Genomic DNA, 52,496 nt, shown 5'->3' on the forward strand with positions numbered 1-52,496 from the left:
ACCTGACTCTGACGTGTCAGCAGAAAAAGCACAGGTGTATCTAATGACGTGAACGATGCCGTTTCACTGAGCTGGCCTGCAGAACACTCACCTGATAAACAGCAGCGGAAGAAGCACTCAGATCCCACAGGTGAAAGTAGCAGCGCAACAACTCAAAAGTACAAACTGTACTTAAAGTGGCTGTGCAGTAGGACGCCAGGATACCTGCGACTGATATATTTTTATACATGAGAAGATGATGATGGTAAACCTGCAGCTGGCCCACTCTCAGTGTCAGTGAACACAATGCTGCCTCAGCAAGTTTTTGATCGTAGCCAACCATGCTACATACCAACATTAAACCTGGTAGTGAGTTGCATTTATTCTATTGGGTTTCATTCTCCCCCCGTCTTTCTTTTCTCTTTTGAAAGGCTTGATTTAATTTAAAGTTTTTTAGATGACATGATGCTTCAAACTGAAGTCCTCGCCATCAGTGTAATTACATGTGCACCTTTTGAGCTGCTGTTGTTGTAGATTAAGAGGCTTTTGAGGGCCCTCCCCTTGTTGGGGCCCTGGTAGCTTAGTTCCACTGTAATACACCAGGCTCAGGTTTGTTGAGCCCGTTTTGCATCACTTTGTGATCATTTCGTCTATTTTTTTGGTCCTTGTGTCTGACTCATTGGGCTCCTAGCTGAACTTGTGTCTGGCAGCCTGTTTGGTACCCATTTATGGCACCATTAAGTCTGCTTAGACTTAGACTCACAATGGATAGAAAAAAAGGATCAAAACTGATGCAGCAGAACCAGAATTATAATCTTTTTTATTCCACACATCTTTCTTCCTTGATGAAGCACACACATGAGATTGTTTGAGATTGTCTGAGTGCTTGTTATGCGAGAAGTAGCTGACGTGGCCTCAGACTGCTGAGATGAGGAAGCAGGCTGCTAAGGTCTGGTAAGCTCACGTCTTTGTCTCCTCGTCTTCGCTCACACCCAGACTTTATACAACTGTTTTCACACATGCAGTTGTACTCCAGACTATTAAACCGGTGCAGCTGCCGTTTAATTTAGTCACTTTTCCAAAACCAGGTTTGAACTGGCATTTATGGAAATGTGACACAGTTTTCCATTTGATGGAGGAGGTGGAGGCACACACAACACAGTGTCTGACTTCACCACCAGGTGGGGGTATTAGCTTAGAGTTAGAGACACTTTTTTTTCTTTACACACACACACACACACACACACACACACACACACACACACACACACACACACACACACACACACACACACACACACACCTTTGGTCATACTCTTATAACACTTTCCCTCCCACCCTCGAGTAAGTATGTGAAGGCAGCTGAATTTTAGTCTATCAGGATCTTCTCTGGTCTCTGTGCTGGTCCTGATCATGGGTTTTTCTCTCTACCTCTTGATTGTGTTTTCTCTCCTCTCTCAGTCCACAGGTAGGACACACACACACACACACACACACACACACACACACACTTACAGTACTCAGACAATTAAAACTGCTTACAAAAGCTATGCTTGTGTTCAGTTTTCTAGGCTTATTTCTACACACTGAGCGTTTTAACTTGAAAAATTATTATTATTTCAGCTTATCGAGTATTGTATTGGAGAGGTGCTGGCAATATAGTGATGAGGTTGTTGCAGAGGCTATTCAGGGTTTTCAGATCAGGTCACAGTTGTCAGGCTTTGTGAAGATGAGTTCTAACGCTTAAAAAAAAACCTTTGCAGCAAGAGAATATGATTAAAGACCATGAATCTCAACCTGAGGGAGGAGAGGGGTAACAGGGTAATAAAAAGGGGAGAAAAACAGAAAAAATATATTTCTACAACACAAAGATATACAATTTTTTTTCTTTTTTCATGTAATTTACTGGCTAATTTATATTTACATTTACTTTTTGCATTGACATTTACTCATTTGGCAGATGCTTTTACCCAAAGCAACTCACAAGTGAATTTTACTGGTTTAGGATTATTAAAATAAAATGAGAAAAATATATGCAACAAGTGATGGAGAGCATCACATAGGGCTGCGCTTTCATTATCATTTAATCTGCTGATTAATTTTCTGTCAAGTGATCAGTTGTTTGGTTTATAAAACATCACAAAATAGTGAAAGATGTCTGCAAATGGCAGTGAAAAACATTTGTGCTCAAAATGACGTCATTAATTGACTTGTTTTGTCCGAGCAAAAGTCCAAAACACAAAAACATTTAGGTTATTATAATGTAAGAGAAGAATAAGCAGCAAATTCTCCCATCTGAGAGGCGGAAACTGTTACTTGAAAAATTACCGAAATGATTAATCGATCAAAATAGTTGCCAATTAGTTTTCTGTTGATCTGCAAATTTACTGATCATTGCAGCTCTTATTTCAAGTGGATATTGCTTTGGTTTAAAGTAATACTATGTAATTTTGGCCACAATTCATAATAACAGTATAAGTGGAAGCCTCACAGCAGCACAAGCAGCAAGGAGTCAAGACGTCAGCAGCTTGACTCACTTATGACATTTACACGGTGACATTAATACGTTTGCTAACATTAGTTAATATAAGTCATCACGAGTTACTGGTCACATCACAACATCATCAGTGCGGCTATAGCAGCAAAACTCCACAGTGCTTTTACTGCTTCTTGAAAGAATGTGATGTTTCTTCTTTCAAAATGCACAGTGTTGCTTTAAAAGCTAAAAAACGTTGGGAGCCACTGATTTTAGGGCTGAATTTCTTTAAGATTCTGGCTCATTAGAAAATAACATGTAAGTCTAAGGAAAGGAAAAGAAAAGAGGGGAAAGGAATTGAAAGAAAACAGAGTAAATCTGGTGGATTTACAGTGGCATGTCTTAGGTTTGCCTTTTCTGTACTGCTCGGTTTGGCACAGGTGTATGAGCCAGGTGGAGTAAAGCCAACCTCCACCTGTGCATTGTTCTCAGTTGGTGAGAACTGTTGTCCCCTTTCAAAGAATGGCATTGTGGGAGGCAGCGGGGTTAATCTGTGCTCCTATATTAGCTAAATGGTTCTCTATAGTGCCTTTCATTCCCACCGCGGAGTCAGACACTGGAGTTTCATTCACATCAGCAACACAATACACAACCACAGCACAAGACTAAATGACTTCATCAGCACCTGATGGACACGTTTAGTGCAGTAGCATAGAGGCAGTTAAGGAGCTGAATAAAGGTTTCCTGAGCCAGACATCCACTTTACACTGAATGCAATCAGTGTAATCACAACCGCTGCTGCACAACTGACTCATCTGAAAGATTAAAAATCAGTCTGTAGATCTTTATCTACGACTTATTGTGAGGAAAAGAATAAATAAAAGATCATGGCTTTTACTTTACCGTCTTGAAGTACACTGTTTATTAGGCAAAACATTTCAGTGTAAATCAACATGGGGTTTTTCTATTTAACTGCTATTGGCTTATTGTACTCATTTTTTTCAATCTAGCTATGAGAAGCAATGACAGATCTACCGGTAAGCCGTTCGCGTTGTATGCTTCGTGTTCTGACACACTTCAGCCAACTTCAGCGATTAAAAACCTCAAATGCATTAAACTTCTGCTCACAGTATTCTCAATATTATTCCCAATAAATTAGACTATCATTAGTATGAAACTGGTTACCTGGTGTTTGCCCATGCAAGCAGAAAATGCAGCTGTGATGTGGAGACTGTGTAACCAAAAACATTTAAGAATATTATTATTGGTCTCCTCCGCTTAATGTGAGCGAGATTTTTTTATCGGTTGAAAAATCTGCAAACACTAATCTCAAGATCAGGTCAAACTTAGAGGTCAGGGCCTGTGATGACGTCACTCCAGTCATGCCAAGGCTCAATTTTTCATAGTGTTTGTATCTAAGGTGTCTGACCAGGGAGAGTGTGACAGAAGGTGTGATGTGGCCAGATGTAAAGGACAGGATAGAAATCTGTAAACGGTCTTAAAATATTTACTCTTCACTCCTTAGTTTCAGTCTTTCTCCACTGCACTGAACTTACTGTATGATTTAGTGCTAGTGTTCAAAAACAAGGTTTTTTTTTTCATTTTGCTGGTATGTAATTTTATTGAGTGTATGCAAATATTTAATAACACAATTTCAAGCATGCGTTTAATGTTCTTGCAAACCAAAACACAGTTTTGTCGCTTGTGTCACCTCCTCTAAACACTGGGTCTTTTTTTCTAACAATGCCTCAAAACTGTGGAGGGAAAACTACAAATTTGAACATTTATATCATGAACAAATTGTTGAAAAAATGTCAGATAATAAAGCATAGTTTTTTTTCTAGATGTAGCCTATTGTTGCTGCAGCTGCCAGAGTCTATAGGCAGCAGCTTTGCGGTTCACTGAATATGTAAATATTCTGCTAAATTAAAGCACTCACTCTGGTTTCTTTTTAACCCTATAAATTCAAAGTGGTCCTGTGTGGAAAATGCTTTGTCCCATTATTATCTTCAGTGTTTGTGTAACCTCCAGTTAAGGTACATTAAGCTCAGCACTCTCATTGTGTTTAACAGCAGGTCACAAGGTCACTGAGTGTGTCCCGTGATCATTAATTTGTCATGGGTGATGATTTTGCCGTGATTTGTTTATTTAACTTCCATGAGATTATTTATATTTAGCTGAGTGCAGAGAGACAACCGAAGGACAGGATTAGTAATGTGAGAATTAATAATTATCTTGGATTATGTGTGTGTGAGAAAGAAAAAGTGTTTTGCCCGCTCTGACTTCTCAAAGTTCAGCTGCAGAGCACAGACAGATTAGAAGATCAGCTAGTAAACCTGCTGACTGAGAAAAAAAACCCCACTGTGGCTAATAGAGCGTGACTGTGAGGGCAATTAATACTCTTTTATTAACTGCAGAAAGCCAGCTTGTTTGACACAAGGGAGAATTGTCCTGAAGAATAATGCACTGTATGTCTGTGTCTGAACTCAGTATTGTACTTTCTCTCCAGCTCAGTGGTGTTACCAGAGCCAGTACTCCTGTGATGACACATGCAGAGGTAAGGCCTTCAAAAGAGGCTGTCCTGTGAAAACAACCTCATAGGTCGTCTGTGCAAACAGCATATTACGACCCATGGTGCCATTTTATGATCATGTGACCTCTAGTGGCCGTAGTTATTATGACGGGAACAAAGGATGAAGTCCGCTGATGTCATATGAAGAGCGACAAAGTCTGGGTGAGGAGTTGGTCGTGGATGGGTCGACAAAACACATCATTTCCTGTTTGAAAGCAACAGTCATTGTTTCTTTTATCCATGACCACTCCACAACCTTAACATTCAAACGTCCTCTAAACACAACAAAGAACTTATTTTAAGTCAAACTACCATCTGTTCCTAAACCTAAGCGAGTAGTTTTGTGTTCCACAAAATTAACAAAATTGTTTATTGACAAAGGGCCGGTACACCTGCCGCAGGTACACTCCTATGCACCATATTCAAGGGTGGGAACAAGTGAGCTATATGGTCATTTACATTGTAAGACTTGTTGACCCCAAAATTGAAACTGTCACACCAAAGATTGGGGTTCACGTCTAGAGTTCAGTGTGCAATTAGGTATAGGCAACAAAAGCACTTTGGTTAAGCTTATGGAAAGATTGTGGTTTTGGTTAAATAGCACATTAATTTGTAGTAGTGTCATTCCCACGGTGCCAACTCCTACTCTCACTGCTCAGATTGATGCTCATTGAGCAGAGAGAACATCCCTGCATCCCCTTTAGCAGCTTCTAAAGAAATGGATCACATGGTTTATTTTTAATTAATTTAATTTTGGTCGTTGTTCATGCTTAACGCCCCAGAAATTTTCTTTACAGTTGTATGGACAGCTACACCTAACTGAAACTAATGTAGTTTAATAAAACTGCCCGACAATGAATCTTACATCATACAAGCCTATAACGTTCAGTTTTACTTTTAGTTTTATTGTTTTAGGACAGAACAAAAACATACATACATAAGTACAACACAGTACAGCTCCACAAACTGTCTCCAAAATGACCATAATGTTGAATCAAAACCTCTATAAAAGTGTTTCAACAAACACTGTGTACCTAATGAGCGTCTCACTGAGTGTGTGTGTCAGCGAGAAGCAAAGTGTCTCAAACTCAACAATCAGCTGAGCAACTGAAAGCAGAAGACTGCGGTGTTCATTTTCAGTGGGATCAGCAGTACTAACAATCTTTTTCACATTGGTGGGGGCTAATTGATTGAATGCTACTTAAAAAAACATAGTTATATGAAGCTTTAAAGCTACTATGTATAAGAAGGACTTCAACCACCCCTGTTGTAAATTACGTTTACATAAAATTAAATTGATGCAGCAAAAATGCTTTGCAGTAAATGTAATTGTGACCAGATTATGTTTTCTATTAATGTAATGAGGTAATGCTGTTAATTTACATATCCAACATGTCACACTTATGTTGACACTGAATTTAACAGTAAAATGTTCAGAGAAAACATAGAGGCCACACTGCTGCTCACACACAAGGAGACTAGAGCTGTTTTAACCACTGACTGACGTGTTCTCTCTCGCATTCAGATGAAGCCTGAAATCTGATGGTGTTGTTGATGCTGCTGTTTGCATTGTTTAGATCCCAGCCACTGGGCGGCTCAGTTTCCCAGCTGTGGAGGATTACGCCAGTCACCAATTAACATTGTCACCAGTAAAGTGCACGTCAACAGCGCCCTGCCACCCTTCAACTTCATCGGTCACACCGACATAATCAACATAACAGTGGAAAACAAAGGACACTCTGGTAATATAGAGCCTGCTTTATCCAGCCCAACACACAGACTTCCAGAATATTTTTGTTAAACTCCTCTGGTTTGTTAAAATTCAAAAATCAAAAGATCAAAAATGAAAAGGCTTCAGGTGGCATTTAATGGTGCATTCAGAATCATTCCAAGATGGACAAGTGCTAGTCATATGTTTGTGACAAATAATGTCCCCATTTTTTATGCTTTCCTAGAAATTTTGTGTTAAATTTATGGTTTGATTAACTGATTCAAGGAATGAAATCATAATTTCCTTAAGTCAGCCTACAAAAAGTGACGCAAGGTACTCCTCTTGTTTGTGGAAACGCTGGAACAGATGTTTGTATGTATTATGATCATTTCTGTTGTCTATCTTATTATCTGCTTTTTATTTTTATTTTGTAACTGATACGGACCTATGTGTCTGGAATAAAGTAAAAAGAAATAAATATTCTCTAAAGGTGCTTTTCCACAACTAATGTCCAGGAACTTTCAGGGGTAAAAGCACATTGTGATTTGTATTTCCACAGTAGGGCCAAAGCCATGGGAAGATTAAGCAAATTAGTCTGCTGACATATCAACAACAAATCCTGGACTTCGTCAGTGGGCCACTGGTCATAAAATCTCGTGGCGACTCGATCCAGATAATTGTTGGGCACAAACCACAAACAAAACAATGTATTTGCAGCTGCTGGTTTTAAAAAAAATGTTGGGTGCATAGTAATGCTGCAGAAAATATGTGCTGCAAGCTCCAAAAGTTCCTGAAGCCTCAGGAAGCACTACCTCTCCAAGCAGGGGGCTTTTCTTTAGTGGTAAAATTGTTTTACAGGACCCTGGTTTCTCTAAAGGTTCCTGTTCACCAGGGAAGGTTCCTGAGGTGGAAGCACAACTTAACTTTGACATTCGTGTTAAGAGACAGTCTCTCTTCCCCGCAGCTCACTTTATTCTGCCACAGTCGGTCCGACTCACTGGTGGAGCTCTGCCCGGTCAGTACAGAGCCGCCCAGTTTCACTTCCACTGGGGAGGGAACGGGAGACCAGGATCAGAGCACACCATCGATGGAGAGAGATTCCCCATGGAGGTACATCACTCAGGAGACAGCGTATAATTTGTTGCTTTGGGAATAAGAAAGTTGTAACAGATATCATCTTTTAGCCTGTGAATATTCTCATTTGTCCAGGTCATAGTATCTCAAAGGACTTTTAAATCGAAAGCAACTGGACTTGATCATTTGTCTAGGAAGACATTTCACCTCTCATCCAAGAGGCCTCTATTTATGTAGAGCTAACAGAGTTAAAAGAGCTTCAATTAAAACTCACTTGCAAACAAATTATTCATATCCACAAATGTGTGTTCTGTGTGGCACTACAGGAGAAGAGATGTAATTAATAAGTTATGCAAACACAATTAACAATGGTTTGCTTCATTTATGGTTGAATGAAAGTACAACTGTTGTCACTGTGCCATTTCTCAGACTGAGGGTAAAGCTGTGGAATTAATACAGTTTCAAGGGGCACATGTTTTATTGAAATGAAATGGATTATATTTTTATTTGTTATTTATCTGATGAGTTTATTTGACTCTATTTCAGCACCTTGTGCTGTTAACATAACCTGGTGCAGCACAGTAGCTGCGGTTTGCACGCCTGTCTTCACAAGGCAGCAGTAAAACGTGGTGCAAGTTCAAAAAGCTATGACAAGTTTTGATCTAAACTATGAAAGTAAAAACTTTCATGAGCCCAAATATTCATACTGTAGGGCGTATGTGCCACTGTTTGATGCTGCTGTAGCAAAGAGGATCATTGATCAAAAAGAATAAAGTGTTAATGCAAGTGTCAAAAGTGTTAAAACTTAAATTGAGTCATAATTGTGACACTACTCATTATTAATTCATTTAACACTACACTATCCTCAGATGGAAGATAACGTTTTTAACTACAATGTCCTATCATATAGACTGTACTGCAGTAAAGTGTAACCCTCCTCCTCCTCCTCTCTCTGTACAGCTGCACATAGTCCACATTAAGGAGCCGTACGGCTCTCTGGCAGAGGCAGAGCATGATATGGCAGGTATAGCTCTGCTCGCCTTCCTGTTTGAGGTAATACATTAAAGTGTATAATCACCTCCATAACTCTGCATTCTTAATAACATTTTTAAAAATGACAGTTTATTCTTGTGTCATAATGTTAATGGTGTCCTCACAGGAAACAACAAATGATGATCCTTATCTGGACACAGTGATAGCTGCTCTGGGACGAGTACAAAACAATGGTATGAGCTTGGTGACTTCAATATGTGAAACATAAAAATACGACATTAAGAGCTTTGTATAGTATCAGGGACCTAAGCCTGAGACTTTGAATGAGATCCTTTTACCAAATACTAACTTTACTTCCTCACACTTCTCCTCCCTTCTCTCTGTGTTAAGGCAGCAGCACAGTGATCCAAAACTTTCGACTCAGTGACATTATCCCATCTGCGAAGGACCTCCACAGTTACTACCGCTATGTGGGCTCCATGACAACCCCAGGATGTGAACAGGCAGTCGCCTGGACGGTGTTTCACAGGACCCTGGCCATCAGCAGCCGACAGGTGAGCAAGTATCACAAACTATACTGCATGTCTCATCTCTATTTACTAATTCTATGCAGGTTTTGAGTATGTAGTGTTTTCACACTGGAAAAGTGACGACATACTCAAACCAGACACAATGTATACTAAATGAGCCCGAAAAAATAATAATCTGTGGATGGAGATCAAACAGCTCCAAAAAATCTTGGAAAACAAAAATAAGTAATCATCTAATTCAAAACACTTTGCTTGGTATTTGCTGTGATGTTTCAAAGCCGAGGTTTGATGAATGTTGCATGTACTGTGTCACTTTCTGAAGTGTGTTGATTTGTTTGCATGTACCTGCTTAAACAGTACACTATTACAAACACTATGTAGTACATACTGTACAGAACTAGTATCTAGAATTGGGACCCAGCTATAGATTAAAGGCTCTGGGTCAGCACACTGATTTCCTCAACGAATCTGTGAACCTTAAAGTTGACTTTGGACATAAATGGTTGATATAATCAAGCCTTTTAAAGACCTTTAGATTATGTATTCAGTTACGTAACTTGGGCACAAGAAGAATGTGTGGTAAAGCGATGTTATATCTCTGTTCACAATAAAATCTTTATGATAAGATTGAAGAGCGTAACTTGTATTGAATTCCAATTTTTAAGAGTTAGAAGTTCAACAGTGGAAAAATGTGAAAAACTGAGTTTTTTTTTTGCATTTGAACAGTGTGTTACATGTTACATTTCTGTCCTTTTCTTGACTTTTTGTCTTGATCTTCCTTTGTATAAATGTCCTCTCTAAGCATTAAATGTATTTTCATTCCTCTCCTCCCCAGCTGGATGCAATAGTTACACAGTGTCAGTTCTGGACCGGACAGCCCATGACTGACATCTTCAGACCCACGCAGCCTCTGGATGGCAGAGTTGTGTACCGCTCCAAGGCCAGTGCAGCTCAGACGAGCTCGATCCACTTGTGGCTTGGTGTTTTCTCAGCTGTGCTCGGTACTACGGGTCTGCTGCACTGACTCAGCACATGAAAACAACTGATTTAAGCTCTCATATGTATAAAGGCAACTTTTTACCTGTGTGCTTTTGAAACAACCAACTGTTAATTATGTTTATGGTTATTCATTAAACAAAATGACCAGTGCGTTTGCGCATAAACTATGACCTGCTAAATTCATCATGACTGCTGTGACAGTGAGAGAAGTTATTGTGCGAAGTGACTGTTGCTTTTAATGCTGTTATTTTCCACAACCATGAAGCGACTCTGTATGAGAGCTGGTAGGAAACTGTCACTTTCCAGTAACTCATTGACAAACCATGAGTGGTTTTAAGTGAAATAGCTCGATAACTATCTGATAACATCAGCCACACAGCTGCTAGCATGGCCGTAGCCACTCAGTCTTGTTACTACATGATGCGTGGACCGCCTCTTCAATAATCAGAGATACTGACTCTCTAAATCATTATCAATCGACTGTCTGCTGAGCTCACCTGTGGGTAGCACATTAACATCCTGCAGCATGTAAAGGTGGGAAGCTTTACCTCCCACCTTATTTTTGGCATCTTTTGGAGTCAACATTTTATATTCCTTACATTAACTTTAATTTCCTTTTCAATAAAACAAGTGTGATGAATAAAAATATAGAATTAGGAGTTTACAATAGGATTTTCTTTCTTATGGCTATATATAAGCTAAGGGACTTTCCTTACACATTGACTGCTATTCTGCTATTTCCTTTTTACTCGTCCTGTATAATGTTCCCTGTAATGTTGTTCAGATGATTTAACATAGAAGACATCTCCTAAATGGACTGTACACCTGTTTGTACAGTACATTGTATGATTTATGTTCTAAATGTACATAAATACCTGTGATGCTCTGCCAGAGAAACAACCTCTTCTCTATTCCTGCTTATGATATAACGCTCTTTAAGTGCTGAATTCTTTGCTTTGTATATAATCAACATTTATGAAATTAAAACTGGGAGAGATGCGCCGCTAGATTTACTATAAAAACCAATAAATGGACAGTACAACCCAGTGAATTTACTTGAGCCGTTGTAGGATTACAAATGAGCTTGAAATAATTTCACATTAGGAATGCACTGACTGATCTTATCAGGGATAACACCGATCATTGATTTCATGTCAGCAAATCAGAAACCGATCACCGATTGTTTCTGTTTCTTGAGCATTCTTACAGAAAGTTTCTGTATAAATGTCCTAACAAAGGTTGCACTTTCGCCTCAAACCTTTCTATCAAATTGTCTATAGAAATAAATTTGCCTTGTCTTGCCTTTTTGTGTTGGTACATTATGTGGAGCTCATCAACAGGTAAGTTTATCTAATTAACTAACTGTAAATTTACAATGATACCATCATTAAATGAATTGCACGACTAGATCACTTCACATTTTTACTGTTATAGTTGTAACTTTGGGCAGACACAAAAATGCTTTGATAAATATCTTTGTCTCTGCTGTAAAAAAAAATGTGCCATAGACAAGAAAATACCTGAAGCCATGATGGATCAGGCTGTAAAGTACTGTTTGAGCACTATTTATTTATTTTTGTCAACTATTTCACACTGGTCAGGTCTTTTGTAACAGATCACATCATCCATCTAACATGTTGTATATGTAAGTACAAAGAAGAGAGGAGAATGTTTGAAAGGCAACATGGTTTCCAAGTCATGAATACGTCATTTTGACCTCTGTCTGACATTTCATACTCATCTGAATTGTGGCAGTAAATCTGATTCAAATTTTTTAAGGTGAAATTGGGTCGAGGTCACTGTGCATGTTTCTTAAGCCAGGCCCTCAGGTGCTCCACCTGTGCAGTGACACTACTCTTGGCTGTGCCTCCAGGGGCGCTGTACTGCTCCACACTGCTCCTGTAGTCCCACACTGAGGACACGTCACTTCCAAACAGAGGGCTGACGGACACAACAGGTACAGAGGAGAACAGATGCAGAGAGGAGGAAGAAGAGGAGGAAGAAAATGTATGAGACTAAATGCCTGGAGGGGGAAATACTGTCTGTGTGGCACAAATGAGAGAAAGACACTAAAACTAATCCTGCTCAAAGAAACAACACATAGTTTGCAGGATTTTAGGCTGTTAGGTCGCAGGTGTGTGTGTGTGAGTAAAACAAAGAGAGACAATCACCTTACAGCACTCAGGTCTTCCACAGTAAGTTGATTCAGGGCGATATTTTTGGATTCAGCTGTAAACACAGCTTTACCAGAGACACCATGGGCCTCTCTGAACGGCATCTGTAACACAGAGCAACACAGGCTCACACTGTTACACACAAATACATGACAAACACTCTTGGTCACTGTTGGTGTGTGGGGAGTGGAGACATAGGACATCAGAAACAATAAGTCAAAATAATGTATTTAGTGTTTAAGGGTTTGAACCCCGTGCACAGTGGCCACAGCAGAGACAACCAGTGGGTTGATTTGGCAAACAGGAAGCAGTGTTAGGTGGCTGTGTTGTTTGTTTAACAGTGACTGTGGAAGCTACAGAGCTGATATCATTCAGAGATGGGTCAGTTTGAGGGTATCCCAGTGTCTGACAACAAACTGCTTCACTTTACCTGTCAATCAAGAATATTCAGTGGAAAAGGGAATCAAATCGGTTTTCTCCAGTCTTGCACCAACTATAATTCAACATTTGATGAGGAGTTACAAATGAGCTATAAACATATCTTACAGCTTCTTAACAACATTCAAATCTGCTGATTATATTTCTGAAGTGATTTTCTTTGTGATTATTTCTAGAAAAAAAAAAATACTATTTGCACAACATTTCGATGGTAATATATCTACAGTATAAACTACTCACCCCCTTTCTCACAAGGTAGTAGGCCAGATCGGTCGCCAACATGTCAGGACTGAGGGCTGCTTCCATCACACTCTGGTTGATCTGAAATAAAAGTCATTGTCCATTTGTCATTTCAAAGGCTGGGGAGTCTAGAGCAGTGGAGTTTGATGCTGTAATTGAATCAAAATCAGTTTAACCTGCTTTGCACAGGAGGAGCAAATATAAAATATTTCTAATATCCAGAAAATATAGTGTGATGTGCTGTGAAACTGTTATTTTAGAAGATAATGCAGATGAATATAGTTCACTTTAGGTGTGTGTGTACAGGTGTAGAGAATATATTGCCTTCCTTTCTTGTAACAAATGTGAAAGGTTTCTATATTGTATTCTCTCTGAAACGTACAAGAGACAGTAACTTTTTTTTTTCTGCTGTAGAAAAAAAAAGTTATCATACAAAGTAACAACAGGCAGACACAACTTTTCATAGTTTAAAAATTTGATGAGCAACCACACTGCATCCATGAGACCAGTCAGTGTGATGTTTGTTTTTTCAGAATAATTAACAGTGACATAAATCTGACCTGGAGCGTTGACATGACTCCAGTTGTCACCTGCAGCACAGCATGAACAGTATCATAGCAGTCAAACATGGCCTCTTTATCCTCCTGAAGAAAGAAAGCAAACACAAAGACGGCATGACAAAAAAAAAATTTTAAGAGAAAATTCCCCCCAAAAAAAGTTCTTCCCATGAAGGGAGAGCACACACAGACACACTTTCATACCTGCAGGTCTTTGTTGTAGGTGCTGGGCAGGCCCTTCAGTGTCATCATGAACCCTGCACACTGAAATACACGACAAAGTCAAAACTTGGGTTTGGATTAAAAAAACTGCAAACTGTCATAAGTGTGTCAAAGTTTAGGAAGTCTGGGTGTGAAATGTGAAAAGATTCATCCATAAAGCTCTGGCTGGTAAAACCTAACAACAGAGGGTAGATACTTCATTACTGCAGCACCACTCAGCTACGAGTGGCCCTCCCTCCAGAGGGAAGCTTCTAGCAAATGGTGAGTGTGACTGAAGCTTTTAGTACAATCGCTTCCAAACACATCAAAATCCTTCTTCTAATAAGTAAATGAGAAAACATTCGAGCAAAGAAGTTTGTACTTTCCACATTATTTTTTTTTACATCATCTAAGCTGTAGCAAACATGTAACATTAACATTCATTCTTCTCTTCAATGAACAGAGAAGTGGATAATTTGACAGAAGTCTATCTTTAGTCTTACTCTGCCAAAGACACGACCTGCTTTGCTCCTGATCAGCTCCAGGCTGTCAGCGTTCTTCTTCTGGGGCATCAGACTGCTGCCTGTGCTACACCCACACATGTGTAGGTGAGAGGACACATAGGAAATACAGACAAGTGGAGGTAAACACATGTTGTAGCTGCACAGTAAATGCACTGGCTTAGTGAGTCCTACAGCAGTTCATAGCATTAACCCCAGCTATGAACTGATTTAACTGATTCAGACCAGTTTGACAAACATCATTAACCAGACATTTTTACATATTATTCACTATATATTAATGAATTGCTCGAATGCACACATGGATCATTGTGCAATAATGATTTGAGTGTAATTCAGAGTAACATAATAAAACACAAACGGACCTGTAGGCATCGGACAGAGTGATGAAGGAGAACTCTTTTGTGCTGTACAGCATCAGGTCCTCAGCCATCTTGCTGAGGTGGGTCAGACACAGCGAAGCCCAGAACAAGAACTCCACTAAAGAAACACACACACACGCAAACACAGGGGTACACAGACAGAGGCAATTTAGTTTTAATGCATTTTCATATCCATTTATGTATGACAGCTTGCTGTCATGTGGCTTACGTACCAACAAAGTCTCTTTGGCCCGTGGCGTCCATACTGTTCAGACTGATGCCGTCAAACGCCAACTCTGCAGATCCAGAGGAGAAACGATGTAGTTTCGCTTTTTAAACCTGCAACTATTGATTTTTTGGCCACTTGGGGGCAGCAGAAACAAGTTGAGAACACTGACATATCATCGCTGTTTAGGTTGATATGGTTAACTTGTTACCAAGAGTTACTTATTTACACATCCAGCAGTTACAGAGCATTATTGGCTTTCACTTGGAGCAGGTAGTGTGCAGTGGCTTTTTAGAGATTTTTTGCTTATAAGTTCACTCTCACTGCTCGCAAAGGGCCAAAAACATCCCTATGAGAGCAGTGAGAGTGAACCAAACAGTACATTTACTGACCAGTCAGCTAAACAATGATCTGAAACTCACTAAAGCTCCTTAAAGTCAAGAGGAGCAGGAAATGCAGGTTGTAATAATGCACAACTCTGCACATTGTCACATAGTTTTCATATTGGAATTTGATATATTGTTATTGTAAAATACTGGTTATAGCCTCTTTAAAAATACATATTTGACAAATACTCAAGAAAGGTGAAAGATAACTGTAACACAAGATCCTGGAAATACAGAAACAAGGTAATAGTCTGGTTATTTTTTAGCAAAGTGGCCTAACCTTTCTGCAGGAGCTCCCTGTCGATGTCGAGTGGTGTTCCAGCAATGGCACCACTGAAAACAACATGAGCCGTTCTTATTAATCGGTCCTGTTTGTGTATGAAAATCAGTGTCAGACAGTAAGTGTGTACACATCCTACCTGCCCAGAGGTAAAACATTAACTCTTTTCTTGATCTCCTGAAGCCGGTCCACATCTCTGCTCAGAGCAACAGCATGACTGAAAGAGAAACACAAGACCGATGTGAACCTCACATCCTTTCAATATGAAAGGCGGGAGACATGCATTGTACAGTATGTTTAGCTTTACCTTAGAATCCAGTGGCTCCATCTTATTGGCTGAGCTCTTTGCATGTGGGTGTAACCAGGAAATAGGACATCAATTTCTCTGAGTTTCAGAAAGAAGTGACAGAAGACACAACGGGGAAACTTAATGAAAGAACAGTTACAAGGAGGAATGTGTGGTTGTGTGTGCCTGTGTGTATTTAGCTTACGCTGCTGCCCGCTCCACCATGGTAGACATCAGCTGCAGGGCGTTTTCTGTGAGGGTTGAGATGGCATCTCGCAGCCACAGCCTCATGTCGGTCACCACCTGATCAACCAAAACGCACACAGCAAGGTCTCACAATACTCGATCAGCTAGTCACTGCAAGGCCAAATAATAATTCAGTCATTAAGGTTTTGACTTTAATAAGACAAACCTGGTCATTTCTGCTCCTACCAGTGTGCAGCTTCCCTGCAGGTGCACCAATCAGCTCCTGAGAAAAGAGGAAGTCAAACAGCTGTAACGTCTCTCATCGGAGCCATCACCAAGCCTTCAAGTCTGAGCCCATAACTGAAAGAATAAAAACTCTAACATTATCAATGAGTTTCTGGTAGATGTTATAGAGATGATAGAATGTTATTTTATTTTATTTTTTTATTGTAATCCAATGAATAGACCAAAAGCAATAATGTGTTAGTCAGTCTCTCAATACTTTCCAACTTCTCTGCCTTGTCTGTGGTATTCAGAAATGTCAAAACGTAGCATTTGTTGGGGACTATTTTCAGCAGTGGAATAATACACATCAGATCGTATTTATGCCAGCAGCGCGGTGTATATGGCATTGGCTCAAAATAAATCACAGTATTCATGTTATGAAAGAACATGTGAACCCGTACAGCTGTGCAATGCAGCAGTGTGGCTCATTGATGTGTTTTCAATAGCCCAACAATGGAGACATATCAGGCTTTGGCTACACAGACAATACATGTTAGTAGATGTCAGCTTAGTCTGGAAGGTTTGTATAGTCAGGTAATGATATTTCATTTTTAGACATAATTCCACACTGGGTCTTCCTTATATTCATGGTTTTTGGCGATCACTCTCACTGGTGATTATAATACTGTATTCACAAAGCTTATTGCTGACATCAGCAACATCACTAAAAAACTTCAAACAGACAGTATCTGACTTAGTACAGTGTAATTGAAGTAAAAGTTACCAATACCAATACAAATAATGTCCGAAACTATGATACCAGACCTAATTTGTAATTAACTCTAACAATTCTTTAATGTAGTGTATGTATTTATCTCTGCCTCCTTATTTAGCAGGAGGCCTCGTACAAAGCAATGCCCCTTGTCACACAATACTACATGTGTAACAACCCACAAACTACCATATTATTATTATTATTATTATGTCAAATACAATTTCACTGACTTGTGCAGAGTTATGAGGAACAAACAAGCTGGACCCCACCTTTAGCCTGCGCTCATTGGCAGTATGAATGTCCTCATCTCCAGGTTTGATAACAAACGCACCTTTAGACCACTCCTCAGAAATCTGAAAAGTAGAAAAGCACATTATCACTTAATTCTGGCCTGATAACTAAAAAGAACCGTCCTGTTGTTTCACTATTGGGACCACTGAAAAATACTGAGATGTAGGTTGTGATTCAGAAGTCTAGAAGTGATAAAGCTTTTTATATACAGTAAATAAAAATGTTTGTAGGAACCTGTTTATCTGAGATATGTAAATAAACAGCTGCTCCAAATTATGGTCAATATGCATCCCCCTGGCATGTGTCTTGATCTTTACATCACATTATCTACACAGTCAGTGTTGAAGTTGTATTGTTGGCACAAAGCAAAACATCAGGTTAGAGAGGGCACCCACAAAACTGACCTGACTATGTGGGTGACAGAATTACTGAAGCTGTTTTGCAGCTGACGGCTGACACCTGTCACATGATGATACTATTGTTCAGCACACACTCAGCAGAGCGCAGAGGAATCCTGCGCAATGGCACATTTTCAGCTGTCATCTATTAACCTGAATCTACACCGAAGGGCAGACAGTGACAGTGTGTGTTTACTTTCCCTGAAGCTGAGTGCAGTGGGTGGATGTTTGGGTGTGTGTGTGTGTGTGTGTGTGTGTGTGTGTTGGGGGGGTTAACCTGGTCCATCCCATGTAAAATCTGGTTCATCTCATCCGTGGTGACCAGCTTTGCCTTCTCCAGAGCTTTCACATAAGCCTTGCTCCCTCGGATGTCAGCATCCCACATCCTCTGGTCATAAGCGATGGATGCATTGAACTTCTCCATGATGGGATCAGTGTCTCCCACGAAACGCCCTCCCCAAAGTTTACTTCCCTGATGAGACAGAGGTGCAAAAAAATAATAAATAAAAAATTTAAAATGTGCACACCGCTACATTCCGGTCAGCTAAAACACATTTAGCAGCAGTAACACAGTGGAGGAGTTCACAGTTTGACAGGTTGCTTTGTTAGCGTCCAGCTGATCGCTAAAACAACAACAACAACAACAACAAGGCATGAATGGCGGTGTTTGGGTTCCTGAAGCTAAACAGCTAACCTTACCTCCGCACCGGCCATATTTCTCCACGGTGTATGTCTGCAGCAGCTTGGTCTGGAGAAAGGTTTTGGCTGAGGTGCAGTGAAACGCCAGCGGACCGGCCATGCAGCCAGAGAGGAAGGAGGCGGGCTCTGCTGGAGCCGCTGTCCCTTTAAAACACGTCACCGAAGACGTCACGTCTACAGTGGCGTATCCGGAACATTTTGACCGGGGTGGCCAAGAGCTAGTGTGGGGTGGCCATGTCATAGTGATCAAAAGATGTGTAAGTACAGGTGAGGAAAATATCTGTTGTTATTTATCTTTGATACAATTGTTGGAAATTATTCTGGAATTAGATTTTTCTTTTGTTTACACAACTGTTTAGTTTTTTTTTATGGTCTATAAATAAAACTCTTAGCATAAACTATATAATTTACATTATATCACTCCAACAATCTCAACCATCAACTTTACAAGCAAAAGAAACAGAATGCATTATATTTGTACTGTCTCTGCACTGTAGTTACAGTTACAATTATTTCAATTCTCTCAATAAACCTGAGGACAAATAAGGTGATGTACAACATAAATCTCATTTTACATTACCCTGACCTTGACCTTGACAACATTTCATAATATGCAGGTAACAATAGCAAAAAGGAGGTTAACTGCTGGTTGGTTTGCAGTCAGACTAGCATGCTGGTACTTTGTAGTTTTTTTTCTACATTTAGCTGCAGCTATTGATAAAGTTTTCACACATTCAGAGGGAAAGTTGACATATAGATAAACATTAAATGACCATACCTAGCCTTTTTCCCATTTTTAGTCACTGTGACTGGAGTCCTGAATGATCTGTTTACCTTTAAAAAATTGTTTGCATGTACAAATTATGATAATTGGCCCCTGGGCACAGACATATGGCCCCCTGCCTCTCTTTCATAGGAGCAAACCATCACTCTGAAAGAGATGTGCATCTCTCCAGTTGTTTTGCTTGCTTTATGTAGTTGTTTTTTGGTCACTTTGTGGTTAATTTACACCTCTCTGTAGTTGTTTTATTGTCTCTTTGAAGTTGTCTCTAACACAACCTAACCTCTGGAGTCAGCTGTAGACCACCAGCTCCTGACTATACATGACACTTAATCAAATTTTTATTCCTGCCGTATACCAGACACATAAAGTTAAATTCACAATTTCCATTTTATTGTATTAAAATATGAATTCTGCTATACATACAACAGATTTATGAGGACCTTTCACAATTTGAAAGCAGCTAAAACTGCATTAATTTTCCTCAGAGATTATTCCTTAACTTTTTTCTTTTCTATTTATCACATGACACAAATGTTTCTCATGTGTCTTCTGTTTACCTCTGGATCTGAATGTTGTCTGTATGTTGACTTTGCCATGAAAAAGTTGCTTAAAAAACTATGGTTGGAGAGCATGTATGTATTATATGAGGTGTTAAACTCTCTTTATACATCCTGCACGCAGAATACCTCTTCATGGAGTCACGACACTCCAGCAGAGGAGGTGGCGGTAATACATCTTAACGCTGGTTGTCACCCACAATAAAAACGGAAGGAAGAAGAGGAGGAAGCGGAATTAAAATAAAAATTTAAAAAAGAAAAAACAGGCGCGCATTCTGTGAGAGGACGGTCCGCTGCAGGTTGCAGGTGTTGTGTTTCCGCGTTGGTAAGTTTTTAAATCTAAAAAAAGTAATTATACAGTAAGTGCATTATTTAGTATATGAGAATATCTATACAAGAAATGATAGCAATGAATAAAGACAAGGTTTTAACTGAGTTGTGCACAAGTCAGCGTTTCCCCGCCCCGGTTTCAGCTCGGCAGTACAGGCAGCCATTAGGAAAAAAGAGGTTTAGTTTGGTCCCAGCTGAACATTATCAACAGCAAGATAACACAGCTGAGGGTAAAACAGATGTCAGATTTATTTATGTGAACTGAACCATGTTTTTTTTAAGCCTAGATAATAGTTAGGCTAAAATTATGACAAATAGCTAGGAAGTTTTGATGCCAATTTTTGATTGTATAAAATCACTCTTTCTATTCTCTTACAATCTAATAGCTTTACTTGTATGCATATATATTATGCTCGTTTTGATTTGATTAAATGTGTTCTGGTATTATTGTTTTGCTTACATTTGATTACCTGTTGTTCTGAGGCATTAGAGTGAAAGGAATATTTATGTTCCAGCAAAAAAAAAAAAAAAAAAAAAAAACATGGTTTGCATTAAATGACCATCTTACATTTGTTGTTTTTATTTTGTCTTTTTAGTGAAGTGAATCACAATAAATGTCGTACTATTGTGAATACAATAAAGTGTGATTTCTTGTGTACTGTAAGTCATTAGAAATTAATCATATTCTTCTCCTCTTCCTACAGGTGAGATTCGTAATCGCCTCCTGTCAGCACTGTTAAGATTCAGCTCGAAACCTCACATTAAAAATGGAACCTATGGTCAAGACTGAAAATTATGGATCAATGGACAAAACTGTTGAGGTAAAAGAGTCATAAAGTCATAAGCATGCATTTCATAATAAATTGCTATTTATAACATTATTGTCTCTTATCTCAAGAATAAAATAGACAAGACTATTTACAACTTGTTCCAACCTGTGTTGTCAAATAAAATATATTTTAGCATTTGTATCACAATGGATAGTTTCTTTAATGAAGAACATGATAAAAATTGATTTAGTATGTGTCAGCCATGTTTTTGACATGACATGAAAAGTCTGGTGTTGGTTTAATGGAATAAAAGTTTTGAAGTTTTGAATTCAATTAGACTTAATGTTTTTATTCTCAGGAAAAGAAGCAACATGCAACCCATTCTTTTGAGTGGCGGCCAAACAGCAAGAGACTCACATCTGTCACCTCTGTTACCTGCAACAAAGCAGGAACTGTTGAGGACTCGTTGAAAATAAGTCCACAGTTTAGAGAATTTGCAAAAAACAACAATGACAAAGAGCTTGTCGTTGTTAAAGATGGGAAAGCTATCAGTTCACACTGTCCATGCAGCTTAATTAAAAATGATCGTTTAACGGTCAACTATGTTAAAAGCGTGAAAAAGCCAAAGCAGCTTGGTAGTGGCTCCGTTCATCCCCGCAGAAAGGTGTCATCTGATGAGCTTGTGATGTTTCATGTATTGACAAAAGGAGGTAAAGGTGTAGTAAAAATCTTGTCTAACCCAGCACTAAAAACAGTCGTTCAGGAAATTACTGTTTATGCGTACAAAGGTGAAAAGGTGAAGCAAGCTCTCAGAAGAGATGGTCGAATTCTGAGTCCTGTGTTCAAAAAGAACTGTGCGCTCTCTCACATAAGCACTGAAGTAAACACAGAAATGTCCAATCTCGTTGATGAGCTTAATGGTGAAACTTACAGGATCATACTGCTCGATAAGTCTGATCCACCAGACAGTCAGCCAGGCAGTCTTGATGATGCTTACGTGATGCCAAATGAGTCTCAGAGATCTGACTCTGATGAAAACCAAGATCCTCAACAGCAGTCTACCGCAAGCCAGTCAGTGGACAACAACGTCCTGACACAGACACCAAACCTAAATGGTAATACGGCACCAGAAAAAATCCTGCGTGAAATACTCAACTCGGCAAAGATGAAGAAAGACTTGTCTTCACAGTTTAACCTTGTGGTGAAAGGAAAGAAAACAGTTTCCAGGCTTTCTCGTATCCAGAATCTCTTGCGGGTGGAGTTCGGGCAGAATGCTCAGAGCTGCACAGAAGTTAAAACCATGAAGAAACTGATGGATCTTAGTAATTCTGTTTGCCATGTGAGAATAAACGGGAGCCCAGGTGGAAGTGGCTTTCTCCTGTTTGACAAGTTTGTCCTCACCAATGGCCATGTACTCAAAGATATTTACAACAAGAATAGGAGGCAGCTTGATGGGAAGGTCACCGTACATTTCTCTTATGAAAGTCTAGACCTGGAGAGAGGACAAGAATCAAAAGATGTGGAAGTGGAAGAGGTCGCTGGCTTTGAATATTGTCCTGATGCATCAGGGCACATGTATGACTGGGCTCTGTTAAAGCTGAGTGCTGGTCAGAAATTGCCTGATGGTCTGTTAACACACTTCGGATTCCTTCCCCAAAGTGGTGGAATTTGCATTATTGGGCATCCTGATGGTGGTGTGAAAAAAATAGATGCATGTTTGATTATTCCACCTGATAACCGTAACCAGGTTGTGGAGAAGCATTGCCATGAAAATATAAACCACATTCAGCTCATCACTCGTCGTTTCTTTGAGGATGTGACGGAATCTGTTCAACGTAACAAACAGGTTCTAACTTACGAGTCCTGTTTTTATTTTGGCTCGTCTGGCTCTCCTGTCTTTGATAAGTACTGCAAAGTTGTTGCAATGCATTCAGGAGGATATGAATACACTGATGTAAGGGGCGAAAGACAGAGTGTCATTGAGTTTGGCTATCCTTTGTCTGACATTATTGAACACATCATTGTCCAGCTGGTGGAAACAAGAAGACTTGATGTGTTGCAGGCGTACCTCGCTTGCAGTTATCCACACCACCAAGACATGATGAACAATGTGAAGAAACTAGTTGAGAGCAGAAACCTCACAGCGTTTAAAAATACACTCAACAGCTCAGTGACCACAAATGATGAGAGTTTGAAGATGTTCTTTGATTTCTTCTCTCTGAAAGAGGAACCTGTCCAAATGGACATTAACTAGTTGCACACAGACCGTTACAGTGCTAACCACTGACAGAAGATACAGTCGGAGAAATTGGGAGAAAAAGCAGTGAGCAACAATGGCTGTCATCTCTGTTTTCATATGTCTGAATACTTTTGTTTTTAAACACATAAGGAATGCAGGGATTGGTGGAGAGAGGTGATTCTAAACTTGGTGTATACATTTGTTTTAAGTAACCATAAACACGTTTTGGAAAAAGGGAGCTATGTTTTCTCATACACATTTTTAGCCAGATGTTTGTAACTCAATGGTTGTTTTTGTTAATGTTGTACTTTGTCTATTTTCACATAAGAAGTGATTACTGTATCTTATTTTTAAAAAACTCTTAGTTATCAATATGAACCATGAAGATCCATCTACAGTGTGTTATGTTAATGAATTCCAAAGGATATTATCTGATTAAGAAATCACTAATGATGATTGTCTGATGTTTAATATAATATTTGAAATATTTTCTTTTTCATGTTTGGATCTTGGTAGTTTGGTTGTTTTTATTAATCCTTTTCTTTTATACATAAAAATGATAAATGTATGAATGAGAGGTCAAAGATCACATTTGGAGTTTAACAGAATCTGTCACTTTGAATGTCTGACATCGATTGTCTGCACCTTCTTTAACAGTTGGTTTTTGATAGTCAATCTAAATAGTCAGAACAGATCTACATGTTAAAATACCAAATCTGTGATGCAGATTTGTTATGCATGTATATAATAGGACTACATAATAATAATGAACTGGTTTTTACAGAAAAATGCATTTTCATTTAAATTTTTGGTCACTGATTTTAGTTCTTTAATCAAGCAGAGTTTGATAGTAGGGTGTAGAAAATGGAAAGGGTGACGCTATAATGTCCTTATTCTAATTAAAGTATCATTAAGTGTATTGTCATGTGGAAATGTTCTTGTAACTGTGAATAAATGTCACAGCCTGAAATACAGGGTTTTATCTCTTCCTGGTTTCTTTTTGCGCTTTCCTGCAGTGACACGTTTTGAACTTCAGAAGAAGACACACACGCCTGCTCTGTCTGCTCTTTACAGTACTCACCTGTTACCTACCACAGCCCCCCCCTCTCTCAGGTGTAATCCTTCAACCTGACGTCTGCCCCAGCACACAGCGTCACTCAGGTGCTTTTAGTCAACAATATCATGCTATTGTCAAGGGCTTTGATGCATGATCGGAAAGACTAATTATTCTGGGGGGGGGTTCGAATAAATTTCTTAATAAATACATAGATAAATCTTGGATATCCGGGGGTTACACGATGTCTGTCACATTTATAAACTTCATTGAGAGCAGATATTTCAGACGGGAGAGGTCTTCCTCTTTTCTGCAGGATCCGTTTCTCCTCCTCTAACTTCTCCCAATCCAACTCTAATCCTTCACCCTCCTCCTCCTCCTATTACTATTACATAATGAATACTCCATAAACGAAACTCACCGTTCACAAGGTAAAGGGCGTGGAGGCGTAGGAGTAAGAGAGGGAGGGACATAGAGAGATTTCCATTTTCATTATATCAGTCCAATATCCATGTCTCAATCCCGGAAAAGCCCACACTTCGAGGCATCTTCATCGAGCTTTACACAACCAGGCTGCTTGGTGAGTTGTTCAAACTAAAAAAATATGTATACTTTAAACCGCTTTGAACCAGCTAAAGAAGTCACAGGATGTGTGACTGAGTCTTTAAACAGAATATTCTGTTCATTATCAGCAGCAATACGACATTCTGTCCAAATCTATTTAGATAGGCCTTTCTGATGGTAACATAGATTCCAGGTATATTCATGTGAATTGAATCGTTTTTTGAACTGACACACGAAGCCTAGATAATAGTCTATATGACAAATAGCTTACAGCTGTAAGTGTGATATTGATTGCTTGGATATGAGTTTTGATAATTTTACATTTAATAGGGCATCATGCCAATTTTAAATTGAATAAAATGACCCTTTTCTATCACATTACAAGAATGTTTGTGTTCCAGCAGTAAAAGCTGTGGACAAACATGGTAACCTACCCAAGAAAAGAGTGATGGCCTCCATAGATTTGTTGTTTGTATTTTTGTGTTTTTAGTGAAGTGAATCACAATAAATTTCACACTGATATGAAGATAATAAATGGATATTTCTTGTGTCATATTGCTTTTCCGTCAGAAGATACATAATCACCTCCTGTCAGCACTGTTAGAATTCAGCTGGAAACCTCACAAAGAAAATGGAACCTAAGGTGAAGACTGAAAATGATGGACCAGTGGACAAAACTGTTGAGGTACTGATTTTCTCATGTGGGATGACATGTGTTGTCAGTTTGATTCGAACTTGTATAACCTTTACCACAACAGGTTTGTTACTGATTTACATGGGTTTGGTAATTGCATCAAGCTCTGTATCCTTTATCAAGAATTTTTAAATGATGATTTTAAAAAAATCATAAGCGAGCATTTCATTACACATTACTATTAATAACATTTCTGTCTCTTATCTCAAGAATAAAATGGACCAGAATGGGGAGAGTGGCCAACCTCGTAATTTGCAACTTGTTGCAAAGGTTTGTCACCTTTTATTTCATATCTGTGTTGGCAAATCAAAACTATAGATAACATAGACTTGTTTTTTCTTTTGGATGTTTTACCATTTGGTTCACAATTTCTTGGTTTTTGTTAGATGGTTTCTTTAATTTTAGAAATGATCCAAATTTATTTTGTGTGTTTGTCAATATTTTCATTTAACTTCAGCCACATTTTAAAATGACAAGACAAGTTTGGTTTTGCTTTGATAGAGTAAAAAAATGTTTTAATGTAAGTGAATTAAATGAGACTTCATTGTTTTTCATTCATAGGAAGAGGAGCAACATGCAACCCATACTTTTGAGTGGCAGTCAAATGGCAAGAAACCCACCTCTGTTACTTGCAACAAAGCAGGAACTGTTGAGGACTCGCTGAAAATAAGTTCAGAGTTTAGAAAATTTGCAAAAAAGAACAATGACAAAGAGCTTGTCATTGTTAAAGATGGGAAAGCTATCAGTTCACACTGTCCCTGCAGCTTAATTAAAAATGATCGTTTAATGGTCAACTATGTTAAAAGCGTGAAAAAGCCAAAGCAGCTTGGTAGTGGCTCCGTTCATCCCCGCAGAAAGGTGTCATCTGATGAGCTTGTGATGTTTCATGTATTGACAAAAGGAGGTAAAGGTGTAGTAAAAATCTTGTCTAACCCAGCACTAAAAACAGTCGTTCAGGAAATTACTGTTTATGCGTACAAAGGTGAAAAGGTGAAGCAAGCTCTCAGAAGAGATGGTCGAATTCTGAATATTGTGTTCAAAAAGAACTGTGCGCTCTCTCACATAAGCACTGAAGTAAACACAGAAATGTCCAATCTCGTTGATGAGCTTAATGGTGAAACTTACAGGATCATACTGCTCGATAAGTCTGATCCACCAGACAGTCAGCCAGGCAGTCTTGATGATGCTTACGTGATGCCAAATGAGTCTCAGAGATCTGACTCTGATGAAAACCAAGATCCTCAACAGCAGTCTACCGCAAGCCAGTCAGTGGACAACAACGTCCTGACACAGACACCAAACCTAAATGGTAATACGGCACCAGAAAAAATCTTGCATGAAATACCCAACTCGGCAAAGATGAAGAAAGACTTGTCTTCACAGTTTAACCTTGTGGTGAAAGGAAAGAAAACAGTTTCCAGGCTTTCTCGTATCCAGAATCTCTTGCGGGTGGAGTTCGGGCAGAATGCTCAGAGCTGCACAGAAGTTAAAACCATGAAGAAACTGATGGATCTTAGTAATTCTGTTTGCCATGTGAGAATAAACGGGAGCCCAGGTGGAAGTGGCTTTCTCCTGTTTGACAAGTTTGTCCTCACCAATGGCCATGTACTCAAAGATATTTACAACAAGAATAGGAGGCAGCTTGATGGGAAGGTCACCGTACATTTCTCTTATGAAAGTCTAGACCTGGAGAGAGGACAAGAATCAAAAGATGTGGAAGTGGAAGAGGTCGCTGGCTTTGAATATTGTCCTGATGCATCAGGGCACATGTATGACTGGGCTCTGTTAAAGCTGAGTGCTGGTCAGAAATTGCCTGATGGTCTGTTAACACACTTCGGATTCCTTCCCCAAAGTGGTGGAATTTGCATTATTGGGCATCCTGATGGTGGTGTGAAAAAAATAGATGCATGTTTGATTATTCCACCTGATAACCGTAACCAGGTTGTGGAGAAGCATTGCCATGAAAATATAAACTACATTCAGCTCATCACTCGTCGTTTCTTTGAGGATGTGACGGAATCTGTTCAACGTAACAAACAGGTTCTAACTTACGAGTCCTGTTTTTATTTTGGCTCGTCTGGCTCTCCTGTCTTTGATAAGTACTGCAAAGTTGTTGCAATGCATTCAGGAGGATATGTCCACCCTGATGTAAGGGGCGAAAGACAGAGTGTCATTGAGTTTGGCTATCCTTTGTCTGACATTATTGAACACATCATTGTCCAGCTGGTGGAAACAAGAAGACTTGATGTGTTGCAGGCGTACCTCGCTTGCAGTTATCCACACCACCAAGACATGATGAACAATGTGAAGAAACTAGTTGAGAGCAGAAACCTCACAGCGTTTAAAAATACACTCAACAGCTCAGTGACCACAAATGATGAGAGTTTGAAGATGTTCTTTGATTTCTTCTCTCTGAAAGAGGAACCTGTCCAAATGGACATTAACTAGTTGCACACAGACTGTTACAGTGCTAACCACTGACAGAAGATACAGTCGGAGAAATTGAGAGAAAAAGCAGTGAGCAACAATGGCTGTCATCTCTGTTTTCATATGTCTGAATACTTTTGTTTTTAAACACATAAGGAATGCAGGGATTGGTGGAGAGAGGTGATTCTAAACTTGGTGTATACATTTGTTTTAAGTAACCATAAACACGTTTTGGAAAAAGGGAGCTATGTTTTCTCATACACATTTTTAGCCAGATGTTTGTAACTCAATGGTTGTTTTTGTTAATGTTGTACTTTGTCTATTTTCACATAAGAAGTGATTATTGTATCTTATTTTTTAAAAACTCTCAGTTATCAATGAGCCATGAAGATCCATCTACAGTGTGTTATGTTAATGAATTCCAAAGGATATTATCTGATTAAGAAATCACTAATGATGATTGTCTGATGTTTAATATAATATTTGAAATATTTTCTTTTTCATGTTTGGATCTTGGTAGTTTGGTTGTTTTTATTAATCCTTTTCTTTTATACATAAAAATGATAAATGTATGAATTAGAGGTCAAAGATCACATTTGGAGTTTAACAGAATCTGTCACTTTGAATGTCTGACATCGATTGTCTGCACCTTCTTTAACAGTTGGTTTTTGATAGTCAATCTAAATAGTCAGAACAGATCTATATGTTAAAATACCAAATCTGTGATGCAGATTTGTTATGCATGTATATAATAGGACTACATAATAATAATGAACTGGTTTTTACAGAAAAATGCATTTTCATTTAAATTTTTGGTCACTGATTTTAGTTCTTTAATCAAGCAGAGTTTGATAGTAGGGTGTAGAAAATGGAAAGGGTGACGCTATAATGTCCTTATTCTAATTAAAGTATCATTAAGTGTATTGTCATGTGGAAATGTTCTTGTAACTGTGAATAAATGTCACAGCCTGAAATACAGGGTTTTATCTCTTCCTGGTTTCTTTTTGCGCTTTCCTGCAGTGACACGTTTTGAACTTCAGAAGAAGACACACACGCCTGCTCTGTCTGCTCTTTACAGTACTCACCTGTTACCTACCACAGCCCCCCCCTCTCTCAGGTGTAATCCTTCAACCTGACGTCTGCCCCAGCACACAGCGTCACTCAGGTGCTTTTAGTCAACAATATCATGCTATTGTCAAGGGCTTTGATGCATGATCGGAAAGACTAATTATTCTGGGGGGGGGTTCGAATAAATTTCTTAATAAATACATAGATAAATCTTGGATATCCGGGGGTTACACGATGTCTGTCACATTTATAAACTTCATTGAGAGCAGATATTTCAGACGGGAGAGGTCTTCCTCTTTTCTGCAGGATCCGTTTCTCCTCCTCTAACTTCTCCCAATCCAACTCTAATCCTTCACCCTCCTCCTCCTCCTATTACTATTACATAATGAATACTCCATAAACGAAACTCACCGTTCACAAGGTAAAGGGCGTGGAGGCGTAGGAGTAAGAGAGGGAGGGACATAGAGAGATTTCCATTTTCATTATATCAGTCCAATATCCATGTCTCAATCCCGGAAAAGCCCACACTTCGAGGCATCTTCATCGAGCTTTACACAACCAGGCTGCTTGGTGAGTTGTTCAAACTAAAAAAATATGTATACTTTAAACCGCTTTGAACCAGCTAAAGAAGTCACAGGATGTGTGACTGAGTCTTTAAACAGAATATTCTGTTCATTATCAGCAGCAATACGACATTCTGTCCAAATCTATTTAGATAGGCCTTTCTGATGGTAACATAGATTCCAGGTATATTCATGTGAATTGAATCATTTTTTGAACTGACACACGAAGCCTAGATAATAGTCTATATGACAAATAGCTTACAGCTGTAAGTGTGATATTGATTGCTTGGATATGAGTTTTGATAATTTTACATTTAATAGGGCATCATGCCAATTTTAAATTGAATAAAATGACCCTTTTCTATCACATTACAAGAATGTTTGTGTTCCAGCAGTAAAAGCTGTGGACAAACATGGTAACCTACCCAAGAAAAGAGTGATGGCCTCCATAGATTTGTTGTTTGTATTTTTGTGTTTTTAGTGAAGTGAATCACAATAAATTTCACACTGATATGAAGATAATAAATGGATATTTCTTGTGTCATATTGCTTTTCCGTCAGAAGATACATAATCACCTCCTGTCAGCACTGTTAGAATTCAGCTGGAAACCTCACAAAGAAAATGGAACCTAAGGTGAAGACTGAAAATGATGGACCAGTGGACAAAACTGTTGAGGTACTGATTTTCTCATGTGGGATGACATGTGTTGTCAGTTTGATTCGAACTTGTATAACCTTTACCACAACAGGTTTGTTACTGATTTACATGGGTTTGGTAATTGCATCAAGCTCTGTATCCTTTATCAAGAATTTTTAAATGATGATTTTAAAAAAATCATAAGCGAGCATTTCATTACACATTACTATTAATAACATTTCTGTCTCTTATCTCAAGAATAAAATGGACCAGAATGGGGAGAGTGGCCAACCTCGTAATTTGCAACTTGTTGCAAAGGTTTGTCACCTTTTATTTCATATCTGTGTTGGCAAATCAAAACTATAGATAACATAGACTTGTTTTTTCTTTTGGATGTTTTACCATTTGGTTCACAATTTCTTGGTTTTTGTTAGATGGTTTCTTTAATTTTAGAAATGATCCAAATTTATTTTGTGTTTGTCAATATTTTCATTTAACTTCAGCCACATTTTAAAATGACAAGACAAGTTTGGTTTTGCTTTGATAGAGTAAAAAAATGTTTTAATGTAAGTGAATTAAATGAGACTTCATTGTTTTTCATTCATAGGAAGAGGAGCAACATGCAACCCATACTTTTGAGTGGCAGTCAAATGGCAAGAAACCCACCTCTGTTACTTGCAACAAAGCAGGAACTGTTGAGGACTCGCTGAAAATAAGTTCAGAGTTTAGAAAATTTGCAAAAAAGAACAATGACAAAGAGCTTGTCATTGTTAAAGATGGGAAAGCTATCAGTTCACACTGTCCCTGCAGCTTAATTAAAAATGATCGTTTAATGGTCAACTATGTTAAAAGCGTGAAAAAGCCAAAGCAGCTTGGTAGTGGCTCCGTTCATCCCCGCAGAAAGGTGTCATCTGATGAGCTTGTGATGTTTCATGTATTGACAAAAGGAGGTAAAGGTGTAGTAAAAATCTTGTCTAACCCAGCACTAAAAACAGTCATTCAGGAAATTACTGTTTATGCATACAAAGGTGAAAAGGTGAAGCAAGCTCTCAGAAGAGATGGTCGAATTCTGAATATTGTGTTCAAAAAGAACTGTGCGCTCTCTCACATAAGCACTGAAGTAAACACAGAAATGTCCAATCTCGTTGATGAGCTTAATGGTGAAACTTACAGGATCATACTGCTCGATAAGTCTGATCCACCAGACAGTCAGCCAGGCAGTCTTGATGATGCTTACGTGATGCCAAATGAGTCTCAGAGATCTGACTCTGATGAAAACCAAGATCCTCAACAGCAGTCTACCGCAAGCCAGTCAGTGGACAACAACGTCCTGACACAGACACCAAACCTAAATGGTAATACGGCACCAGAAAAAATCTTGCATGAAATACCCAACTCGGCAAAGATGAAGAAAGACTTGTCTTCACAGTTTAACCTTGTGGTGAAAGGAAAGAAAACAGTTTCCAGGCTTTCTCGTATCCAGAATCTCTTGCGGGTGGAGTTCGGGCAGAATGCTCAGAGCTGCACAGAAGTTAAAACCATGAAGAAACTGATGGATCTTAGTAATTCTGTTTGCCATGTGAGAATAAACGGGAGCCCAGGTGGAAGTGGCTTTCTCCTGTTTGACAAGTTTGTCCTCACCAATGGCCATGTACTCAAAGATATTTACAACAAGAATAGGAGGCAGCTTGATGGGAAGGTCACTGTACATTTCTCTTATGAAAGTCTAGACCTGGAGAGAGGACAAGAATCAAAAGATGTGGAAGTGGAAGAGGTCGCTGGCTTTGAATATTGTCCTGATGCATCAGGGCACATGTATGACTGGGCTCTGTTAAAGCTGAGTGCTGGTCAGAAATTGCCTGATGGTCTGTTAACACACTTCGGATTCCTTCCCCAAAGTGGTGGAATTTGCATTATTGGGCATCCTGATGGTGGTGTGAAAAAAATAGATGCATGTTTGATTATTCCACCTGATAACCGTAACCAGGTTGTGGAGAAGCATTGCCATGAAAATATAAACTACATTCAGCTCATCACTCGTCGTTTCTTTGAGGATGTGACGGAATCTGTTCAACGTAACAAACAGGTTCTAACTTACGAGTCCTGTTTTTATTTTGGCTCGTCTGGCTCTCCTGTCTTTGATAAGTACTGCAAAGTTGTTGCAATGCATTCAGGAGGATATGTCCACCCTGATGTAAGGGGCGAAAGACAGAGTGTCATTGAGTTTGGCTATCCTTTGTCTGACATTATTGAACACATCATTGTCCAGCTGGTGGAAACAAGAAGACTTGATGTGTTGCAGGCGTACCTCGCTTGCAGTTATCCACACCACCAAGACATGATGAACAATGTGAAGAAACTAGTTGAGAGCAGAAACCTCACAGCGTTTAAAAATACACTCAACAGCTCAGTGACCACAAATGATGAGAGTTTGAAGATGTTCTTTGATTTCTTCTCTCTGAAAGAGGAACCTGTCCAAATGGACATTAACTAGTTGCACACAGACTGTTACAGTGCTAACCACTGACAGAAGATACAGTCGGAGAAATTGGGAGAAAAAGCAGTGAGCAACAATGGCTGTCATCTCTGTTTTCATATGTCTGAATACTTTTGTTTTTAAACACATAAGGAATGCAGGGATTGGTGGAGAGAGGTGATTCTAAACTTGGTGTATACATTTGTTTTAAGTAACCATAAACACGTTTTGGAAAAAGGGAGCTATGTTTTCTCATACACATTTTTAGCCAGATGTTTGTAACTCAATGGTTGTTTTTGTTAATGTTGTACTTTGTCTATTTTCACATAAGAAGTGATTACTGTATCTTATTTTTAAAAAACTCTTAGTTATCAATATGAACCATGAAGATCCATCTACAGTGTGTTATGTTAATGAATTCCAAAGGATATTATCTGATTAAGAAATCACTAATGATGATTGTCTGATGTTTAATATAATATTTGAAATATTTTCTTTTTCATGTTTGGATCTTGGTTGTCTGTTTTTTATTAATCTTTTTCTTTTATACATAAAAATTATAAATACAGGAATGAGAGGTCAAAGATCAAATATGGAGTTTAACAGAATCTGTCACTTTGATTGTCTGATTTGATTGTTAGTTCTTTAATCAAGCAGAGTTTGATAGTAGGGTGTAGAAAATGGAAAGGGTGACGCTATAATGTCATTATTCTAATTAAAGTATCATTAAGTGTATTGTCATGTAGAAATGTTCTTGTGACTGTGAATAAATGTCACAGCCTTAAATACAGGGTTTTTGTCTTTGTGGTTCTTGGGTTGTGCTTTCCTGCAGTGAGTCGGTTTGAACATTGGGTGGAGATGTTTTGATTCTTCATTTGGTTCCTGGAGTCCCACCATTAGCTTTCATGATATTTATGTCATGTCTTCTCTGAGGTTTACAATTGTAAAACTTTTAAAACACAGAGTAGTCTGTAACAAGGAGAAGGCGGCACAAACCAAACATAATAGTGGAGTGCTGGACTGATTTTGTTGATAAAAAATACCAAATAAAACCTGTCTAAAAAAGGTAGATGACCTACTTGTGCATTATTGTCAGCTGTCGGACACAAGCACACCTACAGAAAACAGGGACGATGAGGAAAGTTTTAATTGAAGAAGAGCGATACCGACGGAACGTTTGACCCAGACTACATTCCTACACGGACACTTTGAGAGAGCGGACCAAAACCCCGGAAGCCTGTCGAAATGGAGGTGTAAGTGTTTTGTTTAATGATTTTTAATTCATTTATTTTAAGTTAGTTCATCAATTGACAGCTATATGCTGTTTATTGTAGCTGTAGACAAACATTGTAGTTGTTTAGGTAAAAGAACTTCGACTTCAGTTTGAGGGAAACAATAAAGAAACTGCGAAAGGTGAATAAGCTGATTGGACCGGCTCTGCATGCTCTCATGTTTATGCCATAGTGTTCGTGGTCAGGTACACAAAGGGCTGTGGTGTTTCACTGACCTACATAAATAATATACTTAATGTTCTTCTCTCGAAGAACCGCATGAGAACTCTGATAATTAACTGCAAGCTTAAAATAAATAAACTGAAGAGCATTTTTAAAGTTGGCTTGATAAGGTATCAGTTAATCAGTTAGTAATTGACATGAACATACGTTTTGATTGATGTTAAATAATCTAAGTAATTTACAAAGAAAATACTTGTAGTAGTTTCTTAAATGTGAGGGTTTCCCCTCTTCCTATGTCACTGTACTGATGATTGGCATAAGAATAGATTATGTTAGTGTTTCGTTCTATTGATTGAATGATGGATAATAATCCAAACCTCTAAAGTTCCACAAGCCTTTGCCCAATATTGTAGATAGTAATGGAAAACAAAAGTTACAATGCTGTGATCCACTAAATGTCTTAATAAATCAAAACAGGACACATTTTTTAATCCACCCTGTGCACTTATCGACATCACAGCTCATGGTTAATTTAACTCCCTGTCTGAAAGAGGCTCAGGTGTCATCATGTGACTTCAGTAACACCTGAGCACCTAAATGAAGACTGTGAGATGCAGTTAAAAGCTCCAAAAGCGAGTAAATTGACCTTTGGGATTATATTATTTGGTTATATATACATTTTCAAGGTCAAAAATCAACTTTTGTGCTTATTCATGTATTTACTTCTTTTCAGGAAAAATGCTAACGCTGCTATGCTCAGTAACTATGAGGTAAGTTCATGTGTTCGCTCTCACTTTTTGACACTAACTGTTTTGCACTGTCCAGTCAAGAGATGAAAATACCTAAGCGTCACTTCACATTTTTCTGTCTGTGTGTTTCTCAGGTGTTCAAACTCCTGACAGACCTGAAGGAACAAAGGAAGGACAGCGGGAAGAGCAAGCACAGCACCGGGCAGCAGAACTTAAACACCATCATGTATGAGGTCGGCTCACGTCCTCTCCCTCTCCTCACTGACTTTAACTCACCCTGTGTGCCTGTTGTATCACAATGGTGCTTTAATAAAAGCGTGCCCACAGTTTCCTCTGCATTTCCACACAGACGCTGAAGTACCTGTCAAAGACGCCCTGCAGCAGACAGAGTCCAGAGATCGTCAAAGAGTTCCTCACCACCATGATGCCTCACAAACTCACAAAGTCAGTAAGATCTGTTTTCATGTTTTCATTTATTTGGCACAAAAAAAAACAAGATACACAGCATTTTTAAACACACACTGTATACTGTATATATGGACTGTTCTGTATACCATATTAACACTGATGAAATTCTCCCCCCAAATGTCATCAGGGCTGAGAAACTGCAGCTGCTGAACCACCGGCCACAGACAGCAGTGGAAATTCAGCTAGTGAGTGTTTTACCTAACTTTCATCAACTCTCTTTATCTCTTATTCACTGCAGGTGTACAGAGCCATGATTGTTTCACACAATTATTGTGAAAAACAAACAAAAGTATCATCTACTAAGGCTCGCCTAAAGGATAAGTCTGGTGATACTCTTTTTGTTTTCTTATTGTCAACATATCCCATGAAAATAACAACAAATAACAACAACTATTAAAAATACATCAATGAGCCACACTGTTGCAGTGGATGACATGTTTTGTCATTGCAATGAACATGGGCACTGTAGCTTATTTTGAGTAAACCATATGGAAACATTCATTAGAGCAACTAACATATATGAATCTATGAAAATAGTCCCCAACAAATGCTTTATTTTCTCCTGGATGAGTAATGTGTGCTAAAAACTGCAAGGTCTAGCTGTTTGGAAAATTTCTAAAATAAAAACAGAACCATATTTTATCATCTGTTTTTGAGGGTTTCAGTCTTCAGTAAGAATGAATAGGCTTGGGGCAGAGTGCCACAGACAGGGTAGAGAAGTACTGAGAAACAGACCAGTAAAAAATTGGTTTTCTTTTTTTGACAATAAGAAAAACGAAATAGAGTAACACCATCGTTGTCCTTCTAGTTATAAATCTGTTTAGTTACAGCTGAATAGGCCAAGTCGTACGGAGCCATTTTTGAAATGTACTGTTGTGTACATGGCTCCATTGATTGGAGTAGGTCATTTAAAATGTCTAAATCTTGGTCACTAATTGTATCATGCACACCTCCTACTCTCAAGCCATACAGGTTTTGTGGGTTTTCAGACATCCAGTACCACCCCATCACCCAAAACATGAATAGACAAAGCATATCTAATAAGTCAGTCATCTCAGACTGGCCGGGTGGTAAACACAAGGATTCCTGAGAATTTCAGTTCCTGTTTTTTTGGTTACCTGCTTTCCTGTTTTCATTTGAATTTGCCAATATCCAAGTCACAAAACCACACATTTATGCAGTTAGTAGTAGTTTCTCTGTTTCTTTGGCACAGCAGAACATTTCAGTACTGAATAATAGAAACAGCAGTCATAACTCAAGCTCCATTTAGTAGCTGTTCCGGTGCTTTCCTTCATATCACATGGTTCTCAACAGCAGATGGAGTTAGACAAGTGTCATGGAATTGTACAAGTGCACATTTCTCCTTTTTCTGGGCGCTTCTTGTCCGTGTTGGAAACTTGAACAACTGCTGTTCCATGACAACTGGCAAACTCCCTCTGCTCATGAAAATCATGTGACATTACTGAGAGCTCAAGAACAGCTGCTGAAAGGAGTTTGAGGTGAGATTGTTTCGTCAGCTGCAAGCAAATTGATGTAACACCTAAAAGTCAAGGCGAGTTTATATGTACAGTCTGCCTGAGGGAAATATCTGTCTGTTTTGATGCTAAACGCTCCAGTGTGTTCACTAACTAGTCGCTAACTGTATCTGTCCGCTGTTTGATGCTGAGGAGGTAGTGTACATCAGATTTTTTACTCAAAACACAGAGAGAGAGTGGTGACATTCAGCTAGAACAACAAAGTTGTGGGCCCGAAATCTAGACAATGAGCTGAAACTTCAAAAAGCTCCATAAAGCCAAGGAGACCTGTGTATTCAGACCTTTCTCACATTGTCATTGATACATAATTATTTTAAAAATATCAATTATGGCCGCTAGAATGACTCTTTAGAGGTGTGCAATTCGTTAAATATGGTTTTAATTTTCTGTTTTTTTTTCTGTTTTCAGATGGTAGAAGAGAGTGAAGAGCGTTTATCAGAGGAGCAGATTGAGGAGCTCATCCAGACAGTCGCAGACATCCTACCCGGTGACCCAGAGCAGGAAAACACAGCTCCAGCAGAAGCAGAGATGAAGGAAGGTGGTGAACAGTCATGACCCAGTGACAGGCCAGAAATGGCCCACAGGTGAAGAACTGGGGTGAAGCTCAAAACTGTTACAGAAGTGGACTTGCTGCTTTGACCTGAGCCGTTTTGCATCATGAACAACATGCCGACAGAAAGGATGCACGATGGCTGCCTGGCTAAAGAGAACCTCATTGCATGACTCAAGGAAAACAAGCATATTGTGATTTCCATTTCTGTTTGTAGATACAGCTGGATTCAGATCAAACATGTGCAGACATGCCTAAGTACAGGTTTACGGACAGTGAGTCACACTTCGACTTGTTTTGCACCTGACTCGTCTAATTTGTATCTCGCATCAGATAATATTCATGCATAGACAGCCTGCTGTTAACCTGTTATATTTTTGGTTTCTGACTTAATGTTCGTCTCCAGTTTCTACCATGGAGCGTAGAAATAAGGGGTTTTGCTGCTTTATGATTTCCGAAGCTGTAATGTATGTCAGTAATGCATTTAAACTTGCATTACTCAGACAGTACTCTTAGGGTGGCTGTGTAATACAAAGAGAGTAGACATTAAGAACCAAAAGGTGATTGTTGTCTCTTATTTTTGGGTAGAAGAGTTCTCTTTTTTAGATGTACAGACCTTTTTCCTGTCTTACAAAATGAAAACTAACAGCTGAAACATGTCTGCAGCTTCTTGTCGCTTTGAAAGACACATCAGCAGTTTTCGTTTTTCAAAAAAGGCTGCAGACGTCTTCTGACTGTTGTGCAAATTCATTTGTAAAAATGGGCTTCTGGTTCTCACATGGTGACAGACTGTGAAGAACTGGTGCTATATTAGGACTATAATTTGAAACGCATTTGATATTGGTGTCATCTTCACCTACAGAAAACATTTTCAGCGCATCCTCTCCCCGTGCCGTACAGTTGTAGAGAGGTTCCTAATGACCGATGTCCCTCTCGATTAAATGGAAATTTAAATTTAGACTATTCAAAAGTAAGAAAATCAAAAATTGATCACTATTTAATTGGGATCAATTTATAGTTTTACAAGGTGACATTTGTCCCACTTCCTGCCGTCTGCCATTGTTAGCGGCGTCTGGCTGCATAACATCTCATACACAACACTTAACCAGTGTTGTACATTAATAAAACATTCATAATAAGTTTAACCGACTTGTATTTTCGGAGCCAACTAGCAAGAGTAGCAAGGTTGAATTGTTTAGTGGACTAATCAAGCACATCCCTTTAAAATAAGTCGGTGGCTGCAAGACACTGGTAGGAAACATCTGTCGGATGTCATTAACACAACGCATTGGTCGTTCAATTTGCTGTAAATTTAGTTAATTTAGGAGCTTGTCTTAGATCTATAGTGGTAATTGCTTGTGGTAGTAATTAATTAATCACCCTGACATAACGTTATTGTAGTCAACTCAACATACATTATTTTTCCACAGAGATAAGTTTCTGTGACCACTCCTTAATTACACAGGATATAAACTGTAGACTGATACATAAACCTACAAACTCTTCAGCTGCAGGCTCTGGATCAACCGGTGTTTTCTGTGCTGGGATGTTGTGAAGTAGCAGAGGAAGGATGTGCTGGTTAGACCAATGTACCTTTCTGTTTTAGGTTTCCTGTTTCTTTATAACATCAGTTTCCTGTTCTTATGTAGTACATCAACAGGGCAAGATTCACGGTGAAAGTTATGGAGAATGATTTTGATTTAGCACACCTAGGAGCCAAAAGTGACCCCTGGCCATCAGTTTACTGTAGAAGGGAAGACATGAGGGACAAATCTCTGAAACCATTTGCAAGAGTAAATGTCCAGCATCTAAAAATTGCAGACATTATGAACTGTTACTGAAACTGAAGATCTTTTTCCCCAAATACCCGTCCAGGTATTCATATGCACACAAAACCATGTACTCTTGTAAAACACTGAAGGATTTAACACAAACATTTTTATGTGACTAAATTAGCATCCAGATACAGGCCTGTGTCAAAACTTAGAGGTGAAGCAATGTATTTTTGTAGTTCTGAAATTAGTCTATTTCTGCAGATTACACTTCTGTCACTTCCTTTTCATATCAGAAATGTAAAACCTTTTTTTTTTTATCTCCAGGTCAAACTAAGTCACCAATTTTAAATTCAGAGTGGTGTACCTGCTTGTCAAACCTAATCTACAGATCACAAATGGAAACCCACAGAACCCACAGCAGTCTTATTAAGACTCTGAATGACATTTGTTTTGATCATTTTCTAATAAAAATAACATTTTGTTTACATCCTGGATCTCTAAATGTAGACCAGGGCAAGAGAATAAAACTATTTCTAAAGCTTTGAGTGTTCCCAGGAGCACAGTGGCCTCAATAACTATGAAATGAAAGAAGTTTGCAACCACCAGGACTCCACAAGAAAGAGAGACGTGACTGAGAAACCAACAGTCACTCTGATAGAGCTTCAGAAGTCTGTGCAGATGTGGGGAGAATCAGCAGGAAGACAACTATCTCAGCAGCACTCAATCAGGCCTTTGTGGTAAAGCGGCTAAACGGAGGCCACTTTGTGTAAAAGGTATGTGACAGCCTGCTTGGAGTTTGCTTGGAGGTTGACCTTTTAGCACGACAATGACCCTGAAGCTAACAACCAAGTCGAGGCTGGAATGGCTTCAGGGACAAGTCTCTAACTGTCCGTGAGTCGCCCAGCCAAAGCCCAGTCTTAAATCTGTGGAGATACCTGAAGGTGACAGTTCACAGACGATTCCCATCCAATCTGATGGAGCTGCCAGACAGAATGGGATGCTCAAGCGCCTAAATCCAGGTGTGCAAAGGTCGTAGACTTGCATAAGGCAACTGGAGGCTTTCATTGTTGCCTCTACCATGTGCTGAATTAAGGGTCTGGACACTTTTATAGCCTAAATGAGAGATTTCAGATTTAATTTGTAATACATTTTCAAAAAATGTCTACAAACTTGTTTTCATTTTCTCATTACAGCTTATTGGGTTTAGACTCCTGGTAAAAGTGGCAATTTTATCCACTTATAATTATATATACAACTCAATAAAAACTTATTTATGAATTGCTGTGATGTTATTTATTTATTTTTTTTACAAGCTTACTGATGTAACTCGGTCACACTCGGTCCTTCACAGAGGCCGGAATCTATCATGAAAACCCCTGTTACACTAAGTGAGTTACCAGGATCTGTTTTACATGTACCACTGAAAAGGCGGGTAAATGAAATGAGGCAGGTTTAACCTCCACTAACTCCCACACTATGATTAAATTTCCCCTGTGGGCTGTTAACGCAGAGCATACGAATCGATAAGGTAAAGTAATTTTATCCTCCAGTGCGAAGAAGAAGAAGAAAAAAAAAAAAAAAAAAAAAAAGGTTGGTTTGTGCGGTGGAATTGCCCTTTAACACCTCCACCAATAGGAATCGTCCAAGCAGATGCGTTCTAGAATTCAGAGCGCCCGTCGACCAATCAGCGCTCAGCTTTCTCTGTCTCCCTGCGCTCCTGCTCAGTGTGTTGTTTTTTTTTTTCCTGCTCTCCACGGTGCAAAGTTAGCGTCTGGAGCCAGCGGCGATACGTTGTATAACTATGTATTTTTTTTAAATCCTAAACGGGGCAGACATGTCCGCCGCGACCTCCTCCGCCGATATATTCTCCACACGAAAGCGAACACCGTTGTCTCTGTGGGGATAGAGGAGCAGTTCGTTTCTTTTGGATCAAGGTTCATGTGTTGTTTTTTTTTTTTTTTTTTGCTTTTTTTTTTTTCTCTTCTTCTTCGGATTTCGGTTTCACACACGCTGGTGAGTGCACACCGTTTTTTGTTTTTTTTTAACAGATAGGAAATTTCCAAGTGTGCTAGCTGCCTGCAGACAGAAAGATGAGTGTGCACGGCAGGTAAAGAAGGTGAAATAATGCGCTTGACGGACGGCGCGGTGGCCGCCGGGCTGCCGCGGTGTTGGGCTGAGAGCGGGTCACCCACCTGGTGGCTTTTTGCACACGAGATGCAGAACCGAGCCAGGCCAGATGTGCGTGGCTGCTGGGCCTGCGCTTTGCAGCTGTACAATAATCCCATTTATACACAAACGCGCGGCGTTGACTGTACTGTGGCTTTGACCTGTTTATCATGTTTCCACCAACACACACCTGGTTCATCGCATACTCCGTGCAGCAGGCGAGCAGCTGCAATTGAACATGTACCTTTGGTACACTGGATTCATTTCACTCACATGCTACTGAGGGGAAACTCTTTGCATCGCAGAGAGGGCAAAGATAACACATACAGAAATGCATAATTCAAATGAGAGCATTAGAGGAAACGCTTGCAACAATAGGGAGGCTCTTGACAGTGATGCGTGAACTAGAGTTAAGGTTAAATGTGGAAGTTGCTCTTCCTCTCAGAGTTTCCCTCCTTCAGCAGGAAGTCAGTGTCATTGCTACCTCCTGTGAGGTACAAGGGAGCTTCAGATTTCTTGACAAGCTGCTGTTCAAAGATGTCACCACATATTTTGCCCAAAGAACCAGCAAAGGCAGAAGTTCCTCATGATCAAGCAGCTGCAGCTGGACACGTACCTTTGGGTTTCCTGATGAACCTGGTGTCAGTTTGCTGCTTTCCTATTGGCTGACTGTGATGGCCGTTTTCTTCTTATCATTGAATGGTTTGTTGGCTTGATCCTGATCAGGGAACACTGAGGCCTTTTCGAGGTCAGTTTGTGGATTTGTCAGAGTTGGTGTCCACAGCCAGTCTTTGCAAAACGTGTTTTTTTACTTCCCTCTAGTGTTGTCTAGCAAAGCAGATGGTTTTGGTTTTGTTTTCGCCTCCACTTCAATACAAAGGAGGTAAATTTGATCATATTTCCTTTCATAGTATGAAAAAAATTACATAAAAATGTAACAGCAGCAGTTCTTTCCATAAACAGTGTCTCACCGTTTAAGAGTTTTCATTTGAACTACTTTCTTTCAAAAAATAGTCTCTTGTTTTCATTATTGATTAATCTGTTAATTATTGCCTTGATCAATCGATTTAGTATACACAGTTTTGTGTATAAAATGTCAGAAAATAATGACAAAAAGATGTTATAAATTCCCACAGCCCATTAAGAAGCATTCAGATTGTTCATGTTATTCAACCAAGATCAGTTTATTATCATATTTTTTGCCTCAATTTGATTTAGAATTGAACATTTTTGAATTTACCCAAGGGATTAATAACGTTTTTTATCTATCTATGATTAACAAAAGTTCAAATTCTCACATTTGAGAAGCTGGAATCAGCAAATATTTGGTATTTGTGCTCAGAAAAATAACGGAAATGATTAATTGATTTTCAAAGTTGCAGATTATTTTTTTGTCAGTCGATAAATTGGCTAATCTTTGCAGCTCTATATCCATGCCAAATTACAGCTCCCTTTTCTAAAGATTTTTTGTCTTAAGTTCTTTTCTGGACAAAAAAAGCAATTTGAAGACATCGACTTTGGCTTCAGGAAAGTGTGTTGAGCATTTTACTCCGTTTTCAGGCATTGAGCAGATGAGCAACTGAGAAAGTGATTAACAAATGAATTGACTTAATGATAATGAAAATAATTGTTAATTGCATCCCTAAAGTTAGATATATGTATATGTTTGTTGTTGTTGGTTTTATTTTCATAATTTGAGTGTATCAGCCCTTTAAGTCAATTGAGGGGGGAAAAAGCAGCAAGCCTTATCTTAAACCACTGGCCTAATTCTCTGCAAACTCCAAGTGGCTTAATCTCTGCATGGAAATGCATTAGAATTACATGTAAAGCTTGTGGATGCCACTGGACTTAGAATGGCTTAAAGCAGCATGTAAGTATCCGAGCACGGTCGAGATGTCCTCGTTTCCAGCTGTTTTTCATTTTTGCTTTGATGGTCAAACTGAATTTTATGGGGGGGGGGGGGGGGGGGGGGGGGGGCGGAGGGTTCTCCACGTGGCATCCATATGTGAGGCTCCCTCTACATCCAGTCTGAACAAGAAGGAAACTAAAATACCCCTGGGAAAGGGAGAAATATTCCAAGATTGTTCTGCAAGTAGCAAAGCTGCTGTTTGAGTTGTGAACTTTAGAGCTTTAAAAATAATACATTCAACATTAGTTATTGTTAAGTCAGTTTTCAGCTGATTCAATTTTTCTTGCAAGCTTGTGTATTTTATTTTGTGGTGTGCCAAGAAGAGGAATTGGACCTTGGCTTATGTTGACAAAACTGCTCGTCTGCACATTGTAGGAGATAAATGAGGAAGTTGCTTCCTCTTGCTTGGTCAATGGTAATTTGATCATAAAATAGATTGCTTTGCGTTTCAGTGTGGAAGAAACTGTCAGTGAGTATAAAAACATGAGGAGGTTGTAATTAGTGGCTTCAGATACACTGCCTGAGAGTGTGTCTGCGTTGCATGCCACAGTGAAGTTTGATATGGCTTAAGAGTCAGTGGCTTCCCAGAGGAAAGATACAGAATAGCTTCTTTGAGAACAGAAACTGGATGCATTTCAGATCCTATGAAAGTGTTCAAGTGTTCTTGGCAAAATAACACAGCAGCCACCATCACACCCTGCTTGCTGATAATAGCTCACTCATGCCGGGCAGTGGCTAATGTTTGCAGTTACTCATTCATTAGAAATTTAGAATAGGATGATTTACGTTTTTTCATTCTGCAGTATGATTCACAGTCCCTGAGAAACAGAAGCATTCATTTGGTTGTAAGCAGTGTAAACGGATTCTGGTGCAGTTCTTGCTGAGATGAATGACACATTCTCCTCATGTTTTAGGTACTACAGGAATGATGGCTAACAGACATGGTTGGCTGTGGAGTGCAGCATGCATGGATCCTGCTCTCCAACACCAGGGCTGAGGAGCTACAGAGGAGTGAGGGGTCTCCCCAGCCCACACCTGACTGCACTGTCCTGGCCTCTGTCAGGCCTTCCTCAGCATCATCTCAGTTTTTTTTACACTCATCCTTATCAGCCTGACTGTCAGGCTAGGTCTGGCTGATTTTTACTGAATTTGATGAAGTAAATTAGGGGCTCCTAAATATTATTTTATGTCCTCCTGACCTCCATACACCCAGCAACCATGAGGACCAACAGGTTGAGCCTGCTGCTGGGCTGCATGCTCCTCTGCTCCGCCTCCCTGCTCTACCTGGGCATGAGTGGGATAGAGTGCCCTCCAAAAAGCCATCGGTACCGGTGGATGGAGCTCAACCTGGGCTCCGCCAACCAGAGTTTATCCCTTAATGAACACTTCGCTGAAGAAACGCCGCTGATCTTCATTGGAGGCTTTCCCAGGAGTGGAACCACACTGATGCGCGTCATGCTGGATGCCCACAATGCGGTACGCTGTGGGGAAGAGACCCGAGTGATTCCCCGCCTCCTGGCTATGAGGGCCACCTGGAGTCGCTCCGTTAAGGAGAGGATACGACTGGATGAGGCGGGTGTCACTGACCAGGTGTTGGATTCAGCCGTACGGGCGTTCCTGTTAGAGGTGAGCTGGTCGACGCATCGTGCAGTCTGTTTTGTACAGTGAGGCCCCAAATACGTCATTAAAGGCAACTGTAAATATGTTAATTAAGATGTAATGTAATATTTAAGAGTCATTATTGACTTATCTGGAGATCATTTTGTCATTCTAAAATGTAAAATATAGTGAAAAATGCCTCTCATGTCATGTCTGACCAACAGTCAATAGGCAAAAAAAAGCAAAAAAAAAAAAAAAAGTAGCAGTTGCTCAAATTTTAAAAGCTGGAAAATGAGTATTTTTTGCTTGAAATTTTACCAAAACGATGTCAATCAACTGTCTATAAATGGAGATGATTTAGTTCTGTGGCTGCTCTCCCTAGAAGTGGGCGTCCAGCTTAGATGAGTCCAAAGGCACAACACAGAATCATCACTTAGGTAAAAATTAAGCCCCGGAGTAAGAACTAAAGGATTAAAATGATCACTACAGCTGGTTAACATCTCTGTTCATGAGTGCACTGTATCATGGTGAATGGTTGCATGTACCATGACATGACACCACAGATAAAGCTGCTTTGCTTTGGTCATTACTGTCAAAAGAGGTTCAACCTGTTATTAATCCAGGGGTTTACTTTTTATTTTCCACCAGCACTGTGAATGTTTAATGACACACAATTCCTTATGTGGTATTAGCTCAAGCACAACCAGGTGATTGCAAATTGTTTACGTACTTTTACTTGCTACTGTATATTTGCCGTCTGAATATGAATATGAAAAAACTTGAATGAAGCCATTTCTTGTAGAAATACTCAGTTTCTACATATGTGCCTCAGGTGATAGTCGGCCATGGGGAGCCTGCACCTCGCCTTTGCAACAAGGACCCATTCGCCTTGAAATCTCTCTCATACCTGGCACGCATCTTCCCCAAAGCCAAATTTGTGCTCATGCTACGAGACGGACGGGCAGCCGTCCACTCCATGATCTCACGCAAGGTATGCTGACTAGCTGTTTTTTATCAGGGCCGCAGGCAGACAAACCTCCTTACAGGGTTATCTTTCCAAACAGCCACTTGACAAGTTTGTTCTGGTGCCACATTGTGACTAAATGAATTTTCCATTTACTTTTTCCTTTACCCTCATGTGACAGGTTTCCTGTGTTTATCCTGCCTTTCCATTCACAGGTGACCATCTCTGGCTTCGACCTGAACAGCTACAGGGACTGTCTGACAAAGTGGAGCAGTGCAGTGGAGACCATGTTCAGCCAGTGTCAGGTAGTTGGGAAGGGCAGATGTATGCCCGTCAGCTACGAGCAGCTTGTCCTCCACCCAGAGGAGGAAATGAGGAAGTTGCTTCACTTCCTAGACCTGCAATGGGACCCGTCGGTGCTGCACCATGAAGAGCTGATTGGAAAGGCCGGTGGTGTGTCTCTGTCCAAGTGAGTATTTGACGTATGTGTACACCGAGCTTTAACTCTACGTCTTAGCTCTAGTGACATCTAGCCATGCAGATGGTTTCAGTTTCGCATGCTGAGGTTTTCTGATAACTGTCTCCGAAACCTGTTTTCTGGAGAGGTAAGCTGCTTTTCAAATGGCAAAGGCCACTTCTGTTGTGGGGGAGGCAGAGTTTCAGAGGCACATATCTCAAAACCTCATCTCAATAAAGTGAAACTGCATGTGTGAGTAAACACCCACAAAGGTTGAGTATGAATCTTTGAAAGTCAAAGTATGGGTCCCAGAATATGTTCACGTCCTTGGAAAGTCTTCTAATATCTGAATTTATGTTTTACTTAATCCAGCCTGACATAATGTTGAATACATATATTCATATCATTTTTCCTTCAGTTCATTTCTAAAGGCTTTGAAAGTTTTGCATTTTCTTCTTGTAAGTGAAGTAAGTAAGTAAATGAAAGCAGTCATGCATCCCACTAGTCAGGCTTCCATCCAAATGTAACACAAGTTCCCAGAAAATCAGCAGAGAAAATGCAAATTAATGTCTTTTTCCGTCCACCACTGTTATGCAAATTTTGCAAGTTGAGTGCATCAAGATAAACAGCTGGTGGCGCAAATTCTCCAGTTGGCTGTCATTAAGCTCTTGCAGATGAAGCGGACACAGGAGATGGTGTCATTAGAAGAGCTCCAGTCAAACCTCAACAGTGGAAAACAGCGGAAAAAATATGGAATTAATGTAATTGTCTCATGAATTAATTTGAGAACGGTTACAGTTTCTTCGTCGCTCTGATAAATGGATGCACCTGGTCAGCACAATACGCAGATAGGCTGTGGCATGATTGATTGGTATTAAGCCCAAAGTGTGACAAAAGACATTCCTCATGGGTCCGTGGATTCATGCTTTTGAAACCAAATTGTCTTCCTGATAAAGGCTGATGAGCCAAAATATGTAGGATATTCAGCTTTTCCAAAATGAAGTACTGCCTGCTGTATGTGTCTATCTTCAGTTGTGGTTTTAAGAAGGCTCAGTCCATATACATGTTGCATATATTGCGTATAAATGATACAGAAATACACAGATCTCATTCTTTCCATATTTACTCGTCCTGTTGGCTTTGAGGAGCAGGTATATTTCAGGATAAAAGGTCTCATGTTTTACAGGCTGCTAAAAAAAAGGGTAGCTGTGATTCTCACATCTCACACATTTCTCTCTCTCTTTCTCTCTCTCTCTCGCTGTCAGTCAACTAAACCTGTTCACGAGCTGTTGCTTAGAATAACCAGGCTTTGCTTAAGCCTGTGCTGCTGCTTAATGATTGTAAAATGTATAGAAGAATCTCTTGTAACAGAATTCTTCATTGGTAAGAGACATTTGGTTTTAAAGATTTACTCTCCCAGTGTATTACACCTGTTTTGGCCGGTATTTGCTTCATGTTTTAATTATTTTCATGTTGCATGTCTTCTGTTACATGACAGTACTGTATGTGGGTTAAAGAGAGGCGACACAGGTAATTTAAAACTTTATTGATTGATCTGTCCCCAGCAGGGGTCAGAGTGCAGGGTCAGGGGAATCAAAGTAAGTCACATGTAGAGATGGACTACTCTACTCTACTCTGGGATGCTTGTGCAGCAGTTCGTATCATCTGACACTGTAGTAAAGATCTTATCTGTTTCCTCAACCGAATTTCCCTAGAATGAAATTTGACAACACAGTCAGATGCAGATCAGTGTGAAAGTGTTTGTTGAATCAAGTGCGTCCTTGACAAACCCTGGCAAACGGACATGAATGTTTGTTTAGCCATATACAGAGAGTCACAACTAAATACTCAAAACACAACGTGTCAAATGGCTGCAATGCCTTGTTTTCTTTGAAGCGACTGTTAAAGAGCCTATCTCTTCTAAAGTTGCAAATAACAATAACTTGTGTCATCAATTGATTTAGTTCATGATCAGTTAGTTCATTGTTTGGTATGTAAAATGTAAGAATTTGGTTAAAAATGCTAGTCACGATTTCCTCAAGGTAAAGGTGAAATATTCAAATAGCTTGATTGATCAATGGGCAGTTAACTATCGGAGAAGACAAAGAAAAGTTGCAAAATTCCTTCATAATTAGAAGATAGTCAGAATTGTTACTAATTATTTTTCTGTGAATTGATTAATGGCCTAAACATTTGAGCTTATCTTTGGATTCCTCCTTGTACGATTGTTGCCTGTAGTGCCACATGGGTGGAGAGAAGCTCTTTATTTCTCAGAGACTCACACTGAAACCTGATGTTTACCATTGATCTTTTAAAAGGCTGAAGATTTTTGTGCCACTAAAATATATTGTAACTTGGATCAGATATTTCCACCAACTGCAAATATTCTAAATGTATTTTCATATCATTTTGCGTACACTTGCCAGTTACCCTCAAGCAGACTAAAAATTATACCACCTAAACAGGGCCATAGCTGGGAATTTATAAAACACAAAATTTCACCATTCATACATGCTTTCTGTAAATATATGTAAATTTCATCTGCCAACATTATGGTTTCAAAGCCTTCTCCACACTGCCACATACAGTATGTCAGTTTATTTAATGCCTTAAGAGCTTTAAGACTCAGCAATAAAACCAAACATGTGTAATATATGTGTAGCATGTAAACTGAGTCAGAGTTATTACATATTATTACATTATTATTATATTATGCAGTGGAAACTATTGCTCCTAAACCTGCAGGACGGTGGTCAGTGTTTTTTTTTTTTTGACTCAGTTAAACTTAAACTCAGGTTGTGAGACAGATTAAAGTTTTCATCTGAAGCAGCCAAACCTTTCAGGGTCAAGCAAAGCTTACAGACTTCCCTCAGTAGATATTTAATTTGTGGTGCCCCACTTATTTGTTCGTGATTCAAGCAGAGAGTCTCTTTGCAGGGCAGAGGCTCAGGGGATTAAGTCGCGTCTGCTACACCCAAACCTGGCATATATTTGAAGGAATGAGGCCACATTCTGAGAGAATTAGCACCCTTATGTTGATTAGTCAGGCAACAATTGGCACAATATTAGTCGCACAAATGTTTTATAGACTGTTCAGAAATGTGAATTATTACAGAAAGTGGCACGTTGTGATTATGAATCGTGTGTACATGCTTACACACATTTTTTATCGGGGTAGACTGGTTACATATGGAATATTTAAAATGCCTACATTAGAACAAAGAAAGTGAAATATAGACACATTGTTATATGCATTTCCCCTTGTATTTACTGTGTCATAATTAAATGAAAAACATGCTAAAGGCAGTTATTTAGCTTGTTGTCTTTAACAGCTAAAGGAATTGTGTAATATTTTTTCATTGATTTTGTATTTGTTCTGGGGCTTCTCCTCTTCCATATAAAACACACACACATAAACTGAGCATGTGTTTGCTTGTGTGTGCAGGGTGGAGCGTTCGACAGACCAGGTGATGAAGCCGGTGAACACAGACGCCCTCTCCAAGTGGGTGGGGCACATCCCCTCTGATGTGCTGAGCGACATGGCTGAAATCGCCCCCATGCTGGCTCGTCTGGGCTATGACCCTCACGCAACCCCCCCCAACTACACCAGACCAGACCTCTTGGCATCTCCGTTGAGCTACTCCCAGGTGAGGGTAAAAAAAATCTTTTTGGATGAATTTTTTTGGCTGGACCTCAACAGAGGGGCCAGCCCTATAACCTGGAATGTCCCTGACTGACTGACTGATCATATTTCCTCCACTGGTCAGCTGAATGCCCGGCACAATGTCTCAAGATTTGGAGACTTTTTTTCAAACAAGACTGGGTTTAAACCTGATACATGGCTGGACCGTATATGGATGCCAGCCAGGAGCTTAGGGCTACACCTCTTGTTACAGGTTACAGTCTACCGAACCGCTCTGGTTTCCCAGCTGCTCAGGACCTACAGGGAAGCGGAGGGAGGCTCAGTAGATCTGAATAGCATGTAAACAATAGAAACACAGCACAGCAATAAAAGCCCTGTTGAGAAATAAACAGTTTCTACCCACTGAAACCCTAAAGGGCTTAAAATCTGAAACAGGAAGTGTTGAGTTTGTACTAAAACATAATGCAGTGACTTTAACACAGCAAATAGGACCAACTGAAAACGAGGCTTTGTACTAAAATACCAATATGATCGATCACAGATATCAAACAGGGAGTTTGAAATAAAAACTTGTCTCAAATAAAAGTCTGTTACATTCTGGAGTTGAGGTAAATAAAGGCTAAACTATTGTGGATCCCAGACAGAGGCTGTCCGCTGTGTAGACAAATACGATATTCTGTTGCTTCTAACTTTGTGATCATTTTATAAGTTAATACAACTGAAATCATTTTGTCTTTAATTTATGTATTTGGTGACTTTGTTAGACGACATCGCAGTTATAAAATCAGGATTTGACCGTAGGTGGTCCAGCCATATACTAGGTTTTAATCTAGTCCTGTTAAATAGAAAATATACCCAGATTTTTTAAAAAGGAGAAAGTAGATTTTACTTGTCTTACAATCATTTTTATGTACTGTGAATGTTTTTCCAGTTAGTTGTTTAATCAATAAAATGTCAAAAACTGAAAACTCCAGTACACAGTTTGCAATTCACAATGATATAAAACAGAAAAACAGCAAATCCTCACATTTTGGAAGCTGGACCCAGTGAGTGAGCCATTTTTTCTTAATTAATGAAGATTAACAAACCCCTAATCTTTTGGCACGATGTTCTTTCTGTCTTGATGTAAACCTATTCAAATTAAAGCTGAGACTTGGCACTTTTATGCAGTGTCCATTTGAATGTGCTGAAGCATGGAGCCTGAAGTACAAAAAATGTGCAACTGTGCAAATCCTTAGAGTTTGAACTGTATCTTCACTTTTACAATCGTCAAGATGAAACAAAGAGCAGCAGTTGGAGGTTGCAGCACTTTCGTGTGATTTGCAGTCGTAACTCTACTAGATTTCCTCTTCCGGCCTTGATGTTTCCAGTCATCAGTGAACATTGTATCTTGTCTTTCCTCAGAGTCTGAAAACAGCAGAAACTCCACACCCCAGTTAAGTGAGAGAGGAAAATGCTGTAAGCCCAGCTTCGCTGTTCCATGATGTGGATGCACCTTAAACACAGACCAGCTCAGCAGTAACTACACCACACAGGAACAATTTTCAAGTGTCCATGTGTATTTTTGAATTGTTTGTAAAACTTGACTAGTGTCTGTACACGGGTGGATTGTTCAAAGACAGATTCATCAAGTAGTTTGAGGTTTACATCTCAGCTCTTGCACCATATGTGAACTACCTGAAGTTCGCTGCTTCTCACCTCCAACGTGTCCTCCATGATGAACACAGTATTACACTGCATTTTGATGCATCCTCACACCTTGTACCTGAAATTATTTCAACATGTCTGTAAGTTGTTATGACTTCACCACAAATGTGAATGTGTCTCTACACAAATCTCACACTTACTGAGATTTCGGTCAGTGTCCATAAAGCATAATGACTGTATATTTTTAAAGACGTATGTTTATTTTCTTAATAAATTATTTTGGTGTCGACCATTCATTCAGGAATTTGAAAGTTGTTTATTCTGAACTGGGGATTTTTAATTGTTGTATAATGTTGAACATGAATAAAAACATCTCAGTGTCACCTTACAATGTAGGTTATGTATTTTGTTCACCAGTCCCTCAGTTACACACTCCAGTCCATCACACAGTAGGTGTATGCTTGACATCAGCTGAGCCACAGCGCCCTCTCCTGATGCAAAGACAAAACAACCTGACAGAAAATGCATCAGCAGTTACACTTCAGTCAAAAATGTCCAAATGTAGTCAAATTTGTCTTTCCTGTTTCGACTTTCATTGACATATAAAATCCTGAGAGGGTGTACAAAAACCTTGGCCACTATTATGCAAACCCCATGTTTGTGTATAACTCATATAACTATATGTAACTATATAACTATAAAGAATATATCTTTCTATTGTGGGCATTTTATTCAAATAAATGTTTATTTTTATATGTGATTGTTTAGTTTTCATCATCTAGATTGTATAGCAACCATCTGGAATAAAAGTGGAAGCTTAGATGAAATCTCCAATATT

General features: G+C 39.3%; 7 protein-coding genes across 10 annotated transcripts; 6 read left to right on the forward strand and 1 right to left on the reverse strand.

The window, feature by feature from the left end:
• The first annotated feature begins 1,316 nt into the window (after positions 1–1,316).
• On the forward strand, positions 1,317–11,380 carry LOC139637371 (carbonic anhydrase 4-like). The gene is made up of 8 exons (XM_071506033.1): positions 1,317–1,447; positions 4,965–5,012; positions 6,605–6,769; positions 7,703–7,848; positions 8,773–8,865; positions 8,972–9,038; positions 9,196–9,359; positions 10,171–11,380. The coding sequence occupies exons 1-8, from the start codon at positions 1,393–1,395 to the stop codon at positions 10,357–10,359; spliced, it is 927 nt and encodes a 308-aa protein (XP_071362134.1). The 5' UTR covers positions 1,317–1,392; the 3' UTR covers positions 10,360–11,380.
• A 503-nt stretch (positions 11,381–11,883) lies between these two features.
• Positions 11,884–18,728, reverse strand: asl (argininosuccinate lyase). The gene is made up of 16 exons (XM_071506032.1): positions 18,580–18,728; positions 18,158–18,352; positions 17,461–17,544; positions 16,418–16,474; positions 16,211–16,308; positions 16,027–16,104; positions 15,859–15,936; positions 15,720–15,772; positions 15,061–15,123; positions 14,831–14,945; positions 14,448–14,532; positions 13,948–14,007; positions 13,747–13,830; positions 13,187–13,267; positions 12,506–12,612; positions 11,884–12,275 (listed from the first exon to the last, which is right to left on the reverse strand). Exons 1-16 carry the CDS (start codon positions 18,592–18,594, stop codon positions 12,131–12,133), a joined length of 1,398 nt encoding a protein of 465 aa, XP_071362133.1. The 5' UTR covers positions 18,595–18,728; the 3' UTR covers positions 11,884–12,130.
• A 1,306-nt stretch (positions 18,729–20,034) lies between these two features.
• Positions 20,035–24,247, forward strand: LOC139637454 (serine protease FAM111A-like). Its single transcript, XM_071506176.1, has 3 exons — positions 20,035–20,245; positions 20,955–21,071; positions 21,379–24,247. The coding sequence occupies exons 2-3, from the start codon at positions 21,018–21,020 to the stop codon at positions 23,272–23,274; spliced, it is 1,950 nt and encodes a 649-aa protein (XP_071362277.1). The 5' UTR covers positions 20,035–20,245; positions 20,955–21,017; the 3' UTR covers positions 23,275–24,247.
• Positions 24,248–24,598: 351 nt separating this feature from the next.
• Positions 24,599–28,990, forward strand: LOC139637453 (serine protease FAM111A-like). 2 transcript variants are annotated; one of them, XM_071506174.1, is made up of 4 exons: positions 24,599–24,893; positions 25,448–25,562; positions 25,782–25,841; positions 26,133–28,990. In XM_071506174.1, exons 2-4 carry the CDS (start codon positions 25,509–25,511, stop codon positions 28,017–28,019), a joined length of 2,001 nt encoding a protein of 666 aa, XP_071362275.1. In that variant the 5' UTR covers positions 24,599–24,893; positions 25,448–25,508; the 3' UTR covers positions 28,020–28,990. The 2 variants fall into 2 exon arrangements, with proteins under 2 accessions (XP_071362275.1, XP_071362276.1); XM_071506175.1 differs by having other exon boundaries at positions 25,451–25,562.
• Positions 28,991–29,357: 367 nt separating this feature from the next.
• Positions 29,358–33,532, forward strand: LOC139637451 (serine protease FAM111A-like). 2 transcript variants are annotated; one of them, XM_071506172.1, is made up of 4 exons: positions 29,358–29,636; positions 30,191–30,305; positions 30,525–30,584; positions 30,874–33,532. In XM_071506172.1, exons 2-4 carry the CDS (start codon positions 30,252–30,254, stop codon positions 32,758–32,760), a joined length of 2,001 nt encoding a protein of 666 aa, XP_071362273.1. In that variant the 5' UTR covers positions 29,358–29,636; positions 30,191–30,251; the 3' UTR covers positions 32,761–33,532. The 2 variants fall into 2 exon arrangements, with proteins under 2 accessions (XP_071362273.1, XP_071362274.1); XM_071506173.1 differs by having other exon boundaries at positions 30,194–30,305.
• Positions 33,533–33,876: 344 nt separating this feature from the next.
• On the forward strand, positions 33,877–38,060 carry crcp (calcitonin gene-related peptide-receptor component protein). Of its 2 annotated transcripts, none has more exons than XM_071506178.1 (6): positions 33,877–33,995; positions 34,930–34,966; positions 35,080–35,178; positions 35,295–35,389; positions 35,541–35,598; positions 37,357–38,060. In XM_071506178.1, exons 1-6 carry the CDS (start codon positions 33,988–33,990, stop codon positions 37,501–37,503), a joined length of 444 nt encoding a protein of 147 aa, XP_071362279.1. In that variant the 5' UTR covers positions 33,877–33,987; the 3' UTR covers positions 37,504–38,060. The 2 variants fall into 2 exon arrangements, with proteins under 2 accessions (XP_071362279.1, XP_071362280.1); XM_071506179.1 differs by lacking the exon at positions 33,877–33,995 and adding an exon at positions 34,058–34,155.
• Positions 38,061–41,005: 2,945 nt separating this feature from the next.
• On the forward strand, positions 41,006–52,046 carry LOC139637389 (protein-tyrosine sulfotransferase 1-like). The gene is made up of 6 exons (XM_071506063.1): positions 41,006–41,286; positions 44,263–44,974; positions 45,780–45,938; positions 46,127–46,380; positions 49,814–50,015; positions 51,416–52,046. Exons 2-6 carry the CDS (start codon positions 44,567–44,569, stop codon positions 51,449–51,451), a joined length of 1,059 nt encoding a protein of 352 aa, XP_071362164.1. The 5' UTR covers positions 41,006–41,286; positions 44,263–44,566; the 3' UTR covers positions 51,452–52,046.
• Positions 52,047–52,496: the final 450 nt, after the last annotated feature.

The sequence above is a fragment of the Trachinotus anak genome, unplaced genomic scaffold, assembly GCF_046630095.1.
Source record: "Trachinotus anak isolate AG129_WGS33_773 ecotype Australia unplaced genomic scaffold, CSIRO_AGI_Tana_v1 ptg000020l, whole genome shotgun sequence".
Classification (NCBI taxonomy): Eukaryota; Metazoa; Chordata; class Actinopteri; order Carangiformes; family Carangidae; genus Trachinotus; species Trachinotus anak.

Bases quoted from the DNA above. Each gene is read 5' to 3' on its own strand.
- LOC139637451 (XM_071506172.1), top strand. From the start codon at position 30,252: ATGGAACCTAAGGTGAAGACTGAAAATGATGGACCAGTGGACAAAACT. The intron at 30,306-30,524 runs GTACTGATTTTC...TCTTATCTCAAG, and splicing joins CAGTGGACAAAACTGTTGAG to AATAAAATGGACCAGAATGG. The intron at 30,585-30,873 runs GTTTGTCACCTT...TTTCATTCATAG, and splicing joins ATTTGCAACTTGTTGCAAAG to GAAGAGGAGCAACATGCAAC.
- LOC139637371 (XM_071506033.1), top strand. From the start codon at position 1,393: ATGGGTTTTTCTCTCTACCTCTTGATTGTGTTTTCTCTCCTCTCTCAG. The intron at 1,448-4,964 runs GTAGGACACACA...CTTTCTCTCCAG, and splicing joins TCTCCTCTCTCAGTCCACAG to CTCAGTGGTGTTACCAGAGC. The intron at 5,013-6,604 runs GTAAGGCCTTCA...TGCATTGTTTAG, and splicing joins CTGTGATGACACATGCAGAG to ATCCCAGCCACTGGGCGGCT.
- LOC139637389 (XM_071506063.1), top strand. From the start codon at position 44,567: ATGAGGACCAACAGGTTGAGCCTGCTGCTGGGCTGCATGCTCCTCTGC. The intron at 44,975-45,779 runs GTGAGCTGGTCG...TATGTGCCTCAG, and splicing joins TACGGGCGTTCCTGTTAGAG to GTGATAGTCGGCCATGGGGA. The intron at 50,016-51,415 runs GTGAGGGTAAAA...GTCTTTCCTCAG, and splicing joins CTCCGTTGAGCTACTCCCAG to AGTCTGAAAACAGCAGAAAC.
- LOC139637454 (XM_071506176.1), top strand. From the start codon at position 21,018: ATGGAACCTATGGTCAAGACTGAAAATTATGGATCAATGGACAAAACT. The intron at 21,072-21,378 runs GTAAAAGAGTCA...TTTTATTCTCAG, and splicing joins CAATGGACAAAACTGTTGAG to GAAAAGAAGCAACATGCAAC.
- asl (XM_071506032.1), bottom strand. The intron at 16,309-16,417 runs GTTTGTCTTATT...TTGGTTGATCAG, and splicing joins GTAGGAGCAGAAATGACCAG to GTGGTGACCGACATGAGGCT. The intron at 15,124-15,719 runs GTTAGGCCACTT...CTGGATCTGCAG, and splicing joins CAGGGAGCTCCTGCAGAAAG to AGTTGGCGTTTGACGGCATC.
- crcp (XM_071506178.1), top strand. The intron at 35,179-35,294 runs GTCGGCTCACGT...ATTTCCACACAG, and splicing joins TAAACACCATCATGTATGAG to ACGCTGAAGTACCTGTCAAA. The intron at 35,599-37,356 runs GTGAGTGTTTTA...TTCTGTTTTCAG, and splicing joins CAGCAGTGGAAATTCAGCTA to ATGGTAGAAGAGAGTGAAGA.
- LOC139637453 (XM_071506174.1), top strand. From the start codon at position 25,509: ATGGAACCTAAGGTGAAGACTGAAAATGATGGACCAGTGGACAAAACT. The intron at 25,563-25,781 runs GTACTGATTTTC...TCTTATCTCAAG, and splicing joins CAGTGGACAAAACTGTTGAG to AATAAAATGGACCAGAATGG. The intron at 25,842-26,132 runs GTTTGTCACCTT...TTTCATTCATAG, and splicing joins ATTTGCAACTTGTTGCAAAG to GAAGAGGAGCAACATGCAAC.